General features: G+C 38.3%; 1 long non-coding RNA gene across 1 annotated transcript; it reads right to left on the minus strand.

The window, feature by feature from the left end:
- Positions 1-31,154: 31,154 nt before the first annotated feature.
- On the minus strand, positions 31,155-50,945 carry LOC145949530 (uncharacterized). The gene is made up of 2 exons (XR_014427770.1): positions 49,841-50,945; positions 31,155-31,556 (listed from the first exon to the last, which is right to left on the minus strand). It is a non-coding gene; the product is annotated as an uncharacterized LOC145949530 (long non-coding RNA).
- Positions 50,946-72,089: the final 21,144 nt, after the last annotated feature.

The following is a 72,089-nucleotide window of genomic DNA, read 5'->3' on the forward strand; positions in this document are numbered from 1 at the left end:
ACTCAGTCCTACAAAAATTTCAAGAAAGAATTTTTCTGAGTTCGTCCAATAAGTATCGACCCCGAGTCTGAGGAAGTCTTCCATCTGGAAGGGAAGCCGAGGTTTCCCTTCTTTTGGCAGCAAAATCCGGTTAAGTTTAATAGGACAAGCTACATTTGCTTGTCAGCTTCGGAACAGGCCAACATCAACAATCTCAAGGAGGTGCCACGTCCACTGGATAGAAAACTCATCCTTGCCCTTGCGGACTTGACAAATAAAGAGAAGGGTTTAGAGAGTGAGTACCTTTGAGATTGTAATTGGTGAATTCACTCAGTATTTGCTATTGCTTTAATAGGGTTTGTGTTTGTGTTTTCAAATCTAATAGGGAAAAAAAATGGCGCGAGTTGAAGGGGAAGTTCAATGACGCCGAGCTCGAGGTCGACGACCACGCCGAGGGGGGGACCGCCAATCTTCGTCCTCTTCATAAGAGGAAGAGGGTCCTGAAAGAGGAGGGTGAGAGTTCATCTATCCTGGTGACCGAAGAGGTGACCTCGGCCACCCCGAAGCAAGCAGCAACCATAGACCTGACTATGAGTCCTCGCGCAGAGTCTCCGGCTAGGGAGCTTGTTATCGAGGTTGTCCCGGAGAAGCAGGTATTGGTTGTTTTGTAGGTTTTGTTTCGCTTTGATTTTTCTAAGTTATTTTATGCAAATGTTTGTTCGTTGCAGGTGGCATCTACTGCTGTTAATCCCAAGGTGGCTCGTGAAGTTTCCAACTTGGAGGCATCGTCTACGCTTCCCCCACCAGCAACTTTGTTAGCTTTAGGGAGCGCGAGGCTTAGTCAAGGTGCTTGTACCAGAGGTTTGATGTGACTCATCCTTTGGCTCTTCTGGACCATGTGAGCATGTTACCTGATGTGGCATTGCTATGGAACCCCGAGTTGACCGTGAAGGGGGTTTACAAGGAGAATCTGGCCTTCAAGGCCGATAAGGCCATCATAGACAAGGTTGGTCTGGTCGCGTGGCTTGACTCAACTGAGGTTTTCATGTAGAGGTTTATCGCCATCGTGGATCATTGGAGGCGCCGATGGCAGCGCCACTAAGCCGAACTGGAGGCGGCATAGAGGGAGCATGTTGAGCTCAAGGTGATGAAGTGGGACTATACAAAAGCTCAGAAGTCCCTGAAGGTCGCAGTTCGGGCCAACAAGACTTACGCCACAAAGGTTAGCGAACAACTTGAAGTTGCCATGGTGATGGAAGTGAGTAGAAGTGGTTGTTGTTCTTCTTCACTCTCCACCTTCAGTCCCTTTCTTCTCTTGAGGTTGACACGCCAATAAAGAGGAAAACACCTTGAAGAAGCTTCAATGGTGGAGAAGCAAAAAGGAGGTTTGGTAGCTTCTTCAAGAAGCTAGAAGATTGAGGCACCAAGGCATAAAGGTTGGAAACCTTTGTGAAGGAACCTATGGGAGAAAGTTCTCCATAAAATTCTAAGGCTTTGGAAGAGAGAATTTTATAATAATTTATGAATATTATTCATCCAAAGTTAGGGAAAAGGTTAGAGTTACAAATATATAGAAGGAGGTAGCTTAGGGAGCAAGCTAACTTTAACCACGATTCAAGTGAACCATGGTTGAGTTGCTTGACCGTCCAAGCTAGTTATGAAGCTTGTGGAGCAAGCTTCTCACTTAGCTTTCTTGGGAAGCAAGCTAAGGAGAATCTTGTAGCACAAGCTTCTCAAGGCTTCCAAGTGTGAGAAGCAATTCGGCCAAAGGTAGAAGCTAAGGCAAGCTAGGCGGCCTTGGTTCCATTTTTCTCCTTGAATTAATTTCAAAAATGTTTGGTTTGGTCTAGTTAGTTCCATCCAAAGATGATGAAACCTAGCTAGATCAAACCTATGAAAAATTAGGAACGAAATGAGTCCAATATGTAAAATTTTTCCTAGGCCCAATTCTAGCCCAATTACTAGTCAAATCCTTAAGCATTGCTAAATGCCACCCCACTTCTACAATTGAAAAAATAGAAAATGAGTGTACCTCAAAATTAGGTTAAATGGAGTCAAAGTCTCCAAGTAACCTACCCTAGAAACAATATACAATGATCAATAAAATGAAATAAAGTGCCTCACAAATACAAAGGCAAAAATAAGCCTATACAAGAAACTACTATATTTACAAACATAGAAAAAGGTCTTCAAAATCATCCAATTCCTCTTGGTTCCTTTAATGTATCACCTCTTGGATTCCTTGGCCTTGGCATATTTCCATCACAAGGTGGCTAAAGGTGAGTCCGAGGCTACTTCTGGCCGGGCTCAATCCTTGGGGGAGGACGGGGAGTCTTTGAAGGCCAAGCTGAAGGCCGCCGAGGAGAGGCAGTTATGCGACGAGGTCCTCCTCGTGGGTAGGGCTGAAGAAGTGAATGCCTTGAAGTCTGATGTTGAGGTACTTGCTTCTTCAAAGAGGAAGTTGGAGGGCGAGCTTTGAGATACCAAATGGGTCGTCCTTGTTGAGCACAAAAAGGGTTTTTCGAAGGCGGCTCGCCAAGCCAAGCTGCTTGCCCTGGGTGCCTATTTCTCCTTGATGGACATTAATAAGGACGTTTAGGGTGGCCAATTGGGGGACGAGGATGATCTTGGAATTTCGAGTGAAGACACCACCATTTAGATTAGGAATTTACATGTTTTTTCATGCTTTTATTGTTCGTGCATTTCCAGACTTTGTAATTCATATTTATACATGTATTTGTGCTTAAATGAAGCATATTTTGCTTTTGGTTTTCTTGTGTGTTGCTCTTGTTTGACATTTCAATTTATAAGTTGCGCTTGGCTTGATATAAATCGTACCAAGGTATTGGATTTTGACTAAGTGTGGATTGCACTGAGGTTCGCGTTCAACCTTGGTTTAATGTAAAGTGCACCAGGGTTTGGATTCGATCTTGGCTTAATATGAATCGTGCCAAGGTTTGAATTCGACCTTGGCTTAATATAAATCGTACCAAGGTTCGAATTCGACCTTGGCATAATAGAAATTGTACCAAGGTTCGAATTCGACCTTGGCTTAATATGAATCAAGCCAAGGTTTGAATTCGACCTTGGCTTAATGTAAATCGTACCACCAAGGTTCGAATTTGACCTTGGCTTAATATGAATCATGCCAAGATTTGAATTCGACCTTGGCTTAATGTAAATTGTACCAATTGAATTCGACCTTGGCTTAATAGAAATCGTACCAAGGTTCGAATTTGACCTTGGCCTAATATAAATCGTACCAAGGTTCGAATTTGACCTTGTGATAGATTATGGCCAAGGCCAAGGAATCCAAGAGGAGATACATTAAAAGAACCAAGAGGAATGGGATGATTTTGAAGACCTTTTTCATATGTTGTAAATATCTTGTACATAGTTTCTTTTGTATAGGTTATTTTTGCCTTTGTATTTGTAAGGCACTTTATTTCCCTTTTTAGTAGCTATTGTATATTGATTCTAGGGTAGGTTACTTGGACACTTTGACTCCATTTAACCTAACCTAGAAATACATTCTTTTCTTAGTTTTCTAGTAGGAGTGACATTAGCAAATTAGAGAGTGTCCTTAGTAAGCTAGAGAGTGCTCCTAGCAATTTAGCCAAAGGTGGTCCTAGGCTAAATTTTTCATATTGGACTCATTTTACTCCTAATTTTTCATAGATTTGATTTAGCTAGGTTCCATTCCCATTGAATGAACCTAACTAAACCAAATTAACCATTTTCAAATCAAAAGGAGTAAATTAATTCCAAGAAGCCACCCACCTTAGAAGTGTGTTCACACTTGTGTTCACACTTGGACAAAATTCATGGAGTTTCTTAAGCTTGGAAGCTTGAAGCACAAGCTTCTCCTTGGCTAGCTTACCAAGCAAGCCAAGTGAGAAGCTTGCTCTCCAAGCCTCTTGACCTTGGACGGTTTATCTAGACTCAACCATGGTTCCTAGTGAACCATGGTCAAGACTAGCTTGCTCTCTAAGTTTCCTACTCCTATAAACTTGTAATTCTTTGATTGTAAAACACTTTTGACCAATTTGAGAAATGAAATCTGAATTTTCTCTCTAAATCAAGAGTCACAAAAACCAAAGATAACTTTCTCTCCTAAGTTCTCTCCAAAGGTGCTTCAACCTTACCTTGGTTCCTTAAGCTTCTACCTCAAGCTAAGGAGTAATCGAGCCACTTCAAGGCTTCTTCTCCATTGAAGAACACTTCAAGGAGCTTCAAAGAGTCATTGGAGTCTTAACCTCAATAGCATTCACGGTCCTAAGCATGGAGCAAGTGAAGGAATCATCAATCTCCTCACCTAGTTCCATCATTTTTGGTATCTAGAGCCTAGTGCTCTTGAGGTTTTTGTTTCTAACTTTTTGTTCTTGAATCCGTGTTGTATCTTCCTCCTTTTACATGTCTCTTTGTGTTGCTGCATGGATCTAGTTTTAATAAATATGTTGATGGATCCTTATGTCACATATGAAGTAATTGATTCATAGTTTTGCTTGTTCCTTATTCTTGAATCAATTTGTGTTGTGCGCCTAGGTTCATGTACTTGTGCTTTTAATTTTTGCTTGAGTCTTCTCCATTCCTTTAACATGAGTCCGTGATTGGACATTGATAATGTTTAGTGTATATTTTGTTTTTGAATCATATGTTTTGTCTAGAGTCATGTGTAGTCCTTTGAATGTCATTGATTCCTAGACTAGCTTGTTTTGACCTAGTTTTTATATTGAGTTGTTGAGTCCGAATTTGTGTGTCCTTTTCTTATTAAATCTGAACCTTACTATATGTGCTTTTGATTTACATGTTTGAGTTCCTAATTTGCTATTAGTTCTAGCAAATTTCCTAGAGTTAGGTTTCCTTTATGTCATATTAAAAGTTTTGTCAAAAAAAAAAAAGTTCATAAACACTCTCCTATTAGGTTTCCTTGTGTCTTGTGTGGTGGCTGAAACTTATTGAAATTTTTTGGACCTTAAAACAGAACCAAAACAGAGGTGTGAGTGTCCTAATTTCTTGAGAAAAATAAAGAAACAAAGTGCTTAAAAATTTGACCTAAAAAAAATACTACAAAATAGTGAAGCACTAGTGAAAACATACTTGTGAACACCTCTTGTTTTGTGTCATAATTTTGCTGCAGTTTTTCTATATTGAAACCGAGACATATAAGTGCTTAAAAGGCATTAAAACTCCTGAACATACAAAGAAAAATAAGTGAAAAATAATTTGCAAAAGAAAAAGAAAGAAAATAGCAAAAGAAAAGCCAAAGGAGTGAAAATTTGAGAAAATATTGCTCTCGGTTTTGATCTATTTTGTGTGACATTTTTGTATTGGTCCAGCCACATATTGTGTCTTGTTTTTGTTCATAATCTTAGCTTTTAATTTTGTAATCCATTCTAGTGCCTTTCCTAGGTTACTCTTGTGTGTACTAGCTTCCAAATTTGCCTTAATTTTTGCTTGTCAATTTGTGGAACTCTTTCTAGTTTTGTCTCATTTTCTTCTACCACTTGGTGTAGCCATTCTAAATTGTTCATTTTCAGTTTTAGCACTAATATTCAGTCTTGAAGGTGGTTGAGTGCTTCTTGAAAGGTGTAGGAGGCCAAGGCAAAGGACATCCACTTGAAGGCTTTGGTGGTTGCTTAGGGAGTTTGTTCTCTCTTGGTGGCTAGGCTCTTGGAAACACTTAGAAGTGACTAACATCAAAGTTGCTTCTAAAGAGAGGAGTGAAACACCTTGTGAGGCTGCAGTTGGTGGCTGATTTGGAGCAACAAGAAACTAAACCAATTGTGAAAATTTGTGAAAATTTAGAACTAAATTTAGTGACGGAAATTTTGGTTTCTAAAACCTAGTTTTTCATTACAAAATCCGTCTCTAAATTTGTTCTAAATTAGTGGCTAATTTGTTTTCCTTGAAATTAGGTGCAGCCACTAAATTCATTTGAGAGTGAATTTACATTTCATTTGGAGTGTAAATTTACATTTCATTTGAAGCAAATTTGAATTTCTTTTACCTTGTAATTTTTGTTTTCTAAATTTTTGTACAAGGCCTTTATTAAGGAGTGTCTTGGAGTGCCTTTGGTGTATCTCCATCTCTCCTTAAGTGTTCTCATAGTAATTTCGTTTAGTACTTGTGAGAGGGTCCTTGAAGGTCTTTGGTGCCTTTCAAGCTCTCACCTAGGTTTAATTGCTTTCCACGTCTAGTTTATATTTTCTTGTCTTTAAGTTTTCATGCAATTTATGTTTTGAGCAATTTATGTTTTCAAGTTTTGATTGCATTGCTTAATTGTACACATTAGGCACTTGCTTGTTATTTTTCTTTTGAAAAGAACTTTGTGAAAACATTTTGTGCAAGGCAAAGTACAAAGGGGTTTAGAGATTTTTACTTGAAGAGGCTTGGTTATTAAGTGGCTCGATAATAGCTCACCTCCCTCCAAAGTTCAATTTGTACTCTTAGACCTCCAAGTGCCAAGTCTAGCACTTCCAAAAATATTATTTTCTTAAAATCTATTTTTGTGTGAAGAGAAAAAAAAAATCTTGTTGTTTAAAATGTCTCAACAATCCAACTATAGTGGAAGTGATAGCTCTCCTAAAAGCATTTCTTACTTAACAAAAGAGTTAAAATCACTTAAACTATGGAAGAAGCAAGAGGCCTTTCAAAAAGAGAAGGAGAAAATTGAAAGAGAGGCTAAACTTGCTATCCTAGATGAGAAGTTGAGAATTCTTAAACAAGAAGAAGAAAAATTGAAAGAAGACATGAGAAAACACAAAAGAAGAAGAAAAATGAAAATCAAAACAAAAGAAGAAATAGAAAAAAAGAAAGAGCTTTGTGCAGGGAAGAGTAAAGAGGAAGAAATATCCTCTAAAGGATTTGTGATTAAAGAGAATTGTTTTAGTACTAAAAATCCTATGAAAAAAATTCTCTTTATTCATAAAGATCTTAACTCTTGCCCTCATTCTGCCACTAGTCTTGAGGAGGAGATTCATAAATCCATTATTTTTAAAGAAAAAGAGTCTCAACTTCAAGATTTGGTGAAGGAGAAGTGGACTTCACTTAGTTCCACTTCTCATGCTACTTCCTTGGTGGTGCCCAAGGTAGATAGCCTTCGTTTGTGTAGGACTTTTCCTACTTTAGTTGTGTCAGTAATGCACCCAATTTATGGAATATATTATTTGTTGGATATAACATCTGAACCTTCAAGGTTCCTTGTGACAAATTCTTTTCATAACTATCCAACAAATAATATAATCCAAAATTGTTTAGGAAATTTCTTAGTAGTATTTTCCTTATTTTCTAGGAAATGCCTAGGTTACCACATAGGGTACTTTAGGCAAGATGTTCTAGTTTTTAGGATTAAGTCTTTAGTGTGTTATAGTCTTAGTTTTAGCACTTTCTTAGGGTTTAGTAATATACCTAGACTATGTTTAGGAGAGAATCCTATTCATTATTTTAGAAGGTCTAGTATCATCAATTTCTTTAGGTTCTATGAAAGGATTCCTCTTAGGATATACCTTTCACATTTATTGATTGACAATATCACCTCTAATGAATGGTATTATATATTTGTAGGTGTGGATGATCATCATGAAGACCCTCGAGATTTGAGGTCAAATCCTTTTCAAGAGGGAGGGGATGATAGATTATGGCCAAGGCCAAGGAATCCAAGAGGAGATACATTAAAAGAACCAAGAGGAATGGGATGATTTTGAAGACCTTTTTCATATGTTGTAAATATCTTGTACATAGTTTCTTTTGTATAGGTTATTTTTGCCTTTGTATTTGTAAGGCACTTTATTTCCCTTTTTAGTAGCTATTGTATATTGATTCTAGGGTAGGTTACTTGGACACTTTGACTCCATTTAACCTAACCTAGAAATACATTCTTTTCTTAGTTTTCTAGTAGGAGTGGCATTAGCAAATTAGAGAGTGTCCTTAGTAAGCTAGAGAGTGCTCCTAGCAATTTAGCCAAAGGTGGTCCTAGGCTAAATTTTTCATATTGGACTCATTTTACTCCTAATTTTTCATAGATTTGATTTAGCTAGGTTCCATTCCCATTGAATGAACCTAACTAAACCAAATTAACCATTTTCAAATCAAAAGGAGTAAATTAATTCCAAGAAGCCACCCACCTTAGAAGTGTGTTCACACTTGTGTGAACACTTGTGTTCACACTTGGACAAAATTCATGGAGTTTCTTAAGCTTGGAAGCTTGAAGCACAAGCTTCTCCTTGGCTAGCTTACCAAGCAAGCCAAGTGAGAAGCTTGCTCTCCAAGCCTCTTGACCTTGGACGGTTTATCTAGACTCAACCATGGTTCCTAGTGAACCATGGTCAAGACTAGCTTGCTCTCTAAGTTTCCTACTCCTATAAACTTGTAATTCTTTGATTGTAAAACACTTTTGACCAATTTGAGAAATGAAATCTGAATTTTCTCTCTAAATCAAGAGTCACAAAAACCGAAGAGAACTTTCTCTCCTAAGTTCTCTCCAAAGGTGCTTCAACCTTACCTTGGTTCCTTAAGCTTCTACCTCAAGCTAAGGAGTAACCGAGCCACTTCAAGGCTTCTTCTCCATTGAAGAACACTTCAAGGAGCTTCAAAGAGTCATTGGAGTCTTAACCTCAATAGCATTCACGGTCCTAAGTGTTGGTCCCTACGGTTAGAATCTAGAAGGGGGGGTTGAATAGATTCTATGTTAGTTTTCCTTTTCTTGTTTGCTTTCTAAATCTTTACCAAACAAATCTTGATTTAAAACAAACCTTTAAACATAAAAAGTAATTCAGAGTTATATATGCACAGCTTATCCAACAAGATTTGAATAACACAATTAATACAAGATATGTAAAGATTGAATTTATCAATTACCAAGAATCTTTAAAGTTCAGTTTCTGCAGATAATGTTTTTCTTCATACAACATTAATCAAGAAACTTATACAGAATGTAAAGAGTGTAAGAGTTAAGAAAATCATGCACCAAGATATATACTGGTTCAGCCATCCAAAGGCCTACATCCAGTTTCAGATTTAGATACACCTCTAAATCCAGTCAAATCCACTATTGATATTCTTTACATGCACCCTGCACAAGCAATATCCAATCAATGAATTTAACAAGCAAATCTTGACACCCACAAGATTAACAAACCATTTCTTGACTCCACAAGAAACATATAACCCAAGAATATTGATCCCACAATATCCTACTTGAGAAAAACCTATCTCAAGATTTCTCTTTACACAACTCTTCCAGAGATTCTCTAATCTCAAGAGTTAAAACCATTCAAACAATAACAAAAGATCAGAAACGAGTACACCTGTTCGTGTAGATATGATCTTCAACAACGTAAACCAGTTTAGAATGAATTTTCTATATGAACTTCATCTTCTTGAATTGATCTTGCACACTTCTTTTTCCAAAAGTTGATTTTCAGCAGATATGTTCTTTCTTTCTTTTTCAGAAAATCTTTTTCTCTTTTGCAGTAATGTGTATTCAAAAAAAAAAGTCTCTCTTGTTCGTGTAAGTATTTCTCTTCTTTCCGTGTGTGAAAATTCTCTTTTAAAAGCTTCAGTTTTAATCTTATTTAAAGACAATTTTCATGTGCAAGGAAACAGTTATTTCAGTTATATTCATAACGGAGATAATCTATTACCTGTGATGGTAATCTATTACCACGAGTTAGAATAACTGAACTAATTGTTTCAGCTCCTGTTTTAATCTATTACCTAACATGGTAACCGATTAACACGATGCCAAAATAACACAAAACTTACATTTGGAACAGAGGTAATCGATTACTTTAAAGAGGTAATCGATTAACACGATCCTTTTTCCTCTTGAAATCATCAGAATCAGTTTGGTAATCTATTACCACATATGGTAATCGATTATTCCAGTATCAATCAGTTTTTCAACATGAGTCAGGTAATCTATTACCAGTTCAGGTAATCTATTCCTTAACTCAGAAAATTTCTGATGTTTTCAAGTTTTCATTTAAAGTCTCAAACACTCAGTAAATTAATACTTCATGTTCTCAACAATGAATGAAATAAGAAAAATGAGTATTATGATATTTTCACCTTCATGTTAATTACTAATTTTTAACACATAACAAACAAACACATACAAGCCTAATCTTTTAAACAATCAATACATTATCCTTTTGACATAGGCTTAAAATAAAAAGCAACATGAGCAAAACATCAAAACTAAAACTTCTAGGGAACATCTTCCAGATGTAGATTCTTCAATCTTCAACACTAAGCATGGAGCAAGTGAAGGAATCATCAATCTCCTCACCTAGTTCCATCACCTTGGCTTAATATGAATCGTGCCAAGGTTAGAATTCGACCTTGGCTTAATGTAAATTGTACCAAGGTTCGAATTCGACCTTGGCTTAATAGAAATCGTACCAAGGTTCGAATTCGACCATGGCTTAATATGAATCGTGCCAAGGTTCGAATTCGACCTTGGCTTAATGTAAATTGTACCAAGGTTCGAGTTCGACCTTGGCTGAATAGAAATTGTACCAAGGTTCGAATTCAACCTTGGCTTAATATAAACTAAACGGCGTGAGGTTGAGAGTATATAAGGAAAGTGCATTGTTCATATTGATGTGGTGTGATGGAATCATGCTTTGGAGTGCAAGAGGTGACATACTCAAAGAACCAAGAGGAGTTGGCTAGACATGAAGGTTTGGGCCAGTCAGGGCCCAATGGGCCTGATGGGCCTGGGAAGGCCCAAGTTGAACTTTTCATGGGCCATATTTTGTTATAGCTATTTTCATATGTTTTGTATACATCATGTTAGTATAGGTATCATATATTTTGGTCTTGTATTTTGGACCACATAGAGTAGCATTTTAGGTTTTAGGCTAGTTGGGCCTAGTTTTGGGCTTCATGGGCCTTTGGGCTTTTGGTACCCAATATTGGGCTCATTTTCATTCTTGTAATTTTTCCTTTCCATTGTAATTGTTTGACCAATGTAATTAGGTCATTAGAATAGGAAAATACAAGGAATACTAAAGTATGCTAATGAGGTTAAATTAGGTTTAATTTGGAAGTCATTTAAGTTACATTTGAGTCACATGTTTAGCACCATGGGTGGCTGAACATGTGCCACTCAAATTAACCCTAAATGACTCTCAAATCACACCTAAATGCACCTTGGTACCTAAATTTTAGGACTTACACATGTGCACCAAAGTTTGAATTCAAAATTCAAATTTGAATTCAAACTTTAGGCGCCATTTTGTGAGGCTTTAGTTTAGGCACCTATGGGTCACAATTCCGTGCATACTTAAGCCATTCTTTCACCTTTTGTATTCACTTTGAACCTTATATGAAATTTGAGAGCCAAGAGCCGAATTTCCTTTTCAAAGTCCTCTAGAGAATTCATCTCAAAAACCTAGGGAGTTCATCTTCTTCCTACTCTTTGAAGTGAGTCTTCCATTGATCTTTGAGCTTGGATGCTTCCAACCAAGGCTTGAACCTTCATCCATCCGTGTTCCTTCATCAATTAAGTTCCATTTCATTCGGTAATATCTCCTTGAAGAGGATCCGTGGCTAGGAGGAGCTAAGGAGAAGAACATTCATCACTTCTCACTAACCTCTTCCATCATTTTTGGTATCAAGAGCAAGGTTCTTCAAGGAGATAAGTTGTTTCACTTTTGAGTCCGTTTCTTCTTGTGTTCTAGTGTGTTCATTGTGTTCTTCTTGTCTTGTTTGAGTTTATTTTCGGATCTATATGTTTTGAATCACATTTTGTTCCATAGATCCATTGGTTGATTGTTTTTGAATTTTCTTCCACAATCAACATGTTTAGGACCTATTAGCTTGTGCTTGTTTTGATTTAATTTGAGTCTCTCCATTCTTGTATGTGTCCGTGATTGGACTTCATGCATTTGCATTAGATTTTGGTTTTCAATCCATGTTTTGTCTTAGATTTTGTGTTTAGTTCTTATATGTTCAAAAACTCCTTGAATAGCATGTGGACCTAATTGTTTTTTAGTACATTGTTCATCATTTTTTGATTCGGTCATACTTCTAATGTGCCTACCTATATGTGCTTTTTCTTTTACCTTATTGTGTTCATGATTTGCTATTAGTCCTAGCAAGTTTCCTTAGAGTTAGGTTTCCTTTGTGTTCTTAAGTTTTCAAATCACATTCCATTGAAAATCTTATAAAAAAATTTTGACTCAAAATTTCAAGTGTAATCCTACTTCTAGTGCACTAATTTTTGTGGATTCAAATTAAAAAAAAAAAGTGAGTTAAGAGGCCGGAAAACAGAGTTTAAAACAGAGCCTAAAGACCTAATGTTCAAAAGAAAAAGAGTTCAAAAGAAATCCAAACCAAAACCTAAAGACTAGTGCACTAGTTTCTCAAATTTACTTGAATTTTGATCTAATTTTTGGCTAACTTGTAGTCTCGGTTTCTATAGCTTGGAATCATAGAAAAATTTGAAACAATATGACTCTTCTAAAAGCTCTAGTAAAAGTCAAGAAAAAGAAAAAGAAAATGATAAAAATGTTGTCACTTATAGTAGTAAAACTAGTGACATCAAATGCTTTAAATGTCTTGGGAGAGGCCATATAGCTTCTCAATGTCCAACTAAAAAGGTCATGATTTTGAGAGGACAAGACATTTATAGTAGTCTTGATGAATCTAGTTCTACCACTTCAAGTGGTAGTGAGACTAGTGAGGAAGATCCTAAAATTGAAAAGTTATATCCTGTGGATGGTGATCTTCTTATGATCAAAAGGCTTCTTGGAAGCCAACCTTGTCCCACTTCACTATCTCAAAGAGAGAACATCTTTCATACAAGATGTTTGGTTTCTAAAAGAACTTGTTCTCTCATTGTTGATAGTGGATCATGTTCTAATTGTTGTAGTACAAGGTTGGTTAACAAGTTAGCCCTTACCACCATTCCTCACCCTCACCCTTATAAACTTCATTGGCTCAATGAAGGTGAGGAATTGGAGGTGAATCAACAAGTGAAGGTCAAGTTTTCTATAGGGGATTATAAAGACAAAGTTTTATGTGATGTGATCCCTATGGAAGCTTGTCATATTTTGCTTGGTAGGCCATGGCAATTTGATAAACAAACTATACATGATGGCCTCACTAACAAAATATCCTTCACTCATAAAAATAAGGAAATTGTTTTTAATCCTTTAACACCATCCCAAGTGTTTGAGGATCAAAAGCAAATGAAAAAGAAAAGAAACAAAGAAAAGAAAGAAGGAAAGAGTGTGGATAAAGGGGACTCCACTAAGACCTTTATGACAAAAGAGAGTTATTTTATGACCAAACAAGACTTGAAAAGAACTCTCTTTATTCACAAAAGTCTTGACTCTTATCCTAATGCTGCCACTTATCTTAAAGTTGAGAATGAGGAACAAAATGAATTTCAAGTAAAGAATTCTTCTCAACTTCGAGATATAGTGAAGAAGGAGTGGACTATACCTAGTGTTACTCCTTATACTACTTCCTTGAAGGTGCACAAGGAAGGAAGTATTTCTTTAGATTTCATAAAGCACCCAATTTTCGATTTACATTGTTTAGTAGATATAACTTGTAATATTCTATATTCTATGTTTGATCTTATGGGAAGTTCTTATTTTTTTGAACTTAATATGTTTCCTTCCCTACAAGACAAAAATAGATTATATGACTATGAGTATCTAATAAACAATCAAATCCAAAATTGTTTAGGACGTTTTTTAGTAGTATTTTCTTTATATTTTAGGAAAAGCCTAGGATACCATTTAGGGTACTTTAGGCAAGATATTGTAGTGTTTAAAAATCAGTCTTTTTATTGTCTTAGTCATAGTGTTCTTACATTTTTAGGTTTTACTTCTAGGTTATGCTTAGAAGAGGAGCCTATTTCTAGAGAGTCTAATATTTTATCTTTCTTTGTTAGGTTAGATACTAGGACTCCTCTTAGGATCCATGATCTTTTTATCTTATCATGTTACTTCTTATTCCTTTCATGGTTTATATGTAGGTGTTAATTTTTCTTCTTCCATTCATCCTCGAGATTTGAGGACAAATCCTTTTCAAGAGGGAGGGGATGATGGAATCATGCTTTGGAGTGCAAGAGGTGACATACTCAAAGAACCAAGAGGAGTTGGCTAGACATGAAGGTTTGGGCCAGTCAGGGCCCAATGGGCCTGATGGGCCTGGGAAGGCCCAAGTTGAACTTTTCATGGGCCATATTTTGCTATAGCTATTTTCATATGTTTTGTATACATCATGTTAGTATAGGTATCATATATTGTGGTCTTGTATTTTGGACCACATAGAGTAGCATTTTAGGTTTTAGGCTAGTTGGGCCTAGTTTTGGGCTTCATGGGTCTTTGGGCTTTTGGTACCCAATATTGGGCTCATTTTCATTCTTGTAATTTTTCCTTTCCATTGTAATTGTTTGACCAATGTAATTAGATCATTAGAATAGGAAAATACAAGGAATACTAAAGTATGCTAATTAGGTTAAATTAGGTTTAATTTGGAAGTCATTTAAGTTACATTTGAGTCACATGTTTAGCACCATGGGTGGCTGAACATGTGCCACTCAAATTAACCCTAAATGACTCTCAAATCACACCTAAATGCACCTTGGTACCTAAATTTTCGGACTTACACATGTGCACCAAAGTTTGAATTCAAAATTCAAATTTGAATTCAAACTTTAGGCGCCATTTTGTGAGGCTTTAGTTTAGGCACCTATGGGTCACAATTCCGTGCATACTTAAGCCATTCTTTCACCTTTTGTATTCACTTTGAACCTTATATGAAATTTGAGAGCCAAGAGCCGAATTTCCTTTTCAAAGTCCTCTAGAGAATTCATCTCAAAAACCTAGGGAGTTCATCTTCTTCCTACTCTTTGAAGTGAGTCTTCCATTGATCTTTGAGCTTGGATGCTTCCATCCAAGGCTTGAACCTTCATCCATCCGTGTTCCTTCATCAATTAAGTTCCATTTCATTCGGTAATATCTCCTTGAAGAGGATCCGTGGCTAGGAGGAGCTAAGGAGAAGAACATTCATCACTTCTCACTAACCTCTTCCATCATTTTTGGTATCAAGAGCAAGGTTCTTCAAGGAGATAAGTTGTTTCACTTTTGAGTCTGTTTCTTCTTGTGTTCTAGTGTGTTCATTGTGTTCTTCTTGTCTTGTTTGAGTTTATTTTCGGATCTATATGTTTTGAATCACATTTTGTTCCATAGATCCATTGGTTGATTGTTTTTGAATTTTCTTCCACAATCAACATGTTTAGGACCTATTAGCTTGTGCTTGTTTTGATTTAATTTGAGTCTCTCCATTCTTGTATGTGTCCGTGATTGGACTTCATGCATTTGCATTAGATTTTGGTTTTTAATCCATGTTTTGTCTTAGATTTTGTGTTTATTTCTTATATGTTCAAAAACTCCTTGAATAGCATGTGGACCTAATTGTTTTTTAGTACATTGTTCATCATTTTTTGATTCGGTCATACTTCTAATGTGCCTACCTATATGTGCTTTTTCTTTTACCTTATTGTGTTCATGATTTGCTATTAGTCCTAGCAAGTTTCCTTAGAGTTAGGTTTCCTTTGTGTTCTTAAGTTTTCAAATCACATTCCATTGAAAATCTTATAAAAAAATTTTGACTCAAAATTTCAAGTGTAATCCTACTTCTAGTGCACTAATTTTTGTGGATTCAAATTAAAAAAAAAAAGTGAGTTAAGAGGCTGGAAAACAGAGTTTAAAACAGAGCCTAAAGACCTAATGTTCAAAAGAAAAAGAGTTCAAAAGAAATCCAAACCAAAACCTAAAGACTAGTGCACTAGTTTCTCAAATTTACTTGAATTTTGATCTAATTTTTGGCTAACTTGTAGTCTCGGTTTCTATAGCTTGGAATCATAGAAAAATTTGAAACAATATGACTCTTCTAAAAGCTCTAGTAAAAGTCAAGAAAAAGAAAAAGAAAATGATAAAAATGTTGTCACTTATAGTAGTAAAACTAGTGACATCAAATGCTTTAAATGTCTTGGGAGAGGCCATATAGCTTCTCAATGTCCAACTAAAAAGGTCATGATTTTGAGAGGACAAGACATTTATAGTAGTCTTGATGAATCTAGTTCTACCACTTCAAGTGGTAGTGAGACTAGTGAGGAAGATCCTAAAATTGAAAAGTTATATCCTGTGGATGGTGATCTTCTTATGATCAAAAGGCTTCTTGGAAGCCAACCTTGTCCCACTTCACTATCTCAAAGAGAGAACATCTTTCATACAAGATGTTTGGTTTCTAAAAGAACTTGTTCTCTCATTGTTGATAGTGGATCATGTTCTAATTGTTGTAGTACAAGGTTGGTTAACAAGTTAGCCCTTACCACCATTCCTCACCCTCACCCTTATAAACTTCATTGGCTCAATGAAGGTGAGGAATTGGAGGTGAATCAACAAGTGAAGGTCAAGTTTTCTATAGGGGATTATAAAGACAAAGTTTTATGTGATGTGATCCCTATGGAAGCTTGTCATATTTTGCTTGGTAGGCCATGACAATTTGATAAACAAACTATACATGATGGCCTCACTAACAAAATATCCTTCACTCATAAAAATAAGGAAATTGTTTTTAATCCTTTAACACCATCCCAAGTGTTTGAGGATCAAAAGCAAATGAAAAAGAAAAGAAACAAAGAAAAGAAAGAAGGAAAGAGTGTGGATAAAGGGGACTCCACTAAGACCTTTATGACAAAAGAGAGTTATTTTATGACCAAACAAGACTTGAAAAGAACTCTCTTTATTCACAAAAGTCTTGACTCTTATCCTAATGCTGCCACTTATCTTAAAGTTGAGAATGAGGAACAAAATGAATTTCAAGTAAAGAATTCTTCTCAACTTCGAGATATAGTGAAGAAGGAGTGGACTATACCTAGTGTTACTCCTTATACTACTTCCTTGAAGGTGCACAAGGAAGGAAGTATTTCTTTAGATTTCATAAAGCACCCAATTTTCGGTTTACATTGTTTAGTAGATATAACTTGTAATATTCTATATTCTATGTTTGATCTTATGGGAAGTTCTTATTTTTTTGAACTTAATATGTTTCCTTCCCTACAAGACAAAAATAGATTATATGACTATGAGTATCTAATAAACAATCAAATCCAAAATTGTTTAGGACGTTTTTTAGTAGTATTTTCTTTATATTTTAGGAAAAGCCTAGGATACCATTTAGGGTACTTTAGGCAAGATATTGTAGTGTTTAAAAATCAGTCTTTTTATTATCTTAGTCATAGTGTTCTTACATTTTTAGGTTTTACTTCTAGGTTATGCTTAGAAGAGGAGTCTATTTCTAGAGAGTCTAATATTTTATCTTTCTTTGTTAGGTTAGATACTAGGACTCCTCTTAGGATCCATGATCTTTTATCTTATCATGTTACTTCTTATTCCTTTCATGTTTTATATGTAGGTGTTAATTTTTCTTCTTCCATTCATCCTCGAGATTTGAGGACAAATCCTTTTCAAGAGGGAGGGGATGATGGAATCATGCTTTGGAGTGCAAGAGGTGACATACTCAAAGAACCAAGAGGAGTTGGCTAGACATGAAGGTTTGGGCCAGTCAGGGCCCAATGGGCCTGATGGGCCTGGGAAGGCCCAAGTTGAACTTTTCATGGGCCATATTTTGCTATAGCTATTTTCATATGTTTTGTATACATCATGTTAGTATAGGTATCATATATTTTGGTCTTGTATTTTGGACCACATAGAGTAGCATTTTAGGTTTTAGGCTAGTTGGGCCTAGTTTTGGGCTTCATGGGTCTTTGGGCTTTTGGTACCCAATATTGGGCTCATTTTCATTCTTTTAATTTTTCCTTTCCATTGTAATTGTTTGACCAATGTAATTAGATCATTAGAATAGGAAAATACAAGGAATACTAAAGTATGCTAATTAGGTTAAATTAGGTTTAATTTGGAAGTCATTTAAGTTACATTTGAGTCACATGTTTAGCACCATGGGTGGCTGAACATGTGCCACTCAAATTAACCCTAAATGACTCTCAAATCACACCTAAATGCACCTTGGTACCTAAATTTTCGGACTTACACATGTGCACCAAAGTTTGAATTCAAAATTCAAATTTGAATTCAAACTTTAGGCGCCATTTTGTGAGGCTTTAGTTTAGGCACCTATGGGTCACAATTCCGTGCATACTTAAGCCATTCTTTCACCTTTTGTATTCACTTTGAACCTTATATGAAATTTGAGAGCCAAGAGCCGAATTTCCTTTTCAAAGTCCTCTAGAGAATTCATCTCAAAAACCTAGGGAGTTCATCTTCTTCCTACTCTTTGAAGTGAGTCTTCCATTGATCTTTGAGCTTGGATGCTTCCATCCAAGGCTTGAACCTTCATCCATCCGTGTTCCTTCATCAATTAAGTTCCATTTCAATCGGTAATATCTCCTTGAAGAGGATCCGTGGCTAGGAGGAGCTAAGGAGAAGAACATTCATCACTTCTCACTAACCTCTTCCATCATTTTTGGTATCAACAGCAAGGTTCTTCAAGGAGATAAGTTGTTTCACTTTTGAGTCCGTTTCTTCTTGTGTTCTAGTGTGTTCATTGTGTTCTTCTTGTCTTGTTTGAGTTTATTTTCGGATCTATATGTTTTGAATCACATTTTGTTCCATAGATCCATTGGTTGATTGTTTTTGAATTTTCTTCCACAATCAACATGTTTAGGACCTATTAGCTTGTGCTTGTTTTGATTTAATTTGAGTCTCTCCATTCTTGTATGTGTCCGTGATTGGACTTCATGCATTTGCATTAGATTTTGGTTTTCAATCCATGTTTTGTCTTAGATTTTGTGTTTAGTTCTTATATGTTCAAAAACTCCTTGAATAGCATGTGGACCTAATTGTTTTTTAGTACATTGTTCATCATTTTTTGATTCGGTCATACTTCTAATGTGCCTACCTATATGTGCTTTTTCTTTTACCTTATTGTGTTCATGATTTGCTATTAGTCCTAGCAAGTTTCCTTAGAGTTAGGTTTCCTTTGTGTTCTTAAGTTTTCAAATCACATTCCATTGAAAATCTTATAAAAAAATTTTGACTCAAAATTTCAAGTGTAATCCTACTTCTAGTGCACTAATTTTTGTGGATTCAAATTAAAAAAAAAAAGTGAGTTAAGAGGCTGGAAAACAGAGTTTAAAACAGAGCCTAAAGACCTAATGTTCAAAAGAAAAAGAGTTCAAAAGAAATCCAAACCAAAACCTAAAGACTAGTGCACTAGTTTCTCAAATTTACTTGAATTTTGATCTAATTTTTGGCTAACTTGTAGTCTCGGTTTCTATAGCTTGGAATCATAGAAAAATTTGAAACAATATGACTCTTCTAAAAGCTCTAGTAAAAGTCAAGAAAAAGAAAAAGAAAATGATAAAAATGTTGTCACTTATAGTAGTAAAACTAGTGACATCAAATGCTTTAAATGTCTTGGGAGAGGCCATATAGCTTCTCAATGTCCAACTAAAAAGGTCATGATTTTGAGAGGACAAGACATTTATAGTAGTCTTGATGAATCTAGTTCTACCACTTCAAGTGGTAGTGAGACTAGTGAGGAAGATCCTAAAATTGAAAAGTTATATCCTGTGGATGGTGATCTTCTTATGATCAAAAGGCTTCTTGGAAGCCAACCTTGTCCCACTTCACTATCTCAAAGAGAGAACATCTTTCATACAAGATGTTTGGTTTCTAAAAGAACTTGTTCTCTCATTGTTGATAGTGGATCATGTTCTAATTGTTGTAGTACAAGGTTGGTTAACAAGTTAGCCCTTACCACCATTCCTCACCCTCACCCTTATAAACTTCATTGGCTCAATGAAGGTGAGGAATTGGAGGTGAATCAACAAGTGAAGGTCAAGTTTTCTATAGGGGATTATAAAGACAAAGTTTTATGTGATGTGATCCCTATGGAAGCTTGTCATATTTTGCTTGGTAGGCCATGGCAATTTGATAAACAAACTATACATGATGGCCTCACTAACAAAATATCCTTCACTCATAAAAATAAGGAAATTGTTTTTAATCCTTTAACACCATCCCAAGTGTTTGAGGATCAAAAGCAAATGAAAAAGAAAAGAAACAAAGAAAAGAAAGAAGGAAAGAGTGTGGATAAAGGGGACTCCACTAAGACCTTTATGACAAAAGAGAGTTATTTTATGACCAAACAAGACTTGAAAAGAACTCTCTTTATTCACAAAAGTCTTGACTCTTATCCTAATGTTGCCACTTATCTTAAAGTTGAGAATGAGGAACAAAATGAATTTCAAGTAAAGAATTCTTCTCAACTTCGAGATATAGTGAAGAAGGAGTGGACTATACCTAGTGTTACTCCTTATACTACTTCCTTGAAGGTGCACAAGGAAGGAAGTATTTCTTTAGATTTCATAAAGCACCCAATTTTCGGTTTACATTGTTTAGTAGATATAACTTGTAATATTCTATATTCTATGTTTGATCTTATGGGAAGTTCTTATTTTTTTGAACTTAATATGTTTCCTTCCCTACAAGACAAAAATAGATTATATGACTATGAGTATCTAATAAACAATCAAATCCAAAATTGTTTAGGACGTTTTTTAGTAGTATTTTCTTTATATTTTAGGAAAAGCCTAGGATACCATTTAGGGTACTTTAGGCAAGATATTGTAGTGTTTAAAAATCAGTCTTTTTATTGTCTTAGTCATAGTGTTCTTACATTTTTAGGTTTTACTTCTAGGTTATGCTTAGAAGAGGAGCCTATTTCTAGAGAGTCTAATATTTTATCTTTCTTTGTTAGGTTAGATACTAGGACTCCTCTTAGGATCCATGATCTTTTTATCTTATCATGTTACTTCTTATTCCTTTCATGTTTTATATGTAGGTGTTAATTTTTCTTCTTCCATTCATCCTCGAGATTTGAGGACAAATCCTTTTCAAGAGGGAGGGGATGATGGAATCATGCTTTGGAGTGCAAGAGGTGACATACTCAAAGAACCAAGAGGAGTTGGCTAGACATGAAGGTTTGGGCCAGTCAGGGCCCAATGGGCCTGATGGGCCTGGGAAGGCCCAAGTTGAACTTTTCATGGGCCATATTTTGCTATAGCTATTTTCATATGTTTTGTATACATCATGTTAGTATAGGTATCATATATTGTGGTCTTGTATTTTGGACCACATAGAGTAGCATTTTAGGTTTTAGGCTAGTTGGGCCTAGTTTTGGGCTTCATGGGTCTTTGGGCTTTTGGTACCCAATATTGGGCTCATTTTCATTCTTGTAATTTTTCCTTTCCATTGTAATTGTTTGACCAATGTAATTAGATCATTAGAATAGGAAAATACAAGGAATACTAAAGTATGCTAATTAGGTTAAATTAGGTTTAATTTGGAAGTCATTTAAGTTACATTTGAGTCACATGTTTAGCACCATGGGTGACTGAACATGTGCCACTCAAATTAACCCTAAATGACTCTCAAATCACACCTAAATGCACCTTGGTACCTAAATTTTCGGACTTACACATGTGCACCAAAGTTTGAATTCAAAATTCAAATTTGAATTCAAACTTTAGGCGCCATTTTGTGAGGCTTTAGTTTAGGCACCTATGGGTCACAATTCCGTGCATACTTAAGCCATTCTTTCACCTTTTGTATTCACTTTGAACCTTATATGAAATTTGAGAGCCAAGAGCCGAATTTCCTTTTCAAAGTCCTCTAGAGAATTCATCTCAAAAACCTAGGGAGTTCATCTTCTTCCTACTCTTTGAAGTGAGTCTTCCATTGATCTTTGAGCTTGGATGCTTCCATCCAAGGCTTGAACCTTCATCCATCCGTGTTCCTTCATCAATTAAGTTCCATTTCATTCGGTAATATCTCCTTGAAGAGGATCCGTGGCTAGGAGGAGCTAAGGAGAAGAACATTCATCACTTCTCACTAACCTCTTCCATCATTTTTGGTATCAAGAGCAAGGTTCTTCAAGGAGATAAGTTGTTTCACTTTTGAGTCTGTTTCTTCTTGTGTTCTAGTGTGTTCATTGTGTTCTTCTTGTCTTGTTTGAGTTTATTTTCGGATCTATATGTTTTGAATCACATTTTGTTCCATAGATCCATTGGTTGATTGTTTTTGAATTTTCTTCCACAATCAACATGTTTAGGACCTATTAGCTTGTGCTTGTTTTGATTTAATTTGAGTCTCTCCATTCTTGTATGTGTCCGTGATTGGACTTCATGCATTTGCATTAGATTTTGGTTTTTAATCCATGTTTTGTCTTAGATTTTGTGTTTATTTCTTATATGTTCAAAAACTCCTTGAATAGCATGTGGACCTAATTGTTTTTTAGTACATTGTTCATCATTTTTTGATTCGGTCATACTTCTAATGTGCCTACCTATATGTGCTTTTTCTTTTACCTTATTGTGTTCATGATTTGCTATTAGTCCTAGCAAGTTTCCTTAGAGTTAGGTTTCCTTTGTGTTCTTAAGTTTTCAAATCACATTCCATTGAAAATCTTATAAAAAAATTTTGACTCAAAATTTCAAGTGTAATCCTACTTCTAGTGCACTAATTTTTGTGGATTCAAATTAAAAAAAAAAAGTGAGTTAAGAGGCTGGAAAACAGAGTTTAAAACAGAGCCTAAAGACCTAATGTTCAAAAGAAAAAGAGTTCAAAAGAAATCCAAACCAAAACCTAAAGACTAGTGCACTAGTTTCTCAAATTTACTTGAATTTTGATCTAATTTTTGGCTAACTTGTAGTCTCGGTTTCTATAGCTTGGAATCATAGAAAAATTTGAAACAATATGACTCTTCTAAAAGCTCTAGTAAAAGTCAAGAAAAAGAAAAAGAAAATGATAAAAATGTTGTCACTTATAGTAGTAAAACTAGTGACATCAAATGCTTTAAATGTCTTGGGAGAGGCCATATAGCTTCTCAATGTCCAACTAAAAAGGTCATGATTTTGAGAGGACAAGACATTTATAGTAGTCTTGATGAATCTAGTTCTACCACTTCAAGTGGTAGTGAGACTAGTGAGGAAGATCCTAAAATTGAAAAGTTATATCCTGTGGATGGTGATCTTCTTATGATCAAAAGGCTTCTTGGAAGCCAACCTTGTCCCACTTCACTATCTCAAAGAGAGAACATCTTTCATACAAGATGTTTGGTTTCTAAAAGAACTTGTTCTCTCATTGTTGATAGTGGATCATGTTCTAATTGTTGTAGTACAAGGTTGGTTAACAAGTTAGCCCTTACCACCATTCCTCACCCTCACCCTTATAAACTTCATTGGCTCAATGAAGGTGAGGAATTGGAGGTGAATCAACAAGTGAAGGTCAAGTTTTCTATAGGGGATTATAAAGACAAAGTTTTATGTGATGTGATCCCTATGGAAGCTTGTCATATTTTGCTTGGTAGGCCATGACAATTTGATAAACAAACTATACATGATGGCCTCACTAACAAAATATCCTTCACTCATAAAAATAAGGAAATTGTTTTTAATCCTTTAACACCATCCCAAGTGTTTGAGGATCAAAAGCAAATGAAAAAGAAAAGAAACAAAGAAAAGAAAGAAGGAAAGAGTGTGGATAAAGGGGACTCCACTAAGACCTTTATGACAAAAGAGAGTTATTTTATGACCAAACAAGACTTGAAAAGAACTCTCTTTATTCACAAAAGTCTTGACTCTTATCCTAATGCTGCCACTTATCTTAAAGTTGAGAATGAGGAACAAAATGAATTTCAAGTAAAGAATTCTTCTCAACTTCGAGATATAGTGAAGAAGGAGTGGACTATACCTAGTGTTACTCCTTATACTACTTCCTTGAAGGTGCACAAGGAAGGAAGTATTTCTTTAGATTTCATAAAGCACCCAATTTTCGGTTTACATTGTTTAGTAGATATAACTTGTAATATTCTATATTCTATGTTTGATCTTATGGGAAGTTCTTATTTTTTTGAACTTAATATGTTTCCTTCCCTACAAGACAAAAATAGATTATATGACTATGAGTATCTAATAAACAATCAAATCCAAAATTGTTTAGGACGTTTTTTAGTAGTATTTTCTTTATATTTTAGGAAAAGCCTAGGATACCATTTAGGGTACTTTAGGCAAGATATTGTAGTGTTTAAAAATCAGTCTTTTTATTATCTTAGTCATAGTGTTCTTACATTTTTAGGTTTTACTTCTAGGTTATGCTTAGAAGAGGAGCCTATTTCTAGAGAGTCTAATATTTTATCTTTCTTTGTTAGGTTAGATACTAGGACTCCTCTTAGGATCCATGATCTTTTATCTTATCATGTTACTTCTTATTCCTTTCATGTTTTATATGTAGGTGTTAATTTTTCTTCTTCCATTCATCCTCGAGATTTGAGGACAAATCCTTTTCAAGAGGGAGGGGATGATGGAATCATGCTTTGGAGTGCAAGAGGTGACATACTCAAAGAACCAAGAGGAGTTGGCTAGACATGAAGGTTTGGGCCAGTCAGGGCCCAATGGGCCTGATGGGCCTGGGAAGGCCCAAGTTGAACTTTTCATGGGCCATATTTTGCTATAGCTATTTTCATATGTTTTGTATACATCATGTTAGTATAGGTATCATATATTTTGGTCTTGTATTTTGGACCACATAGAGTAGCATTTTAGGTTTTAGGCTAGTTGGGCCTAGTTTTGGGCTTCATGGGTCTTTGGGCTTTTGGTACCCAATATTGGGCTCATTTTCATTCTTGTAATTTTTCCTTTCCATTGTAATTGTTTGACCAATGTAATTAGATCATTAGAATAGGAAAATACAAGGAATACTAAAGTATGCTAATTAGGTTAAATTAGGTTTAATTTGGAAGTCATTTAAGTTACATTTGAGTCACATGTTTAGCACCATGGGTGGCTGAACATGTGCCACTCAAATTAACCCTAAATGACTCTCAAATCACACCTAAATGCACCTTGGTACCTAAATTTTCGGACTTACACATGTGCACCAAAGTTTGAATTCAAAATTCAAATTTGAATTCAAACTTTAGGCGCCATTTTGTGAGGCTTTAGTTTAGGCACCTATGGGTCACAATTCCGTGCATACTTAAGCCATTCTTTCACCTTTTGTATTCACTTTGAACCTTATATGAAATTTGAGAGCCAAGAGCCGAATTTCCTTTTCAAAGTCCTCTAGAGAATTCATCTCAAAAACCTAGGGAGTTCATCTTCTTCCTACTCTTTGAAGTGAGTCTTCCATTGATCTTTGAGCTTGGATGCTTCCATCCAAGGCTTGAACCTTCATCCATCCGTGTTCCTTCATCAATTAAGTTCCATTTCAATCGGTAATATCTCCTTGAAGAGGATCCGTGGCTAGGAGGAGCTAAGGAGAAGAACATTCATCACTTCTCACTAACCTCTTCCATCATTTTTGGTATCAACAGCAAGGTTCTTCAAGGAGATAAGTTGTTTCACTTTTGAGTCCGTTTCTTCTTGTGTTCTAGTGTGTTCATTGTGTTCTTCTTGTCTTGTTTGAGTTTATTTTCGGATCTATATGTTTTGAATCACATTTTGTTCCAAAGATCCATTGGTTGATTGTTTTTGAATTTTCTTCCACAATCAACATGTTTAGGACCTATTAGCTTGTGCTTGTTTTGATTTAATTTGAGTCTCTCCATTCTTGTATGTGTCCGTGATTGGACTTCATGCATTTGCATTAGATTTTGGTTTTCAATCCATGTTTTGTCTTAGATTTTGTGTTTAGTTCTTATATGTTCAAAAACTCCTTGAATAGCATGTGGACCTAAATGTTTTTTAGTACATTGTTCATCATTTTTTGATTCGGTCATACTTCTAATGTGCCTACCTATATGTGCTTTTTCTTTTACCTTATTGTGTTCATGATTTGCTATTAGTCCTAGCAAGTTTCCTTAGAGTTAGGTTTCCTTTGTGTTCTTAAGTTTTCAAATCACATTCCATTGAAAATCTTATAAAAAAATTTTGACTCAAAATTTCAAGTGTAATCCTACTTCTAGTGCACTAATTTTTGTGGATTCAAATTAAAAAAAAAAAGTGAGTTAAGAGGCTGGAAAACAGAGTTTAAAACAGAGCCTAAAGACCTAATGTTCAAAAGAAAAAGAGTTCAAAAGAAATCCAAACCAAAACCTAAAGACTAGTGCACTAGTTTCTCAAATTTACTTGAATTTTGATCTAATTTTTGGCTAACTTGTAGTCTCGGTTTCTATAGCTTGGAATCATACAAAAATTTGAAACAATATGACTCTTCTAAAAGCTCTAGTAAAAGTCAAGAAAAAGAAAAAGAAAATGATAAAAATGTTGTCACTTATAGTAGTAAAACTAGTGACATCAAATGCTTTAAATGTCTTGGGAGAGGCCATATAGCTTCTCAATGTCCAACTAAAAAGGTCATGATTTTGAGAGGACAAGACATTTATAGTAGTCTTGATGAATCTAGTTCTACCACTTCAAGTGGTAGTGAGACTAGTGAGGAAGATCCTAAAATTGAAAAGTTATATCCTGTGGATGGTGATCTTCTTATGATCAAAAGGCTTCTTGGAAGCCAACCTTGTCCCACTTCACTATCTCAAAGAGAGAACATCTTTCATACAAGATGTTTGGTTTCTAAAAGAACTTGTTCTCTCATTGTTGATAGTGGATCATGTTCTAATTGTTGTAGTACAAGGTTGGTTAACAAGTTAGCCCTTACCACCATTCCTCACCCTCACCCTTATAAACTTCATTGGCTCAATGAAGGTGAGGAATTGGAGGTGAATCAACAAGTGAAGGTCAAGTTTTCTATAGGGGATTATAAAGACAAAGTTTTATGTGATGTGATCCCTATGGAAGCTTGTCATATTTTGCTTGGTAGGCCATGGCAATTTGATAAACAAACTATACATGATGGCCTCACTAACAAAATATCCTTCACTCATAAAAATAAGGAAATTGTTTTTAATCCTTTAACACCATCCCAAGTGTTTGAGGATCAAAAGCAAATGAAAAAGAAAAGAAACAAAGAAAAGAAAGAAGGAAAGAGTGTGGATAAAGGGGACTCCACTAAGACCTTTATGACAAAAGAGAGTTATTTTATGACCAAACAAGACTTGAAAAGAACTCTCTTTATTCACAAAAGTCTTGACTCTTATCCTAATGCTGCCACTTATCTTAAAGTTGAGAATGAGGAACAAAATGAATTTCAAGTAAAGAATTCTTCTCAACTTCGAGATATAGTGAAGAAGGAGTGGACTATACCTAGTGTTACTCCTTATACTACTTCCTTGAAGGTGCACAAGGAAGGAAGTATTTCTTTAGATTTCATAAAGCACCCAATTTTCGGTTTACATTGTTTAGTAGATATAACTTGTAATATTCTATATTCTATGTTTGATCTTATGGGAAGTTCTTATTTTTTTGAACTTAATATGTTTCCTTCCCTACAAGACAAAAATAGATTATATGACTATGAGTATCTAATAAACAATCAAATCCAAAATTGTTTAGGACGTTTTTTAGTAGTATTTTCTTTATATTTTAGGAAAAGCCTAGGATACCATTTAGGGTACTTTAGGCAAGATATTGTAGTGTTTAAAAATCAGTCTTTTTATTGTCTTAGTCATAGTGTTCTTACATTTTTAGGTTTTACTTCTAGGTTATGCTTAGAAGAGGAGCCTATTTCTAGAGAGTCTAATATTTTATCTTTCTTTGTTAGGTTAGATACTAGGACTCCTCTTAGGATCCATGATCTTTTATCTTATCATGTTACTTCTTATTCCTTTCATGTTTTATATGTAGGTGTTAATTTTTCTTCTTCCATTCATCCTCGAGATTTGAGGACAAATCCTTTTCAAGAGGGAGGGGATGATGGAATCATGCTTTGGCGTGCAAGAGGTGACATACTCAAAGAACCAAGAGGAGTTGGCTAGACATGAAGGTTTGGGCCAGTCAGGGCCCAATGGGCCTGATGGGCCTGGGAAGGCCCAAGTTGAACTTTTCATGGGCCATATTTTGCTATAGCTATTTTCATATGTTTTGTATACATCATGTTAGTATAGGTATCATATATTTTGGTCTTGTATTTTGGACCACATAGAGTAGCATTTTAGGTTTTAGGCTAGTTGGGCCTAGTTTTGGGCTTCATGGGTCTTTGGGCTTTTGGTACCCAATATTGGGCTCATTTTCATTCTTGTAATTTTTCCTTTCCATTGTAATTGTTTGACCAATGTAATTAGATCATTAGAATAGGAAAATACAAGGAATACTAAAGTATGCTAATTAGGTTAAATTAGGTTTAATTTGGAAGTCATTTAAGTTACATTTGAGTCACATGTTTAGCACCATGGGTGGCTGAACATGTGCCACTCAAATTAACCCTAAATGACTCTCAAATCACACCTAAATGCACCTTGGTACCTAAATTTTCGGACTTACACATGTGCACCAAAGTTTGAATTCAAAATTCAAATTTGAATTCAAACTTTAGGCGCCATTTTGTGAGGCTTTAGTTTAGGCACCTATGGGTCACAATTCCGTGCATACTTAAGCCATTCTTTCACCTTTTGTATTCACTTTGAACCTTATATGAAATTTGAGAGCCAAGAGCCGAATTTCCTTTTCAAAGTCCTCTAGAGAATTCATCTCAAAAACCTAGGGAGTTCATCTTCTTCCTACTCTTTGAAGTGAGTCTTCCATTGATCTTTGAGCTTGGATGCTTCCATCCAAGGCTTGAACCTTCATCCATCCGTGTTCCTTCATCAATTAAGTTCCATTTCAATCGGTAATATCTCCTTGAAGAGGATCCGTGGCTAGGAGGAGCTAAGGAGAAGAACATTCATCACTTCTCACTAACCTCTTCCATCATTTTTGGTATCAACAGCAAGGTTCTTCAAGGAGATAAGTTGTTTCACTTTTGAGTCCGTTTCTTCTTGTGTTCTAGTGTGTTCATTGTGTTCTTCTTGTCTTGTTTGAGTTTATTTTCGGATCTATATGTTTTGAATCACATTTTGTTCCATAGATCCATTGGTTGATTGTTTTTGAATTTTCTTCCACAATCAACATGTTTAGGACCTATTAGCTTGTGCTTGTTTTGATTTAATTTGAGTCTCTCCATTCTTGTATGTGTCCGTGATTGGACTTCATGCATTTGCATTAGATTTTGGTTTTCAATCCATGTTTTGTCTTAGATTTTGTGTTTAGTTCTTATATGTTCAAAAACTCCTTGAATAGCATGTGGACCTAATTGTTTTTTAGTACATTGTTCATCATTTTTTGATTCGGTCATACTTCTAATGTGCCTACCTATATGTGCTTTTTCTTTTACCTTATTGTGTTCATGATTTGCTATTAGTCCTAGCAAGTTTCCTTAGAGTTAGGTTTCCTTTGTGTTCTTAAGTTTTCAAATCACATTCCATTGAAAATCTTATAAAAAAATTTTGACTCAAAATTTCAAGTGTAATCCTACTTCTAGTGCACTAATTTTTGTGGATTCAAATTAAAAAAAAAAAGTGAGTTAAGAGGCTGGAAAACAGAGTTTAAAACAGAGCCTAAAGACCTAATGTTCAAAAGAAAAAGAGTTCAAAAGAAATCCAAACCAAAACCTAAAGACTAGTGCACTAGTTTCTCAAATTTACTTGAATTTTGATCTAATTTTTGGCTAACTTGTAGTCTCGGTTTCTATAGCTTGGAATCATAGAAAAATTTGAAACAATATGACTCTTCTAAAAGCTCTAGTAAAAGTCAAGAAAAAGAAAAAGAAAATGATAAAAATGTTGTCACTTATAGTAGTAAAACTAGTGACATCAAATGCTTTAAATGTCTTGGGAGAGGCCATATAGCTTCTCAATGTCCAACTAAAAAGGTCATGATTTTGAGAGGACAAGACATTTATAGTAGTCTTGATGAATCTAGTTCTACCACTTCAAGTGGTAGTGAGACTAGTGAGGAAGATCCTAAAATTGAAAAGTTATATCCTGTGGATGGTGATCTTCTTATGATCAAAAGGCTTCTTGGAAGCCAACCTTGTCCCACTTCACTATCTCAAAGAGAGAACATCTTTCATACAAGATGTTTGGTTTCTAAAAGAACTTGTTCTCTCATTGTTGATAGTGGATCATGTTCTAATTGTTGTAGTACAAGGTTGGTTAACAAGTTAGCCCTTACCACCATTCCTCACCCTCACCCTTATAAACTTCATTGGCTCAATGAAGGTGAGGAATTGGAGGTGAATCAACAAGTGAAGGTCAAGTTTTCTATAGGGGATTATAAAGACAAAGTTTTATGTGATGTGATCCCTATGGAAGCTTGTCATATTTTGCTTGGTAGGCCATGGCAATTTGATAAACAAACTATACATGATGGCCTCACTAACAAAATATCCTTCACTCATAAAAATAAGGAAATTGTTTTTAATCCTTTAACACCATCCCAAGTGTTTGAGGATCAAAAGCAAATGAAAAAGAAAAGAAACAAAGAAAAGAAAGAAGGAAAGAGTGTGGATAAAGGGGACTCCACTAAGACCTTTATGAAAAGTTATATCCTGTTGATCGAGGCCGTACCCGGTCAAATAAAAAAACAATTAATGTAGTACTAGGAAGTGACTCCTAGGTCGTCTCCCAAGGACCAATTGTCTCAGTCAAAGGTTCCAACACACAGTGGGGGGGGGTTGGTTCAGATTATCGAGTTAAATAAAACGAGCAGAAGTATGGATTACTTGCAGTAATTAAAATAGGTCAGACCCCTGAACATAATGCACCTCTGATTTCCTTGGTTCACAACAAATAATCTGTCCAACATAATCCTGTTCAGTCCATGATTAATCAACTAAGCGAAGACTAACATGAGACCTCACTACACGAATTAAGCAAACGTGAACCTTGCAAGACCTCCTTCCCCAGGATTAAGCAACCTGAGATACTGAACGTGAACAACCCAGAGTCATTAAGCATGGCTCAAATGTTGAACGCCTCAGAACAGAGATCCCACAAGGGAGGATCAAGCGGAGCAGAAATGCAACGCATAGAGAACCTCTTTCAGAGGATTGCATTCTGTCCAAGGGCCCAAACCCTGGGATTTAGCCCTCCATTAAAATAGCAACAGAAACGAAAATAGAAGAAAACATGAAAGTGGCAACAGCGATGCAAGCAAAACGTAGCAGAGAAGAGGAAGAAGAAAACGAAAATGGAAGCAGGAACATAATACAAAATGTGAATAATAATAGCAAAACGTGAATGTTCAGATACAAGAGGAAGATCAACCAGAAAACAACCAGAAAACGTGAAGAACAAAGAGCCACCAGCAGAAAACGAAAAAAAACAAAGTTCCCAGAGAGACAGCAACGTGGTCACATCCAGTCTGCATGTGGGTGCTGCTCTTTTCCCTAGAAAAACCCTAATAGAGTGTAAAAATGGGCCCCCAACTGGTCTGACCCGAAAATACAATAAAAATAAACGAAAAATAAAATAAAATGTTGATATGGCATAAGTGGTGCAATGGTGACATGGCATGTGATGTGGCAGATGACGTGGCAGCTCTTCTTGAAGTCCAAAAATTTATTCCAAGCCCAAATAATTATTAAATTGCCCTGAAAATAAAAATTGGGATAATAAGATCTAGAAAATTCAATTTAGTTAAAATATGAATTACCGGTTGTCGCCACCGGCCCGAAACGGGCTTTCGGCATTCGCGAAGACGGTCGAGCTCGCTTATTATTTTGGTTTTGAAAGTGTATTGGATTATTAGAACGACTTGTTCTCAAACTGAGACCTTGTCGATCTTATCCAATTTATTTATTAAAATGTCTCACCAATCCATATTAATCCCAAGCGGGACCCTCCATGGATTAGTGGTTTTCGTAAAAGGAGGGTTCGTGGAGTCGCCACCAATGTTTTACTCAAAACATTGGAAAAAGGGATAAGGCAATTGATTTTATAAATCAACTTTGGCCATTACAACCAGAGTTGGGTAAGGGAGTCGGTTACGCGTGGGGAAGGTGTTAGCACCCCACAGCGCCCCTTTCGGGTTCCCTATGACAGATTATTTTCTAAAAGAACAGTATAAAATTACTAAATTACCCCTATTTATTCTAAGCGATTATAAATTGACTATCTACATGATGACAGTTTAAATATGCACACAGAAAGCAGTAAAAGGAAGGATTGAAGGGAAACCTCTTGAAGCGTGCTTTTATATATTGCAAAGAACTGGGAAGCGTTTTGGCGTTCCCTCGCTCTACAAGCCCGCTCCTCGCTCTCCTAGAACAAAATTTTAACTAAGGGAATCAAAAAGATTTCCCCTCGACTAGGTTCGATCCTCAAGCAAAATGGCTCGGGGCTCAAGAACTTCGTCGGATCGACTCCCAGAGAGATTTCTAGGGCAGAACACTGCTCAAAAACCCCAGAATACTCAAGTAGGGAGTCAAGACTGAGTGAAAAAGTGTGGAATGACGTCCAATTGACGTCATATTTATAGGGAATAGGCGCAATACGGCCTACAGGGGCAATACGGCCGTATTGAAATTTTTGAACTTCAATACGGTCGTATTGAAGTTCAATACGGTCGTATTGAAATTCAGAAATTTCAATACGCCCGTATTGAGTTCGCTGCGGTTGTATTGAAGTGTCAATACGGTCGTATTGACTTCAGTACGACCGTATTGAAGTGTCAATACGGTCGTATTGACTTTAGTACGGCCGTATTGGGCTTTTTCCCTCCACTTCCTTATTTTGAGCTATTCTAAGACCTCTAGACCTACAGAGAACCCTCCTAGGGCCTTCGAGGAGTCCTTCTGGCTGATTATCCTTCAGTCTTCGAGAGTCTTCAAGCTTTATTTCCGACCCGGGCAATTTTAGGGGTCTACAGCTGCCCCCCCTTTACTTAGTCAAACGGTCTTTTGGTGTGCCGATTGACAAGTAAAGGAGTTGACCCAATTGTCCGGGTAATGTGCCATCCTTCCGACTTGTAGTGTCTTCAGGTGGGAAAATTGTTGAGTAGCCTCTCCAGGTTGGTGCATACCTCCGCGCTTCTAGTCACTTTGGTAGCGTGAGTCTTGCCCTCTCCAGGGTGAGTATTAATCGTCGCCTTGTGAGTCTTGCCCTCTCCAGGGTGAGTTTGCCCTCTCCAGGGTGAGTTTGCCCTCTCCGGGGTGAGTTTGCCCTCTCCGGGGTGAGTATTAGTCGTCGCCTCTCCAGACTTGTGCGTGAGTCTTGCCCTCTCCAGGGTGAGTTTGCCCTCTCCAGGGTGAGTTTGCCCTCTCCGGGGTGAGTATTAGTCGTCGCCTCTCCAAACTTGTGCGTGAGTCTTGCCCTCTCCAGGGTGAGTTTGCCCTCTCCAGGGTGAGTTTGCCCTCTCCGGGGTGAGTATTAGTCGTCGCCTCTCCAGACTTGTGCGTGAGTCTTGCCCTCTCCAGGGTGAGTTTGCCCTCTCCAGGGTGAGTTTGCCCTCTCCAGGGTGAGTTTGCCCTCTCCGGGGTGAGTATTAGTCGTCGCCTCTCCAGACTTGTGCGTGAGTCTTGCCCTCTCCAGGGTGAGTTTGCCCTCTCCAGGGTCTGCCTCCGTGTTCTTGACGACATTGGCAATGTGAGTTTGCCCTCTCCAGGGATTTGAGATGATTTTTGTCTCCACAGTCCACGATGCTGCTTTGACGGTTTGACTTTGATTTTGGTGCCACTGAGGGCTGGATAACGCAGGGATCCGTCTAGGGGATGTGCAGTCATTCATAGGTTCCTGTGCCCCAACTTGCATTGCATTGTTGGTACCCATTGAGGAATTTCTGTTTCCTTGGGGTGTAGACACAGATGCTCTTCTTGAATTGAGCGATGCCTTATGTTTGGCTGACGTCCTTTGACGTTGGTGGAGTATCCCGGTTTATCCTTATTCGGGTATCTCTTTTGGGTTTTCTGATTTTGCTGCCTCTGTGTAGGCTGTTATCCACTGGGGGATTTTGACATGTTGATTTTTTTTTTTTTTTTTTTTTTTGACTGGCCTAGGCAGATAGTCTTGATGTTCGATGTTTTGGCGGGATGCCAAATTCCAATTGGGGAATTTTATTAATCTTTTTGATTTTCTTCCCCTTTTGTGGGGATGCCTCTTGGATAGGCGATCATCCACTGGGGATTGATGTTGATTGGCCTCTTTTGTTTAGGCAGATCATCTTGACGATCATTTGTTAGGCTGAGAGCCAAATTCCACTTGGGGAATAGTTTATTGGTCTTCCTTTTGAAGAGATGCCTTTTTAGTAGGCGATTGGGGATTTGAAGTTTTTATTCATCCCAGAGTATTATTTAGAAAGCCTCTTCAGGCTTAGCTTCACTCATCGCTTTTGAGTTGGAAAGCTATCCTCCATTGGGGAAGTTTAAAGTCCTTAGACATTTTTCTTGGATGATCAGGCCTCCTTTGGGGATTTCACTGATCGCATTCTGATAGCTTTCACTGGGGAATTTGGCCCGTGAGTGTAAGCTTGAGATATCTCTGGGGAATCGAGCCTTTCTAGGCTCAACTATTCTGAAGAAAGAGTATTGTTTCTGCGAGCCTCTCCAGGCTCAATTATTCTGAGGGAGTATTCTTTCTGCGAGCCTCTCCAGGCTCAGTTATTCTGAAGGGAGTATTCTTTCTGCGAGCCTCTCCAGGCTCGATTATTCTGTATACTGTGGAGGATGTGGAGTATTATTTTGGTAAGCCTCTCCAGGCTTAGTTATTCGGTACAAATTGTTTGTTGGATTTTCTATATCCTTGCCTTTTTTATTTTCTGCTTTTTCTGTATTTTGCCTTTTCTTCTGATTTGGCTTTTTCTGTATTTTGCCTTTTTTATGTTTTTGGCTTTTGCTGTACAGAAATTAAAAGTGCTAAAGAAATTAAATTTATGAGAGAGTATTATTTCGGCAAGCCTCTCCAGGCTCAGTTATTTTGTAGGAGTATTATTTCGGCAAGCCTCTCCAGGCTCAATTATTCTGTGGGAGTATTGTTTCGGCAAGCCTCTCCAGGCTCAATTATTCTGTACGAGTATTATTTCGGCAAGCCTCTCCAGGCTCAATTATTCTGAGAGTATTATTTCGGCGAGCCTCTCCAGGCTCAGTTATTCTGTATGACGTTGTTGATTTTCTGAATCTTTGCATTTTGTTTGCTGTTGTCATACACAAGCAATTTTTCTATTTTTTCTATTTTATGCAGTTGCCTCATGATAAGGTCTTTGAATGTGCAACTAATGTGTGTGTGATGCACAAATGCAATACAATTTTTTACTTTTGTTCATTTATTTAGAAAAGTGAGTGGATCTCCCTATCCTCTTCTTCTTGGAGGACTTTCTGTCATTGACGTGAGGGAGTATTTTTGTGAGCCTTTATGCAGGGGATTATGGATTTTACAGGAACCCCTCCAATTTTCTTTTATTGACCGATTATTAATGGAATTTCGTACAATTTTATGAAAAACCAACTCAAAGGCATAATCACATGGTCAAGAGAGAAAAGAAACAAATGGATATTTTATTGATATTCACAAATGTTTATACAGAAAGATTTACAAAAGGAATTTCTGAAGAAAGGCTGGCCAAGGTAGGCTATACATTTTTGGCTTAAACAATTATATCTGTAATTGCTGCTCTTCCCGTTTCCCTAGTTGTTTCGGGTGAGATGCCTGAGCCAGGAGTGTAGATACTGCAAGACGCTTGCTTCTAGAAGATTATCACTTGAACCGCCTTTCGGTTTTCGGTTCAAGTGATCGTTGCTTGCTTTGTTTTTATATCTTATTCTTTTGCCCCTAATTTTTGCCTAGGACATGTCCTAGCGGGGATAATTTTGCCTTTGTTTTGCCTAGTACCCTTGTACTGGCGGGCTTTTATTTCTCCCTAATTTTTGTCTAGGACGCCCTTTTCGGGTTTTCATCCTAGCGGGCTTATGCAAGCAACGTCTTCAAGCATAATACTTCTTTATCACGTCAGTGTTGACTGGGTATCGAAGTTCTTCTCCATTCGTGTCTGTGAGGATTAATGCTCCTGCTGAGAAGACTCGTTTTATCACGTATGGTCCTCCATGATTCGGGGCATACTTTCCGATTTTGTTCTTTTGAGTTGGTAGCAATTTCTTCATTACCAACTCTCCCTCATGGTAGACTCGAGGGTGGACTTTCTTGTCAAAAGCCTTTTTGGTCTTCCTCTGATAGGCTTGACCATGGCATATGGCGTTCAGCCGTTTCTTTTTGATGAGGTTCAACTAGTCATACCGGCTTTGAACCCATTCTACCTCGGAAAGTTTTGTTTCCATAATTACCCTTAGAGAAGGTATCTCGACTTCGACGGGTAGAACCGCCTCCATCCCATAGACGAGTGAGAATGGAATAGCTCTTGTAAATGGACGTACTGAAGTCCTATAGCCATGAGGAGCGAAGGGTAACATCTCGTGTCAGTCTTTAAATGAGACAACCGTCTTTTGTACTATTTTTTGATGTTCTTATTGGTTGCCTTGACTGCCCCATTCATCTTTGACCGATATGGGGAAGAGTTGTGGTGTTGGATCTTGAATTCTTGGCACAGTTCTTCCACCATTTTATTATCCAGATTAGACCCATTATCAGTGATGGTTTATTTCTCCATGCTTCCACTAGATTATCCTAAAATCTTTTGGGACAAGAGAGAAAAGAAAAGAAAGATATTTTTATTCTGAAGTTTGTGTTTTAGAGGGGATTTATTTTTTCAAAAATGGTTTTTGTAAGAATGGGTGGCCAAGGTAGGCTTAAGTGTTTAGGCTTGTTTGATTAAACACTTATGAAGTTAAAAAATCGTGTTGTGATTCGACAACTTGGATAGCTTCCCTTGAACCTTTCTTTTTGAATTTGGTTTATGGTACCATCATGGATTTCTTTTGTTTTTTGATTGTCCTTATTTTTGCCTAAAACACCCTTTTGTGGCGTTTTAGCGGACTTTTGTTTTTATTCATTTTTTGCAACCCTAACTTTTGCCTAGGTCACCCTTTCGTGGGATTCCTAGCGGGTTTTTTGCTCTTATTTTTGTGCAGTCCCTTTTTTGGGTTTCCTGCCGAGCTTCTTTTATTTTGAAGGATTTATTTTTATCCATGATGGCACTTGTCAAGGCCAAGGGAAGGTGCTCCAAGTTGTCACACACACTTCCACATAAAAATGATGTGGGTTTATTATTATTAAGATGATTTTAACCTCATTCATGTTTATTCAAACAGGGTTAAAAAATGTGGTTTAGAATTTTATTATAAGCAAGAAAAGAAGCAACGAAGAATGATTTTATTATAATCATAGTGGAAACATGTGTCCTTATTTTATCACTGATATGGGTCCCAGTGTTGGCCTCTTTTATCTTTCGGCCATGCCCCAAATTCACGGTCTCGAGCTTCTTGATCTAGCAATCTTTGCAGATCCGAAAAAATGGTCTCCTCATCACTGTCCAACTCAACCCTTTCACCTTCGGATCCCGGTCAGAGCGAACAATTACAGACACAATTATTTTATTGGTTCTGTTTAGGTTTAGAATTTATTAATATTGATGAGGAAAGAGAGAAAAGAACAAAAGAGAGAGTGATGTGTGAAATGCCTCTTTATTGATATATGTAAAATGTACAAAAACCCTTATTTACATGAAAAGGTTCTCATGATCTCGGGTACTGATCATGAGTCCCTAAAAGAGAAATATGAAGGGGCCCTATCGTGGCTTGCCATTCTCTACTCCTGCTTTGGTAGAGGATTCTTGCTCACGTCGGGCGCTGTCGAATCGAAGGTGATCCACCCTGCATCGATAAGGTCTTGGACCTTATATTTGAGAGCTCTGCAGTTCTCCGTTGAATGCCCCGATGCCCCCGAATGGTATAGACATTTGTCTTGTGGTTTGTACCAATAGGGGTGAGGTGGATCAATCTTCTTTAGTGGAACGTAAGCTAGAAGTTTGGCTTCTACTAGCTTCGGCAGGAGATCGCTGTAGGTGGTCGGAAGTTTATCAAACTTCTTCACAGGGGTGAGTTGCGACTTTCCTGACTTCGAAGTGGAAGAAGATGAAGAAATATTTACGGCATTGACTCCTCCCTCCTTCTTCTTCCCGTAGGTCTTCTTGGCTTCAAATGATTGGGAAAGCCCAGCTAGCTTCCCACTTTTCAGCCCTTGTTCCACTCTTTCGCCAATGGTGATGATGTCCGAGAAGAGTGTTGTCGTGTTCCCTATCATCTTGTCATAATAGGGACCGGTCAACGAGTTTATGAATAAGGACGCCGTCTCCTTATCCGACAGCGGGGGCTCTATTTGTGCCGCCAACTCCCTCCATCGTTGGGCGTACGCCTTGAAGGATTCATCATTTGTCTTACTCAAGGCTTGAAGATCGGACCTATCGGGTGTTAGGTCGATGTTGTATTTGTAGCGCTTGAGGAAGGCGTCGGCCAACTGCCTCCATGTATGTACTAGATTTCCGTCTAGCTGCATATACCAGTTGAGCGCGGTTTCAGCTAAGCTCTCTTGGAAACAGTGGATCAAGAGCTTTTCATTTGTGGCGTATGCAGCCATTTTGCGACAGTACATGGTGAGATGACTTTTGGGGCAAGTCGATCCCACGTACTTCGGGAAATCTGGCACTTTAAATTTAGGAGGGAATTGAATGTCCCTCACTAAGCACATATCGGCGGCATCTTTGACATCAAAATCATGCCCCTCCATAGCCCTTAGCCGATCCTCGAGGGCATGGAATTGTTCCTTTGAGACCTTGGGCTCTTTTATTATAATTCCTGCCCCAAGGGGTACGGCGTTTGGAGGATCTTTTTCATGCTCCTCCTCCTCTCCCTCATGATGGGACCCATGGTCACTGTGATGAGATCCATGAATGTTATGGTGACGCATGAGTTCCAACATTTGCGCCATCTGCTCTTTGAGCTGTGAAAGCTCGGTCGTGAGCTTCTTGTTTTGTTCCTCTAGCGCTTCCATTTTCTTGATTTTCTTTGCGCGTGTGAGGACAGAGAGATGACCAGCCACTTTCTAAAATGAATGTTTATTCTAATTAGCTTATTTATGATATGAATACACTCTTGACATGAGCTTGATAACCTTTCATCTTTGAGGCGCTGCCTTTTTAAGATGAAAGTTTATCACCCTCCCTAGACTATTATCTCTCCACAACGGAGAATCTCAATAGTCACGGGTCTCTTTCACTCACATCGAGAGGGTATTAGTGAACCTATAAATGATGATGAGGATGCATGAGGTTTTATTGATAATGATGCCTATGCTCCTTACTTTTATTATATTTTCACACATTGGTCTTTCCTCTCATGTCATGGTTTTTTCATGCATGGGGATTATTTCTAGACCTTATCACGAGGTTATTTATTAATGCACAAACAATTGCACATAAACATTTACACAAACAATTCACTCATCCACGAACAGTCACGAGCGAATCACGAGGTAGGGGTCTCCTGCAGAAAAGTGCATATTCAAGGAGGATCTAACTGTTCTCACTTGGTCAAAGGCCCCCAAGGTGCCCCCATTATAGGGACCCAATTCCTCTCGTCGTAGGTCGATGGAAAGCTCCAACGCACCGTCGGACTCAAGTTCATGGTTATCACCTTGAGTGATGTTTTCCGACAACGGTCTCATAGGCTCCTATAAACCCATCAACCGGCCGTACTAACATCCACTCCCTATGGATTACCACTCATGCCCCCGGGTATAGAGGGAACTGTTGTGTGCAAAGGTTTGTGTGCAATTTATTTCAAACAATTGCGGAAAATTAAACAAACAACAGTTATTTAAAGCCAAATATATAAAACATATTATCATACAAGTGAGGGGTAATAAAGTAATTTTAACTATTATTTGTTAAAAATAATCTGTCACTAAATGGGACTGACTCTCGAGGCTTCCCCAGTGAAGTCGCCATCTGTCGCCACCGGCCCGAAACGGGCTTTCGGCATTCGCGAAGACGGTCGAGCTCGCTTATTATTTTGGTTTTGAAAGTGTATTGGATTATTAGAACGACTTGTTCTCAAACTGAGACCTTGTCGATCTTATCCAATTTATTTATTAAAATGTCTCACCAATCCATATTAATCCCAAGCGGGACCCTCCATGGATTAGTGGTTTTCGTAAAAGGAGGGTTCGTGGAGTCGCCACCAATGTTTTACTCAAAACATTGGAAAAAGGGATAAGGCAATTGATTTTATAAATCAACTTTGGCCATTACAACCAGAGTTGGGTAAGGGAGTCGGTTACGCGTGGGGAAGGTGTTAGCACCCCACAGCGCCCCTTTCGGGTTCCCTATGACAGATTATTTTCTAAAAGAACAGTATAAAATTACTAAATTACCCCTATTTATTCTAAGCGATTATAAATTGACTATCTACATGATGACAGTTTAAATATGCACACAGAAAGCAGTAAAAGGAAGGATTGAAGGGAAACCTCTTGAAGCGTGCTTTTATATATTGCAAAGAACTGGGAAGCGTTTTGGCGTTCCCTCGCTCTACAAGCCCGCTCCTCGCTCTCCTAGAACAAAATTTTAACTAAGGGAATCAAAAAGATTTCCCCTCGACTAGGTTCGATCCTCAAGCAAAATGGCTCGGGGCTCAAGAACTTCGTCGGATCGACTCCCAGAGAGATTTCTAGGGCAGAACACTGCTCAAAAACCCCAGAATACTCAAGTAGGGAGTCAAGACTGAGTGAAAAAGTGTGGAATGACGTCCAATTGACGTCATATTTATAGGGAATAGGCGCAATACGGCCTACAGGGGCAATACGGCCGTATTGAAATTTTTGAACTTCAATACGGTCATTGAAGTTCAATACGGTCGTATTGAAATTCAGAAATTTCAATACGCCCGTATTGAGTTCGCTGCGGTTGTATTGAAGTGTCAATACGGTCGTATTGACTTCAGTACGACCGTATTGAAGTGTCAATACGGTCGTATTGACTTTAGTACGGCCGTATTGGGCTTTTTCCCTCCACTTCCTTATTTTGAGCTATTCTAAGACCTCTAGACCTACAGAGAACCCTCCTAGGGCCTTCGAGGAGTCCTTCTGGCTGATTATCCTTCAGTCTTCGAGAGTCTTCAAGCTTTATTTCCGACCCGGGCAATTTTAGGGGTCTACACCGGTCCAATTAAAGTCCAAATAGAAAACAGTGTAGAATATAAACAATTAAGCACAAATCAGAGATTAAGATAAGCACAGAAAGGTAAGAAAATAAGGGAAAATAATGACTCATCAAATTCCCCCACACTTAGCCTTTTGCACTCCTGGGCAAAATCAAAAAGCAGAGCAAGGAACAATTTAAAAGATACCAAAGATAGCAAAGAGAGCTACATGGAGAGAAACGAAAACAAAAACAACAACACACAAACAGACAGAGTTACATAATCCTCATTGAATCCTGAGAAAAGAGAGGAATAGGCAACATGCAACACACAAAGAGTCAAAGAAACCGGATACTTATGGAAATCATCCAAGCATTTCAAAACATGACAAGACAATCAATCAACTTAAGAGGTGAATCAAAAATAACAGAACCTCACAAGATGCACTGTATCACTGTATCTCTCAAGTGTCTAGGCAACTGTATACTCTCAAAGCACTCATGAAAAACAAGCAACAGATAGACTTGGCAAGCCTCTAAAATCAACACTCAACACACATGCACATGAGGATCAAAAGGTCTTTTTAGGGTTGTAATGAGGCCAAGGACAGGGTAGAGGATAATATATGGGATAAGTAACTACAAACCAGAGGAAGCAGAGGGACAATGGGGAATAAGTCAAGAATAAACATAATAAGCAAACCCAAAACCTCTAATGACCTCTAAAATAACCAATCCTCTTCCCCTTTGCCTCATACAATTTCTCTTTTTTTTTGTTTTTTTTTGTTTTTTTTTTGTTTTTTTTTTGTTTTGTTTTTTTTTTTGTTTTGTTTTTTTTTTTTGTTTTTTTTGTTTTTTTTGTTTTTTTTGAATACATGAACAGTACACACGAAATTTTGAGATAATCTAATATAAGATGTGCAGAGAAATAAATATACAGCATGAAGAACCAACTAGCCAATATATATCATCCAATGAAACATACACACACACCCCTACACTTATTCAAGAACTTATTCCCAAAACAATTCCAAAGCTCCAAAACTCCCTAAGGTTAAGGTAATCATGGTTTTTCACTTAAGGCTTGTAATGAGGTTCGAACAAAGAAGGGGAAATAGGCTCAGTAGGGGTTATCAGAGGAGTTAATTCAAGGTAGGCTTATTTGGCTAGAGGCTTATCAGAATAAAAATGCCTTAATCCTTTCCAAACATGCATGTGGACCAAGAAATATCAAACAGAGTCAAGCCAAGGATATTGTGCAAGCAATCAAGAGGCAAAACACACAAGAAAGAGCAGAGAAAGGGTCAAACCTCACATAGGGTAAATCTGTCACATTCAATTCAACCTCTCAAACCTCATAATCAAATTGCCAAGCAGAGAAAGACAGGGATTTCAATCCATAGAATATCAAGTAACTCATATCCAAGAGTGAAGCAAGTGCCCACAAACTATCAAAACCCAGAAATCAAAGAGAAACATGCAAAACTATATATAACAACACAACTAAACGTAAAACCTAAACCAAAAATAACAAATAAACCCTAAAAACATGTAACCAAAACAGTCCCCCCCCACACTTAAATCACACATTGTCCCAATGTGGCCCAAACAGATGATCAGAGCAATTAGAACAATCAATAAATCTGGACAAGTGCAATGAAAGTAAAGAAGGAGAAGGGGAAAGAAGACTCCCTAAATCATGGTGGGAGAGAAGCAGGGTCAAGCAGAGACATCTCCTCTACCACTGCATTCAACAGGGAGGGATTGCTAAGAAAAGGCTTCAGACGGTGCCCATTGACTTTAAAGCTCTTATCTGTGGATTGACTTTTGATCTCAACTGTACCATAAGGATAAACATTAGTAACAACAAAAGGTCCAATCCACTTAGATCGTAACTTACCACCCATGAGTCCGAGCCGAGAATTGTACAAGAGAACTTGTTGTCCAACCACGAAGTCCTTCCTAGCTATCAAGCTGTCATGGAACTTCTTGGTTTTCTCCTTGTAGAATTTTGAATTCTCGTAGGCTTCCAAGCGGATCTCATCAAGTTCATTTAGTTGCAACCTCCTTTCCTCACCAGCCTGATCAATTGAGAAGTTACAGGTCTTCACAGCCCAGTAGGCCCGATGCTCAATCTCAACTGGTAAATGACATGCCTTGCCAAAGACAACCCGATAAGGAGACATTCCTATGGGTGCTTTGTAGGCAGTCCTATGTGCCCAAAGAGCATCATCCAACCTGTTACTCCAATCTTTTCTGTTGGGCTGCACAATCTTCTCTAAGATCCTTTTGATCTCCCTATTTGAAATCTCAGCTTGCCCATTAGTCTGGGGGTGGTAGGGTGTAGAAATTCTGTGCACAACCCCATACTTCCTAAGCAAGGCCTGCATGGATCTGTTACAAAAATGGGTGCCCTGATCACTAACAATAGCTCTGGGTACTCCAAACCTGCAGAATATGTTAGATCTGACAAAATCTACAACAACCCGAGCATCATTAGTTCTGGTGGGTTTGGCTTCCACCCATTTTGAAACATAATCAACAGCTAAAAGAATGTAGGAAAAACCAAAAGAAACAGGAAAAGGACCCATGAAATCAATACCCCAGACATCAAACACCTCACAGAATAGCATGGGCTGTTGAGGCATCTGCTGTCTCCATGTAAGGGATCCTCCTGCTCGTTGACACTGCTCACAAGTGCTACAAATCTTCCACGCATCCTTGAAGATGGTGGGCCAGTAAAAACCACAGTCAAGCACCTTGCGAGCTGTCCTCTGAATGCCAAGATGGCCACCTGGTGCGGAAGAGTGACAAAACTGCAGGACCGAATCAATCTCATGATCTGGTATGCATCTCCTAATAACCTGGTCACTGCACAACTTCCACAAATAGGGGTCATCCCAAATATAATGCTTAGCATCACTTTTAAGTTTATCAATCTGAGCTTTAGATGCTAAGGGAGGAAAAACAGAAGCAACTAAATAATTAACAATGTTCGCAAACCAAGGGGTGGTAGAAGCAGAAATAGAAGAAATAATCAACAAATTTTCATCAGGAAAGTTATCCTGGATGGGCATGACATCAGCACTGTCCTCAGCTCTCTCAATCCTACTGAGATGGTCTGCCACTAAGTTTTGTGCTCCACTCCTGTCTCGGATGTCCAAATCAAACTCCTGCAGCCAGAGCATCCATCTGATAAGCCTAGGCTTTGAGTCAGCCTTCTTCAACAGGTACTTTAGAGCTGCATGATCTGTAAAAACAACAACACGAGAACCAAGCAAATATGATCGAAATTTATCAAGTGCAAAAACAATAGCTAAAAGTTCCTTTTCCGTGGTCGTGTAATTTGCTTGAGCAGCATCCAATGTCCTGGAAGCGTAGTATATCACCCTAGGTGATCTGTCAACCCTCTGTGCTAAGACAGCCCCTAGTGCATAATTTGAAGCATCGCACATCAACTCAAAGGGAACTGTCCAGTCTGGTGCCTGTATGATAGGAGTGGTGGTCAAGGCTGTCTTGAGGCAATCAAATGCCTCCTTGCACCTGTCATCAAAATCAAATTCAATATCTTTCTGAAGCAAGCTGGATAGTGGAAGGGCTTTCTTGCTGAAGTCCTTAATGAAGCGCCTGTAGAAACCTGCATGGCCAAGAAAAGATCGCACCTCTCGCACGCAAGAGGGGTAAGGCAATTGTGCAATAACAGATATCTTGGCAGGATCAACTTCAATGCCTTTACTAGAAATGATATGCCCCAAAACTATACCCTGTTCAACCATGAAATGACATTTCTCAAAATTAAGAACAAGGTTAGTCTCAATGCATCTATTCAGAACTCTATCCAAACTATCCAAGCATGCATCAAAAGAGGATCCATAAACAGTAAAATCATCCATAAACACCTCTATGCAAGTTTCAAGAAAATCACTAAAAATACTGAGCATGCACCGCTGGAAGGTACCAGGGGCATTGCATAGGCCAAAAGGCATCCTCCTATAGGCAAAAGTGCCAAAGGGACAGGTGAATGTGGTTTTCTCTTGATCCTCAGGAGCAATGTGGATTTGAAAGTAACCAGAAAAACCATCAAGAAAACAGTAGTGAGATTTACCTGCCAGACGCTCAAGCATCTGATCAATGAAGGGCAGAGGAAAGTGATCCTTCCTAGTTGCTTGATTCAGCCTCCGGTAGTCGATGCAGACCCTCCAACTGTTTTGCACTCTAGTGGGAATGAGCTCGTCCCTCTCATTTTTCACAACAGTGAGACCTGTCTTCTTGGGGACAACCTGGACCGGACTCACCCACTGACTATCTGATATAGGATAAATGATCCCAGCTTGAAGAAGCTTGGTCACCTCCTTCTTCACTACATCCAAAATGACAGGGTTGAGTCGCCTCTGGGGTTGTCTGACTGGTTTAGCTCCATCCTCTAAGAGTATCCTATGCATGCAAGTGGATGGGCTGATACCAGGGATGTCCGCCAGGGTCCAACCGATGGCTTTCTTATGCTTTTTCAGAACGTGCAACAGTTTCTCCTCTTGAACAGCATCAAGGGAGGTGGAAATGATAACTGGAAACTTCTCATCATCCTCCAAGTAGGCATACTTGAGGTTTTCTGGTAGAGGCTTTAATTCTGGAATGGGTGCTGGCTGAACAGTGGAAGGAACTAAGGGTTCCACAGCATGTACCTCAACCTGCAAGTCAGACTCACGTGTACTTCCTGAAACATGGTTAGTGCATTCTGACTCTAAAGAAATAATATCCAGAGGTACAGCACCCAAAACATCATATGCACAATCAGTTACAAAATCACAATTATTCTTGGGACAGGAATCAAAATCTGATACAGAAACAGATTCAAAATCAAAAACAGAATCAGAATCAGTGCATGCAAGAGAAGTATATAGATCAGACAGAAAACAATGTTTCTTATCATGCAGAGAATGAAAATTAGAAGAATACTCATCAACAATATCATCAAGTATCTCAGCACGAAAAACAGAATGGTTTTCAGATGGATGTTTCATGGCATCAAGAATGTTAAAATGGACAATACTATCACCAAATTCCATGGATAATGTACCAGCATACACATCAATCTTAGTTCGGGCTGTTTTCAAAAATGGTCTGCCTAAAATGATTGGGGCAGATCCATGGGAGAATCCCTCCTCCATATCAAGCACATAAAAATCGGCAGGGAAAATCAGTTCACCAACCCGAACTAAAACATCCTCAATCAAACCTGTAGGGTGGGCAACACTTCTATTTGCCAACTGTATCACCACACCCGTAGGTCGCATAGGACCAAGAGACAAAGATTTAAAAATGGACAGAGGCATGACATTTATAGAAGCACCCAGATCAAGCATGGCATTTTCAAATTTGTTATTCCCAATAATACAAGGTATGCAGAAAGTACCTGGGTCCTTACATTTTTCAGGAATGTGAGGAACAGATTTACCTATCAAAGCAGACACATTTCTGCCCATGCTGATTCTCTCATTTCCCTTCATCTTCCTTTTATGAGTGCACAGCTCCTTGAGGAATTTTGCATATCTCGGGATTTGCTTTATGGCATCAAGCAAAGGTATGTTCACCTCTACTTTCCTGAAGGTCTCCAAGATTTCCTTATCCACCTCTTCCATTTTTTTGCTTGGAATCACCTTAGGAGGAAATGGAAGAGGGATAGGAGGCTGCAAATCTGAACTGGTGCTGGAAGAAGGTCCACCTGCATGATGTTGATCATTTTTGACACCAACTGGTTGATCATTTTGCTCAGATGCAGATGTTGGAACTGGAACTGGTACAGGTGCAGATGGCGGTGGAGGTACTACAGTGGGCATGTCAATCTGTTTCCCGGACCTCAATGTGATGGCACTCACATTTCTTGGATTCTGCACAGTCTGTGAAGGCAACTTATCTGAATTTTGTGACTGTGCCTGATTAAGTTGAGTAGCCATCTGTCCCATTTGATTGGTCAAGCTCTGAATGGAAGCTCTGGTCTCTTGCTGGAATTGCATATTTTGAATTGTCATCTGCCTCACTAACTCCTCCAATGAAGGTTCGGAAGTAGAAGATTGAGGAGCTGATGGTGCAGGAGCTTCATTCTGCTGCCTGTGATATTGCTGTTGTTGCTGCTGCTGAACTGGTGGAGGCACATAAGGTCTGCTTGGACCAGCAGAACTCTGAAATGGTGGTGAAGGTTGTTGCTGCTGCTGCGAAGACCATCTAAGATTAGGATGATTCCTCCATCCTGGATTATATCTGTTGTTGGACAAATCACAATTTTGTTGTTGCTGCTGCATTGGTCTGTTATTGTAGATATTTGCAGCATAGGCTTGAGGAGCATTAACATCAGAAGACTGCTGCAATGATGGACACGAATCTGTATGATGATCATTTGATGTGCAAAGGCCGCAAACTCTTGCCACAGATGCTGACTTTTGATTCGCAGCAAGTTGACTCACCAGGCTGACCAAGGCATCAAGTTTACTCTCCAGCTTTTTATCTGTATCAGTGGCCACATCATGAACTCCTCTAACAACAATTGCATTGTCATTTCTGGTACTGAATTGTTGAGAGTTGGAGGCCATCTTTTCTATTAAGTTCCTGGCTTCAGCTGGGGTCATGTCACCAAGTGCTCCACCACTTGCTGCATCTATCATACTCCGCTCCATGTTATTCAGCCCCTCATAGAAATATTGTAGCAACAACTGCTCTGAAATCTGGTGGTGAGGACAGCTTGCACATAATTTCTTGAATCTTTCCCAGTACTCATACAAGGTTTCTCCACTGAGTTGTCTGATCCCTGATATATCCTTCCTAATTGCAGTGGTCCGTGAGGCAGGGAAGAATTTCTCCAGAAACATTCTTTTGAGATCATCCCAGCTAGTGATGGACCTGGGAGCCAAATAATACAGCCAGTCCTTAGCAACTCCCTCCAATGAATGTGGAAATGCCTTCAGGTAGATGTGATCCTCTTGAACATCAGGAGGCTTCATGGTAGAACATACAATATGAAACTCCTTTAGATGTTTGTGTGGATCCTCACCTGCATGACCATGAAACTTGGGCAACAAATGAATTAGTCCAGTTTTAAGCACGAAAGGAACATCTTCTTCAGGATATTGGATGCACAAAGTCTCATAAGTGAAATCAGGTGCAGCCATCTCCCTAAGAGTCCTCTCACGAGGTCCATTATGTTCACCCATGTTTTGTTGTTGACTTGAATGAAGTTCAGATGCAACACTTATACTATCACTAACACTATCACTATCACTATCTAAAGATGGAATGATATGCTCTCTAATTAATCTATGGAATGTCCTATCAATCTCAGGATCAAATGGATACAAAAATCCAGGGTTGCTCCTAGTCATGCACTACATGCAACACATGCATCAGGACACGTGAACAGTAGGGGTAAACTGGGAATTTCCATGAAAGCTCAGAAAATATCAAAACTAATGCACCAACATCATCCTAAAATCATAAGACACGACCACAAAAAAGTTGAGAACAAAATTCCAAACCTAACTATTTTTTAAAAATTATAAAAGTTTGGAAAAATAGTGAAATAAAACTTCAAAAATACAAAAGAAATAGTAAATGACGTTTTTTTGAAGATCTGGCTGGGGCCACACGGCGTAGCTGTGTGGGTTGGATAGATCTTTTTTTTCTACACAAAATGAAAAAAAAGTTTGCCTAATTCCGATAACCAGAGCGAAAGTTATGGCCGTTTGAAGTTTTGCTGAAAAAGTTTTTTTAAAAAAATTTGTATCTCCAAATTTTGACCAAACTATGTGCCCTAGCTATTTTTTACACAAAATATAGGTTGAAAGAAGTTACCACAAAAAAAATCAGACAAAAATAACAAGTCTAGCTATGGAAACCAAAAATCACAATTAATTGGAAAATTCTAGCACTATTCAGCACTATTCACAGCCACTTGATGCACCAGCTTTTGAGCCAATTTTCACAAGTAAATACAAGTAAATGTAGTACTAGGAAGTGACTCCTAGGTCGTTCTCTCAAGGAATAATGCATTTAAGCCATAGGATTCAAGCAACGGAAATTAAAATAGAGGGGGGGGTTTTGATTGAAAAAGAAACAAATAAATGGTAACCAAACGGTAACAAACAATAAACTAAAAAGTTGGATTCCTTAACTAGATAGCTTGACCTCTTATCCTCAATTAATCTAAACATGCAAGTTACTGAGTTAAATCACATTCGAGCTCCTAATTAACCAACTAATCGAAGATTAATTAAGAATTAAACAAAGTAAGTTGCAGTTAAGCACTTACACAACCCACTTCAATTCTCTATTTGTAAATCTCATCACAATTCACATAATCTCGTTAACTAAGCGAAAACCCAATTATATGACTTGTGAAATTAATAATGATTCGTCAATTAACTAAGCGAAAATCTAAGAACCATTCATTAAGAACTCAAATAGAGATTATGGAATGTAATTCAACTCAAAAACAACATTAAAACACCATTAACCTCAAAGAGAAGTTGCTATCCACATTAAGAAATCCAACCAAAGCTACTTAGCTACTCATAGCACTAGCTAGTAAATTAAACCCTAAGCTAATCAACATCGAGACCATAAATTCGAAATTAAACTCTCATGGGAAGCAGCAAAATAGCAATAGAAACAACCACAAAGCATGAATACAAGCTAGAATCACAATAAACTTGAACTAAAGCAAGAAGCAACAACTAAAGAGATATTGAACTTGAAATTGTAAATTGAAAGAAGGGAAAGTGAATAACAACTGAAATTAGAGATTACATTTCTAACCCATGGAGAGATTCGCATCAAAGGAGTCCAAAGAAGTGTTGAAAATGAAGGAAAAAGAAAGAAGAAGAAGAAAGAAGAGACCCTAAACTAAACCTAAGAAAAAAAACTAAAAACGGAAGAGAAGGTGGAAGCAATGGGAGCAAGCCCCCGTGAGTGTGCCTCTAGCCCCTGTCTTCTGCTCTCTTTTAGGGTTTCTTAAATTACCCTTTTGCCCTTCTAGAAGGCTTGGGTCAAATTGGGCCCAAACTGATTTGAACATTGCAAAACAAGGCCCAAAACGTTTCCAGATTCCGTGGGTCATTTTCGGGCTCCATTTTGACCATCTTAGGCTTCGAATTAGGAGATGCACATTAGTGAGACATTTGTAGCTTTTTCTCTTAGCTTTCCAACGCCACTAAGATTGCTCAATTCGGAGTCCTGTAGCTCCAGATATGGCCAAAACACCGAGCAAAGGTCAAACTGTCCAGAAACAGAAATTTGATTAGTTTTGCAATTAAGCCCATAATTCAAATGACAATTAGCAAACATGATAAAACCACGAAATTAACCCTAAATGTGAGAAGTAATCAATGTCATAATGATATGAATTGAAGCACTAAATTACGGCTCATCACCTGTGGATGGTGATCTTCTTATGATCAAAAGGCTTCTTGGAAGCCAACCTTGTCCCACTTCACTATCTCAAAGAGAGAACATCTTTCATACAAGATGTTTGGTTTCTAAAAGAACTTGTTCTCTCATTGTTGATAGTGGATCATGTTCTAATTGTTGTAGTACAAGGTTGGTTAACAAGTTAGCCCTTACCACCATTCCTCACCCTCACCCTTATAAACTTCATTGGCTCAATGAAGGTGAGGAATTGGAGGTGAATCAACAAGTGAAGGTCAAGTTTTCTATAGGGGATTATAAAGACAAAGTTTTATGTGATGTGATCCCTATGGAAGCTTGTCATATTTTGCTTGGTAGGCCATGGCAATTTGATAAACAAACTATACATGATGGCCTCACTAACAAAATATCCTTCACTCATAAAAATAAGGAAATTGTTTTTAATCCTTTAACACCATCCCAAGTGTTTGAGGATCAAAAGCAAATGAAAAAGAAAAGAAACAAAGAAAAGAAAGAAGGAAAGAGTGTGGATAAAGGGGACTCCACTAAGACCTTTATGACAAAAGAGAGTTATTTTATGACCAAACAAGACTTGAAAAGAACTCTCTTTATTCACAAAAGTCTTGACTCTTATCCTAATGCTGCCACTTATCTTAAAGTTGAGAATGAGGAACAAAATGAATTTCAAGTAAAGAATTCTTCTCAACTTCGAGATATAGTGAAGAAGGAGTGGACTATACCTAGTGTTACTCCTTATACTACTTCCTTGAAGGTGCACAAGGAAGGAAGTATTTCTTTAGATTTCATAAAGCACCCAATTTTCGGTTTACATTGTTTAGTAGATATAACTTGTAATATTCTATATTCTATGTTTGATCTTATGGGAAGTTCTTATTTTTTTGAACTTAATATGTTTCCTTCCCTACAAGACAAAAATAGATTATATGACTATGAGTATCTAATAAACAATCAAATCCAAAATTGTTTAGGACGTTTTTTAGTAGTATTTTCTTTATATTTTAGGAAAAGCCTAGGATACCATTTAGGGTACTTTAGGCAAGATATTGTAGTGTTTAAAAATCAGTCTTTTTATTGTCTTAGTCATAGTGTTCTTACATTTTTAGGTTTTACTTCTAGGTTATGCTTAGAAGAGGAGCCTATTTCTAGAGAGTCTAATATTTTATCTTTCTTTGTTAGGTTAGATACTAGGACTCCTCTTAGGATCCATGATCTTTTATCTTATCATGTTACTTCTTATTCCTTTCATGTTTTATATGTAGGTGTTAATTTTTCTTCTTCCATTCATCCTCGAGATTTGAGGACAAATCCTTTTCAAGAGGGAGGGGATGATGGAATCATGCTTTGGAGTGCAAGAGGTGACATACTCAAAGAACCAAGAGGAGTTGGCTAGACATGAAGGTTTGGGCCAGTCAGGGCCCAATGGGCCTGATGGGCCTGGGAAGGCCCAAGTTGAACTTTTCATGGGCCATATTTTGCTATAGCTATTTTCATATGTTTTGTATACATCATGTTAGTATAGGTATCATATATTTTGGTCTTGTATTTTGGACCACATAGAGTAGCATTTTAGGTTTTAGGCTAGTTGGGCCTAGTTTTGGGCTTCATGGGTCTTTGGGCTTTTGGTACCCAATATTGGGCTCATTTTCATTCTTGTAATTTTTCCTTTCCATTGTAATTGTTTGACCAATGTAATTAGATCATTAGAATAGGAAAATACAAGGAATACTAAAGTATGCTAATTAGGTTAAATTAGGTTTAATTTGGAAGTCATTTAAGTTACATTTGAGTCACATGTTTAGCACCATGGGTGGCTGAACATGTGCCACTCAAATTAACCCTAAATGACTCTCAAATCACACCTAAATGCACCTTGGTACCTAAATTTTCGGACTTACACATGTGCACCAAAGTTTGAATTCAAAATTCAAATTTGAATTCAAACTTTAGGCGCCATTTTGTGAGGCTTTAGTTTAGGCACCTATGGGTCACAATTCCGTGCATACTTAAGCCATTCTTTCACCTTTTGTATTCACTTTGAACCTTATATGAAATTTGAGAGCCAAGAGCCGAATTTCCTTTTCAAAGTCCTCTAGAGAATTCATCTCAAAAACCTAGGGAGTTCATCTTCTTCCTACTCTTTGAAGTGAGTCTTCCATTGATCTTTGAGCTTGGATGCTTCCATCCAAGGCTTGAACCTTCATCCATCCGTGTTCCTTCATCAATTAAGTTCCATTTCATTTGGTAATATCTCCTTGAAGAGGATCCGTGGCTAGGAGGAGCTAAGGAGAAGAACATTCATCACTTCTCACTAACCTCTTCCATCATTTTTGGTATCAAGAGCAAGGTTCTTCAAGGAGATAAGTTGTTTCACTTTTGAGTCCGTTTCTTCTTGTGTTCTAGTGTGTTCATTGTGTTCTTCTTGTCTTGTTTGAGTTTATTTTCGGATCTATATGTTTTGAATCACATTTTGTTCCATAGATCCATTGGTTGATTGTTTTTGAATTTTCTTCCACAATCAACATGTTTAGGACCTTTTAGCTTGTGCTTGTTTTGATTTAATTTGAGTCTCTCCATTCTTGTATGTGTCCGTGATTGGACTTCATGCATTTGCATTAGATTTTGGTTTTTAATCCATGTTTTGTCTTAGATTTTGTGTTTAGTTCTTATATGTTCAAAAACTCCTTGAATAGCATGTGGACCTAATTGTTTTTTAGTACATTGTTCATCATTTTTTGATTCGGTCATACTTCTAATGTGCCTACCTATATGTGCTTTTTCTTTTACCTTATTGTGTTCATGATTTGCTATTAGTCCTAGCAAGTTTCCTTAGAGTTAGGTTTCCTTTGTGTTCTTAAGTTTTCAAATCACATTCCATTGAAAATCTTATAAAAAAATTTTGACTCAAAATTTCAAGTGTAATCCTACTTCTAGTGCACTAATTTTTGTGGATTCAAATTAAAAAAAAAAAAAGTGAGTTAAGAGGCTGGAAAACAGAGTTTAAAACAGAGCCTAAAGACCTAATGTTCAAAATAAAAAGAGTTCAAAAGAAATCCAAACCAAAACCTAAAGACTAGTGCACTAGTTTCTCAAATTTACTTGAATTTTGATCTAATTTTTGGCTAACTTGTAGTCTCGATTTCTATAGCTTGGAATCATAGAAAAATTTGAAACAATATGACTCTTCTAAAAGCTCTAGTAAAAGTCAAGAAAAAGAAAAAGAAAATGATAAAAATGTTGTCACTTATAGTAGTAAAACTAGTGACATCAAATGCTTTAAATGTCTTGGGAGAGGCCATATAGCTTCTCAATGTCCAACTAAAAAGGTCATGATTTTGAGAGGACAAGACATTTATAGTAGTCTTGATGAATCTAGTTCTACCACTTCAAGTGGTAGTGAGACTAGTGAGGAAGATCCTAAAATTGAAAAGTTATATCCTGTGGATGGTGATCTTCTTATGATCAAAAGGCTTCTTGGAAGCCAACCTTGTCCCACTTCACTATCTCAAAGAGAGAACATCTTTCATACAAGATGTTTGGTTTCTAAAAGAACTTGTTCTCTCATTGTTGATAGTGGATCATGTTCTAATTGTTGTAGTACAAGGTTGGTTAACAAGTTAGCCCTTACCACCATTCCTCACCCTCACCCTTATAAACTTCATTGGCTCAATGAAGGTGAGGAATTGGAGGTGAATCAACAAGTGAAGGTCAAGTTTTCTATAGGGGATTATAAAGACAAAGTTTTATGTGATGTGATCCCTATGGAAGCTTGTCATATTTTGCTTGGTAGGCCATGGCAATTTGATAAACAAACTATACATGATGGCCTCACTAACAAAATATCCTTCACTCATAAAAATAAGGAAATTGTTTTTAATCCTTTAACACCATCCCAAGTGTTTGAGGATCAAAAGCAAATGAAAAAGAAAAGAAACAAAGAAAAGAAAGAAGGAAAGAGTGTGGATAAAGGGGACTCCACTAAGACCTTTATGACAAAAGAGAGTTATTTTATGACCAAACAAGACTTGAAAAGAACTCTCTTTATTCACAAAAGTCTTGACTCTTATCCTAATGCTGCCACTTATCTTAAAGTTGAGAATGAGGAACAAAATGAATTTCAAGTAAAGAATTCTTCTCAACTTCGAGATATAGTGAAGAAGGAGTGGACTATACCTAGTGTTACTCCTTATACTACTTCCTTGAAGGTGCACAAGGAAGGAAGTATTTCTTTAGATTTCATAAAGCACCCAATTTTCGGTTTACATTGTTTAGTAGATATAACTTGTAATATTCTATATTCTATGTTTGATCTTATGGGAAGTTCTTATTTTTTTGAACTTAATATGTTTCCTTCCCTACAAGACAAAAATAGATTATATGACTATGAGTATCTAATAAACAATCAAATCCAAAATTGTTTAGGACGTTTTTTAGTAGTATTTTCTTTATATTTTAGGAAAAGCCTAGGATACCATTTAGGGTACTTTAGGCAAGATATTGTAGTGTTTAAAAATCAGTCTTTTTATTGTCTTAGTCATAGTGTTCTTACATTTTTAGGTTTTACTTCTAGGTTATGCTTAGAAGAGGAGCCTATTTCTAGAGAGTCTAATATTTTATCTTTCTTTGTTAGGTTAGATACTAGGACTCCTCTTAGGATCCATGATCTTTTATCTTATCATGTTACTTCTTATTCCTTTCATGTTTTATATGTAGGTGTTAATTTTTCTTCTTCCATTCATCCTCGAGATTTGAGGACAAATCCTTTTCAAGAGGGAGGGGATGATGGAATCATGCTTTGGAGTGCAAGAGGTGACATACTCAAAGAACCAAGAGGAGTTGGCTAGACATGAAGGTTTGGGCCAGTCAGGGCCCAATGGGCCTGATGGGCCTGGGAAGGCCCAAGTTGAACTTTTCATGGGCCATATTTTGCTATAGCTATTTTCATATGTTTTGTATACATCATGTTAGTATAGGTATCATATATTTTGGTCTTGTATTTTGGACCACATAGAGTAGCATTTTAGGTTTTAGGCTAGTTGGGCCTAGTTTTGGGCTTCATGGGTCTTTGGGCTTTTGGTACCCAATATTGGGCTCATTTTCATTCTTGTAATTTTTCCTTTCCATTGTAATTGTTTGACCAATGTAATTAGATCATTAGAATAGGAAAATACAAGGAATACTAAAGTATGCTAATTAGGTTAAATTAGGTTTAATTTGGAAGTCATTTAAGTTACATTTGAGTCACATGTTTAGCACCATGGGTGGCTGAACATGTGCCACTCAAATTAACCCTAAATGACTCTCAAATCACACCTAAATGCACCTTGGTACCTAAATTTTCGGACTTACACATGTGCACCAAAGTTTGAATTCAAAATTCAAATTTGAATTCAAACTTTAGGCGCCATTTTGTGAGGCTTTAGTTTAGGCACCTATGGGTCACAATTCCGTGCATACTTAAGCCATTCTTTCACCTTTTGTATTCACTTTAAACCTTATATGAAATTTGAGAGCCAAGAGCCGAATTTCCTTTTCAAAGTCCTCTAGAGAATTCATCTCAAAAACCTAGGGAGTTCATCTTCTTCCTACTCTTTGAAGTGAGTCTTCCATTGATCTTTGAGCTTGGATGCTTCCATCCAAGGCTTGAACCTTCATCCATCCGTGTTCCTTCATCAATTAAGTTCCATTTCATTTGGTAATATCTCCTTGAAGAGGATCCGTGGCTAGGAGGAGCTAAGGAGAAGAACATTCATCACTTCTCACTAACCTCTTCCATCATTTTTGGTATCAAGAGCAAGGTTCTTCAAGGAGATAAGTTGTTTCACTTTTGAGTCCGTTTCTTCTTGTGTTCTAGTGTGTTCATTGTGTTCTTCTTGTCTTGTTTGAGTTTATTTTCGGATCTATATGTTTTGAATCACATTTTGTTCCATAGATCCATTGGTTGATTGTTTTTGAATTTTCTTCCACAATCAACATGTTTAGGACCTTTTAGCTTGTGCTTGTTTTGATTTAATTTGAGTCTCTCCATTCTTGTATGTGTCCGTGATTGGACTTCATGCATTTGCATTAGATTTTGGTTTTTAATCCATGTTTTGTCTTAGATTTTGTGTTTAGTTCTTATATGTTCAAAAACTCCTTGAATAGCATGTGGACCTAATTGTTTTTTAGTACATTGTTCATCATTTTTTGATTCGGTCATACTTCTAATGTGCCTACCTATATGTGCTTTTTCTTTTACCTTATTGTGTTCATGATTTGCTATTAGTCCTAGCAAGTTTCCTTAGAGTTAGGTTTCCTTTGTGTTCTTAAGTTTTCAAATCACATTCCATTGAAAATCTTATAAAAAAATTTTGACTCAAAATTTCAAGTGTAATCCTACTTCTAGTGCACTAATTTTTGTGGATTCAAATTAAAAAAAAAAAAGTGAGTTAAGAGGCTGGAAAACAGAGTTTAAAACAGAGCCTAAAGACCTAATGTTCAAAATAAAAAGAGTTCAAAAGAAATCCAAACCAAAACCTAAAGACTAGTGCACTAGTTTCTCAAATTTACTTGAATTTTGATCTAATTTTTGGCTAACTTGTAGTCTCGATTTCTATAGCTTGGAATCATAGAAAAATTTGAAACAATATGACTCTTCTAAAAGCTCTAGTAAAAGTCAAGAAAAAGAAAAAGAAAATGATAAAAATGTTGTCACTTATAGTAGTAAAACTAGTGACATCAAATGCTTTAAATGTCTTGGGAGAGGCCATATAGCTTCTCAATGTCCAACTAAAAAGGTCATGATTTTGAGAGGACAAGACATTTATAGTAGTCTTGATGAATCTAGTTCTACCACTTCAAGTGGTAGTGAGACTAGTGAGGAAGATCCTAAAATTGAAAAGTTATATCCTGTGGATGGTGATCTTCTTATGATCAAAAGGCTTCTTGGAAGCCAACCTTGTCCCACTTCACTATCTCAAAGAGAGAACATCTTTCATACAAGATGTTTGGTTTCTAAAAGAACTTGTTCTCTCATTGTTGATAGTGGATCATGTTCTAATTGTTGTAGTACAAGGTTGGTTAACAAGTTAGCCCTTACCACCATTCCTCACCCTCACCCTTATAAACTTCATTGGCTCAATGAAGGTGAGGAATTGGAGGTGAATCAACAAGTGAAGGTCAAGTTTTCTATAGGGGATTATAAAGACAAAGTTTTATGTGATGTGATCCCTATGGAAGCTTGTCATATTTTGCTTGGTAGGCCATGGCAATTTGATAAACAAACTATACATGATGGCCTCACTAACAAAATATCCTTCACTCATAAAAATAAGGAAATTGTTTTTAATCCTTTAACACCATCCCAAGTGTTTGAGGATCAAAAGCAAATGAAAAAGAAAAGAAACAAAGAAAAGAAAGAAGGAAAGAGTGTGGATAAAGGGGACTCCACTAAGACCTTTATGACAAAAGAGAGTTATTTTATGACCAAACAAGACTTGAAAAGAACTCTCTTTATTCACAAAAGTCTTGACTCTTATCCTAATGCTGCCACTTATCTTAAAGTTGAGAATGAGGAACAAAATGAATTTCAAGTAAAGAATTCTTCTCAACTTCGAGATATAGTGAAGAAGGAGTGGACTATACCTAGTGTTACTCCTTATACTACTTCCTTGAAGGTGCACAAGGAAGGAAGTATTTCTTTAGATTTCATAAAGCACCCAATTTTCGGTTTACATTGTTTAGTAGATATAACTTGTAATATTCTATATTCTATGTTTGATCTTATGGGAAGTTCTTATTTTTTTGAACTTAATATGTTTCCTTCCCTACAAGACAAAAATAGATTATATGACTATGAGTATCTAATAAACAATCAAATCCAAAATTGTTTAGGACGTTTTTTAGTAGTATTTTCTTTATATTTTAGGAAAAGCCTAGGATACCATTTAGGGTACTTTAGGCAAGATATTGTAGTGTTTAAAAATCAGTCTTTTTATTGTCTTAGTCATAGTGTTCTTACATTTTTAGGTTTTACTTCTAGGTTATGCTTAGAAGAGGAGCCTATTTCTAGAGAGTCTAATATTTTATCTTTCTTTGTTAGGTTAGATACTAGGACTCCTCTTAGGATCCATGATCTTTTATCTTATCATGTTACTTCTTATTCCTTTCATGTTTTATATGTAGGTGTTAATTTTTCTTCTTCCATTCATCCTCGAGATTTGAGGACAAATCCTTTTCAAGAGGGAGGGGATGATGGAATCATGCTTTGGAGTGCAAGAGGTGACATACTCAAAGAACCAAGAGGAGTTGGCTAGACATGAAGGTTTGGGCCAGTCAGGGCCCAATGGGCCTGATGGGCCTGGGAAGGCCCAAGTTGAACTTTTCATGGGCCATATTTTGCTATAGCTATTTTCATATGTTTTGTATACATCATGTTAGTATAGGTATCATATATTTTGGTCTTGTATTTTGGACCACATAGAGTAGCATTTTAGGTTTTAGGCTAGTTGGGCCTAGTTTTGGGCTTCATGGGTCTTTGGGCTTTTGGTACCCAATATTGGGCTCATTTTCATTCTTGTAATTTTTCCTTTCCATTGTAATTGTTTGACCAATGTAATTAGATCATTAGAATAGGAAAATACAAGGAATACTAAAGTATGCTAATTAGGTTAAATTAGGTTTAATTTGGAAGTCATTTAAGTTACATTTGAGTCACATGTTTAGCACCATGGGTGGCTGAACATGTGCCACTCAAATTAACCCTAAATGACTCTCAAATCACACCTAAATGCACCTTGGTACCTAAATTTTCGGACTTACACATGTGCACCAAAGTTTGAATTCAAAATTCAAATTTGAATTCAAACTTTAGGCGCCATTTTGTGAGGCTTTAGTTTAGGCACCTATGGGTCACAATTCCGTGCATACTTAAGCCATTCTTTCACCTTTTGTATTCACTTTGAACCTTATATGAAATTTGAGAGCCAAGAGCCGAATTTCCTTTTCAAAGTCCTCTAGAGAATTCATCTCAAAAACCTAGGGAGTTCATCTTCTTCCTACTCTTTGAAGTGAGTCTTCCATTGATCTTTGAGCTTGGATGCTTCCATCCAAGGCTTGAACCTTCATCCATCCGTGTTCCTTCATCAATTAAGTTCCATTTCATTCGGTAATATCTCCTTGAAGAGGATCCGTGGCTAGGAGGAGCTAAGGAGAAGAACATTCATCACTTCTCACTAACCTCTTCCATCATGGTGGGTGTGCCTCGTTAAAAATCCTTTTAGCCAAAACCCATCTAATTTTGTTTTTTGGGAAAAAAATTGAGTAGGGAAAAGAGTGCAACACCGTGTCATACAATTTAGCTATAGTAGAACTTAAGGTGAGTGGCGTTCCATGTTCTTGGGATAGTTTTGCCGCTGAGCTCTTCCAACCGATATACCCCATTATCCAGGTCATCGGTGACTCAGAACGGGCCTACCCAGGTGGGCGCGAGTCTCCCTTTTGTCGGGTCCTTCCTTGCCTCGCCTTGTAGTTGCCAGACTAGGTCCCCGACTTAGAAAAAGAGATGTCGGACTCTCGTGTTGTATCTAGGGATGGAAACGGGGCGGGTACGGGTTTCATGATACCCGTCCCCGTCCCCGTACCCGTCGGGTATGTGATTTTCATCCCCATCCCCGTCCCCGTCGGGTATCGAGTATACCCGTACCTGTCAATTTTTTATTTTTTATTTTTGTAAAAAAAATATGATATTTTTAAATTATTTTTTTATTATATTATAATTAATAAAGTTATTTATCTATCTCATACTATAATAAATAATCACACATAAAAAATATTAAAATTCTTTAATATTATTAAATTAAAAGTGAGTATTAAATTTAAAATGGGAATAGGGACGGGTACGGGTACGGGGACGGGGCAGGTAAGTACATACTCGTACCTGTACCTGTACCCGTACCCGATTTAATATATCGGGTTCTACCCATACTCGTACCCGTACCCGGTCGAACCGGGTATTTCCCGTCAAATTCAGGACGGGTTCGGGTATTACCCGCGGGTACGAGTATATTTTCCATCCCTAGTTGTATCTCCTGGAGGCTTGAGGTTTGCAGGCTTCCTCTCTGATCCGAGCTTCCTCCTTGATTGGTTGCTATTTCTTGGGTGTTCTACTTTTGTTGAAGGTGTGACGCTGATGAGACGTCTCACCAACTTCAACTGGGATCATGACATCGGTACCATAGGTCAACCTGTAAGGTGTTTCTTGAGTTGTCGATTGTGGGGTGCAATGGTATGCCCAGAGGATGTTCGGGAGCTCGTCAACCCACTGTCTCTTAGCACTCCCCAGTCATTTTTTGAGTTCTCAGAGTATGACCTTGTTGGCGGCTTCAGCTTGGCCATTGGTTTGGGGGTGCTCAACCGAGGTGGCGAGGTGTTTGATGCTGAGTTCTTGGAAGAAGCTTTCAAAACTTTGCGCAATGAACTATCTTCCATTGTTAGTGATGAGAAAGTGCAGGAGATCGAAGCGACAAATGATGTTCTTCCACGTGAATTTTTGCACGTTCTTGGCGGTGATCTTGGCGACCAAACACGCTTCAATCCACTTGGTAAAGTAATCGCCAGCAATGAGGAGGAACTTTAGTTGGCCTTTTGCGAGAGAAAGGGTCCGAGGATGTCTATTCCCCACTAGGCGAAAGACCATGGGGATGCCATTTGGTGGAGGACCTTCGGTGGCTGTCGATGTGCGTTGTCAAATTGTTGACACACCTTGCACTTTTGCACGTAGGCTTTGCAGTCCAACTTTAGTGTTGGCTAGTAATACCCAGCTCGGATTACTCTGGCCGCCATAGAGCATGCGCCGGAGTGCATGTCGCATATGCCTTGGTGAATTTCTTCGATGACGTAGCCGACTTGGGATTTGGTTAGGCATTTAAGTAGGGGAGTCGAGATGCTTCTCTTGAAGAGTTCACCTGGAATAATGACAAATTGAGATGCTTTTACCCTCATTTTCTGAGCTGCGTCTTTGTCTTCGGGTAGTGTCCCCTCCTTTAAGTAATTCCAGATGTCAGTCATCCATTCCTTATCTTCTGTGTCATTGGTGTTGGCGACCTTGGCATCTAGGCTAGAGGAGTTAAGGGTTTCTTGGATGATGGTTCGATGTTACTCGAGGTGCTTTGTGCTGCCAAGCTTGGACAGGAGATCGACCTTGACATTCTACTCCCAGGGCATGTGGTGTATTATAAATTCCTCAAAAGATGATATCCACTAGGAGACCATGTGATAGTATCTTTGTAGTAGTGCGTTTTTGATCTGGTAGGCTCCGTTGAGCTATTCCACCATGAGTTTTGAGTTGTTGTTGCAACTCACCCTTTTTTCTCCAATGTCCCATGCTAACCTTAATCCTGCCAATAGTGCTTCATACTCTTCTTGATTGTTGGTGATTTTGAACCCAAACTTGAGGGATTATTCGATGATGAGTTGGTTAGGGCCCTCGAGGATAATTCCTGCACCTCCGCCTTTGGTGTTGGAGGATCCGTCGACATGCAAGGTCCAGATTGGATTTTCCTCTATGGAGGTCGGAGTAAGCTCGACCACAAAATCTGCTAGGCATTGTGCATTAAGAGGCCCTCGGGCCTCGTATCAGATTCCAAAGTCAGATAGCTCCACTGACCATGTGATCATGCGCCGTGCGAGCTCGGGTTTCCTCAATATCTGCTTAATTGGATAGTCGATCTTGACGATGACCTGGTGGCTTTGGAAGTAAGGTCGAAGACGCCGGGCTGAGGTGACTAATGTCAAGGCTCGCTTTTCAATTGTCTGGTATCATTTTTCCGTGTCCTGGAGGGCTCGGCTGATGAAATATATGAGAATTTGTTTTTTGTGGCGTTCTTGTACTATTATGGCGCTGATGGCATCCTCTGCTACGGCTAGGTAGAGAAGGTGGTCGGAATAATGGTCCGACCTTTTGATGGCAAAAGAAGGAGAAGTGAAAGATGTTCCTCTCCTTAGCTTCACCTATGCACGGATCCTCTTCAAGGAGACTTGAACCGAATGGATTGTTATTATTTGAGGGAAGAACACATAGAAGGAGAACCTAGGCTATGGATGGAAGCATCCAAGCTTAAGGATCAAATGAAAGCTCACTTCAAAAGGTAGGAACTAGGGTGAATTTTCCTAAGGTTGAAGATGAAGCTCTCAGTGACTCTTGAGGGAAATTTGGCAAAGAAATGCTCTCAAATTTCAGAAGTTCAAAAGTGAGTACAATAGGTGAGGAGAGAGCTTTTATATTTTCAGAATTTAGGTTACACATGGTGCCACATGTGAGGCCTCCACATTGGCGCCAAGATTTGAATTCAAATTTTGAATTTGAATTCAAATCTTGTCACACTTGTGTATGACCGGTCCCATGAGTGCTAGGTGTTTTTAGGTTTGATTTAGAGTACATTTAGGGCTGAATTTGAGTGACACATGTTCAGCCAAGGTGGCGCCATCCATGTGACTCAAAATGCAACTTAAATGCATACTAAATTAAACCTAGTTTTGCCTAATTCACTTAAACTAAAAGTACTCCTTAAATCCTAATCTAATGACCTAAATACAATGGTCCATGAAATACAATGAATAGGAAAAATTACAAAAAAGAGAATGAGCCCAATATTGGGTGTCAAAAGCCCAAAGGCCCATGAAGCCCAATTATAAGCCCAAAGTGTACAAACCCTAATCTATGGTCAACTACAAGACCAAAACAAAGTAAATCCCTATTCTATGAAATTACAATATAAACATGGTGTCAATCTAGTAAAGCCCAAGTGAGAAGTACCCTAGGCCCACCAAGCCCATTGGGCCCACTAAGCTCTGAAGTAGTCAAGTCTTCAAGTAATCTCCTGGCCATAGCTCTAGTGGTTGGACCCTTGGTCCATGCTCTTCCCTCATTCCCTCCCTCTTAAAAAGGATTCGTCCTCGAATCTGAAAATTCCTCCTCATCATCACTAGCACCTACAAAAGGTTTTAAATCACTAACATTAAAAGTAGGGCTAACTGCATAATCAGAGGGTAAATCAAGCCTATAAGTGTTATCATTGATACGCTGTAAGACCTGAAAGGGACCATCTCCTCTAGGACTGAGTTTGGACTTCCTTTGTTTAGGAAAACATTATTTTCTTAGATGAAGCCAAACCCAATCTCCTTACTCGAAGATCATAGTTCGTTTGCCTTTATTGTTTTGTTTAGCATATTTCTCATTTTGGAGTTGAATATGAGATTTAATCCTTTCATGTATTTTTTTAACAAACTCAGATCTTGAAGCCCCTTCCTTATGAATGAAATGTTCAACATTAGGAAGAGGTATCAAGTCCAAAGGAGTTAAAGGATTAAACCCATACACAGCTTCAAAAGGAGAAATATTGGTAGTTTTGTGAACTACCCTATTATAGGCAAATTCAATGTGTGGAAAATACTCATCCCAAGATTTGTGATTGCCCTTTAGGACTGCCCTAAGCATAGTAGACAGAGATCTATTAACTACCTCAGTTTGTCCATCTGTTTGAGGATGACAAGTAGTTGAAAAGAGGAGTTTAGTTCCTAATCTTGACCATAAAACACGCCAAAATGGCTTAGGAACTTGGTATCTCTATCTGAAACTATAGACTTAGGAAGTCCATGGAGTTTAACCACATCTCTAAAGAAGAGTTTTGCAATGTTGCTTGCATCATCTACTTTGTGGCATGGAATGAAATGAGTCATTTTACTAAAATGGTCCACAACCACAAAGATAGAATCCATTCCCCTTTAGGTTCTAGGTAAACCTAGCACAAAGTCCATGCTAATATCTACCCAAGGGGAAGAAGCAACTGGTAAAGGTGTGTATGTACCATGAGGCATCACTTTAGACTTGGCTTGTAAACAAGCCAAACATCTAAAGCAATGCTTTTGGACATCCTTTCGCCTATGGGGCCAATAAAACTTTTCTTTTAGCAAACTAAGGGTTTTATCAACACCAAAGTGCCCCATAAGCCCACCTTCATGACTCTCTTTAATTAATAGTTTCCTAATGGATCCTTGGGGTATACATAACCTTCCTTCTTTGTACAAATACCCCTCAGCCATATAAAAACCATCAAAATCTTTTTGTTGGCATTTTTCATAATTAACACCAAAGTCAAGATCTTTCTCATACAATTCCCTAATATTATCAAATCCAAGAATTTGAGTACCTAGAGACATAAGCAAAGTATGCCTTCTAGATAGAGCATCAGCTACAATATTTGTTTTTCCTTTCTTGAATTTAATAATATATGGAAATTGTTCAAGGAATTCTAGCCATTTGGCATGCCTCTTATTTAACTTACCTTGACCTCTTAAATATTTGAGTGACTCATGGTCACTATGGATTGTCGCCACCGGCCCGAAACGGGCTTTCGGCATTCGCGAAAGATGGTTGGACTCTTTTATTTGTTTAAAAATATGAATTGCTAGAATGACTTATTCTCAAACTGAGATCTTGTCAAACGAGCAATTTTATTAAAAGGCTCACCAATCCATGTTAATCCCATACGGGACCCTCCATGGATTAGCGGTTTTCATAAAAAGGGAGGGTTCATGGAGTCGCCACCAATGTTTTACTCAAAACATTGGAAAAAGAAGTTTAAGGCAATCGATTCAAAAATCGACTTCGGCCATGACAACCAGAGTCGGGTAAGGGAGTCGGTTAGGCGTGGGGAAGGTGTTAGCACCCCACAGCGCCCCTTTCGGGTTCCCTATGACAGATTATTTAAAAATAATAGTGCGAAATTACTAAATTACCCCTATTTATTCTAAGCAATTATAAATTAACTATCTACATGATGACAGTTTAAATATGTACACACAGAAAGCGGTAAAAGAAGGGACTTTAAAGAGATAAACCTTTGAAGCGTGCTTTCTTATATATCTTGACAGAAATTGGGAAGCGTTTTGGCATTCCCTCCCTCTACAAGACCGCTCGCTCCCTCCTATAAAATTTTAACTATGGAAATCCGGAGGATTTCCCTTCGACTAGGTTCGAGACTCAAGCAAATGGCTCGTGACTCAAGAACTTCGTCGGATCAACTCTCCGAGTGATTTCTAGGCAGAGCACTGCTCAAAAAAACCCAGAATACTCAAGAAGAGGGTTAAAACTCAGTGTGAAAGTGTAGAATGACGTCCCATTGACGTCATATTTATAGGGATGAGGCTCAATACGGTCTCTGGGGGTCAATACGGTCCGTATTGAAGTTTTGAACTACAATACGGCCGTATTGAATTCAATACGGCCGTATTGAAGTTCAAAAACCTCAATACGGCCGTATTGAACTTCAGTGCAGCCGTATTGAAGTTCAGTGCAGCCGTATTGAATTCAATGCAGCCGTATTGAAGTTCAATGCAGCCGTATTAAATTCAATACAGCCGTATTGAAGTTCAGAAACTTCAATACGGTCGTATTGAGTTCAGTGCGGCCGTATTGTAGTTCAAAATGTGCAGTACGGCCGTACTGAACTCCAAGGAGGCCGTATTGAGCTCCAAACCTCCCACTTTCTTATTTTTGGCTACTCTAAGACCTCTAAACCTAAAGATAGTCATCCTATGGTCTTCTGGGAGTCCTTCTGGCTGACTTTCCTTCGATCTTTGAGAGTCTTCGAGTCTTATTTCCGACCCGGACAATTTTAGGAGTCTACAGCTGCCCCCCCTTTACTTAGTCAAACGGCCTTTTAGTGTACCGGTTGATAAGTAAAGGAGTTGACCCAATTGTCCGGGGAATAAGGCCATCCTTCCGACTTGTAGTGTCTTCCGGTAGAAAATTGCTGAGTAGCCTCTCCAGGTTTTGCTTCGCTCGTCGCCCGAGCCGGAAGCTGCATACCTCCGTGCTTCTGAACACTCTGGTAGCGTGAGTACCGCCTCTCCAGGCTCAACTTCACTCGACGCCCGAGCTGAAAGTTGTGAGTACCGCCTCTCCAGGCTTAGCTTCGCTTGCCGCCCAAGCTGGAAGCTGTGAGTACCCGCCTCTCCAGGCTCTGCTTCGGTGCTTCTGACATCCTAGGCAGTTGAGTTTGCCCTCTCCAGGGTTAGCTTCGCTTGCCGCCCAAGCTGGAAGCTGTGAGTACCCGCCTCTCCAGGCTCAACTTCACTCGACGCCCGAGCTGGAAGTTGTGAGTACCGCCTCTCCAGGCTTTGCTTCGCTCGCCGCCCGAGCTGGAAGCTGCATACCTCCGTGCTTCTGAACACTTTGGTAGCGTGAGTACCGCCTCTCCAGGCTTGTGCATACCTCGGTGCTCTGGACATCTGGGTAGCATGAGTTTGCCCTCTCCAGGGTCTGCAGTTTGCCCTCCCCAGGGTCTGCGTACCTCCGTGCTTCTGATCACTTTGGTAGCGTGAGTTTGCCCTCTCCAGGGTCTGCGGTTTGCCCTCCCCAGGGTCTGCGTACCTCCGTGCTTCTGATCACTTTGGTAGCGTGAGTTTGCCCTCTCCAGGGTCTGCGGTTTGCCCTCCCCAGGGTCTGCCTCCGTGTTCTTGACGACGTTGGCAATGTGAGTTTGCCCTCTCCAGGGATCTGTGATGGTTTTGTCTCCACAGTCCACGATGCTGCTTTGACAATTTGTTTTTGATTTTGGTGCCGCTGAGGGCTGGATAACGCAGGGATCCGTCTAGGGGATGTGCAGTTACTCATAGTTTCTTGTGCCCCAACTTGCATTTGCATAGTTGGTACCCATGGGGAATTTCTGTTTCCTTGGGGTGTAAACACGAAGATGCTCTTTCTGATGTGAGCGATGCCTTACGATTGGCTGACGTCCTTTGACGTTGTGGAGTATCCCGATTATCCTTATTCGGGTGACTCTCTTTGTTTTTCTGGTTTTGTCGCCTCTGTGTAGGCTGTTATCCGCTGGGGGATTTTGTCATTGATTGTGATTAGCCTCTTCTGTTAGGCAGATCATCTTGACGCTTGATGTTTGGCCAAGAGCCGGATTCCACTTGGGGAATGATTATTGATCTTTTGATTTTTTTCCTTTTTGTAGGAATGCCTCTTGAGTAGGCGACTGGGGATTTGGGGATCTTATGTATCCCAGAGTATTATTTAGAAAGCCTCTTCAGGCTTAGCTTCACTCTTCGTTTGAGTTGGAAAGCTATCTTCCACTGAGGAAGTCTAAGTCCTTTGACTTGGATTTTTTGTTTGGATCATGCTTCCGTTGGGGAATTTTGCTGATCTCGCTTTGATAGCTTTCACTGGGGAATTTGGCCCGTGAGTGGAAGCTGAGATATCTCTGGGGAGTATTATTTCGGCGAGCCTCTCCAGGCTCAATTATTCTGAGAGAGTATTATTTCGGCGAGCCTCTCCAGGCTCAATTATTCTGTGGGAGTATTGTTTCGGCAAGCCTCTCCAGGCTCAGTTATTCTGCATGAGTATTGTTTTTTGTTCAGCCCGAGAATGCGAGCTGAGACGTCTTTTGGAGAGTATTATTTCGGCAAGCCTCTCCAGGCTTAATTATTTTGTGGGAGTATTTTTTCAGCAAGCCTCTCCAGGCTCAATTATTCTGTGGGAGTATTATTTCGGCAAGCCTCTCCAGGCTCAGTTATTCTGTGGGAGTATTGTTTCGGCAAGCCTCTCCAGGCTCAGTTATTCTGCATGATGAATTGGTTTTTTTTGTTCAGCCCAAGAATGCAAGCTGAGATGTCTTTTTGGAGAGTATTATTTTGGCAAGCCTCTCCAGGCTCAGTTATTCTGTATAATTTGTTGAATTTTCTGTATTTTGCCTTTTTGTTGATTTTGGCTTTTTCTGTGTTTTTGCCTTTTTTGTTGATTTTGGCTTTTTCTGTGTTTTTGCCTTTTTTTGGTTGATTTCGGCTTTTTCTGTACAGAAATGTCTCTGAGGAGTATTATTTTGGCAAGCCTCTTCAGGCTCAGTTATTCTGAGAGAGTATTATTTCGGCGAGCCTCTCCAGGCTCAATTATTCTGTGAGAGTATTATTTCGGCGAGCCTCTCCAGGCTCAGTTATTTCTGAGAGAGTATTATTTCGGCAAGCCTCTCCAGGCTCCGTTATTCTGTATGGTGAGAGAGTATTGTTTCTGCAAGCCTCTCCAGGCTTAATTATTCTGAGGAAGTATTTTTTCAGCAAGCCTCTCCAGGCTCAATTATTCTGTACAAACTGAGGAGTATTGTTTGTATCCTTGCCTTTTTTCGTTTTCGGCTTTTGTTGACTGCTGTCATACACAAGCAATTTTCTATTTTTCTATTTTATGCGACTGCCTCATAATGAGGTCTTTGAATGTGCAATTAATGTGCGTGATGCACAAAATGCAAGTTTAATTATTTAATGTTTTTTAGAAAAAATGAATGGCTCCCCCTATCCTCTTCTTCTTGGAGGAATTTTATCATCGACGTGAGGGAGGATTTCTGTTATTGCCAATACGGCCGTTATTCATTTCAGTATGCCCGTATTGAATTGAAAATTTGTTCATAACCCTAATCTTGGTACGGGCGTACTGAACATGATACGGGCGTATTGTTTTTCTGAAGTTTATATTTTTTGTTTTTTTCAATAAACAGAGAATAAGTGATCTTCCATTACACCTATCATCTGTATGCATGTATGCAGTATGATGCACCTAATTCTATTTGATTTATCTTTCAAAAGAATTAAACGATGCGTTTTTGTTTGGATTTTTTGCCATTCCTCTAGACGGGCTGTGTGCTGCCGATTTCTGTAACCGAGGAATGATGCATGTTATATTGAGATTTGGTGTCATCAACCAAATGATTTTCCTTTCCTTTAGAAGATGTGTCAACCCTCCTATTGACTACTATATCTCCATGTTTCCACTAGATTATTCAAAAATCGTTTGGGACAAGAGAGAAAAGAAGGAAAGGATATATATATTTTTTTTCGAAAGTTTGTGTTTTAGAGGGGATTATTTATTTTTTGAAAAATGGATTTTGTAAGAATGGCTTGGCCAATGGTAGGCTTAAGTGTTTAGGCTTGTTTGATTAAACACTTATGAAGTTAAGCACGTCTTGGTTATTAACATTTGTGATTTGACAACTTGGATAGCTTTTCTTGAGCCCCTTTGTTGAATTCAGTTGGTGGTACCATCATGGATTTATTCTGTTTTTCGATTGCCCTAACTTTTGCCTAAAACACCCATTTGTGGAGTTTTAGCGGGCTTTTGTTTTTGTTCATTATTTTGCAACCCTAATTTTTGCCTAGGTCACCCTTTTGTGGGATTCCTAGCGGGTCTTTTGCTCTTATTTTTGCGCAGTCCCCTTTTTGGGTTTCCTGCCGAGCTTTTTATTTTTTAGGATTTTTGTCCTGAATGGATTTCTTTTTATCCATGATGGCACTTGTCGAAGCCAAGGAAAGGTGCTCCAAGTTGTCACACACACTTCCACATAAAAAAGATGCGGGTTTATTTTTATTAAGACGATTTTAACCTCATTTATGTTTATTCAAACAGGGTTAAATAATGTGGTTTAGAGATTTATTGCAAGCAAGAAAAGAAGCAATAAGAAATAATGAAGAATGATTTTATTATAATCATAGTGGAAACATGTGCCCTATCGAGGCTCGGGGGTCGGGCTGTCCCCGAGGAGTAATCTCTAATAGTCATCAGGTTTACACATCCCTATCGGAAGGAGAAGAGCACTTGATGACAACGACCGGCCTTGACGCTTGTGAACCGGCCTTCCTGAAGATCTGGCTTAAAGAACGTCGAGAAGGATCTTAATTCTTCTTCGTTCTTTGATCTTTGTTAGGGTTGTATCCTAACCCTTGTTTCCCCGGATTATCCTTGATAATAGGTAGCTCGGGAATTCCTTGGGAATCCTTGCCAAGTCCTTGTCCCGGCAAGTATCCATTCTTGGTGAGCATATGGGCTACCTTCTTCATTTCTCGGGGAAATGTTTCAACATTGGCGATCTCCAATGCTTGGAAGGCGGTTTCTAAAGCTTCCTCTGCTGCATCCACGTAAGGTATGGTGGATGGCTTGCTGATGAGTATGTCATCTTCAGCTTGTACGGTCACCAGTTTGTCATCCACTATGAACTTGACTTTCTGGTGGAGCGTAGAGGGTACAGCTTTCGCATCATGAATCCAAGGTCGGCCAAGGAGACAGCTGTATGCCGGAGTAATGTCCATCACGTGAAATTCGACGTTGAAGATAGTGGGTCCAATTTGGATTGGAAGATTGATCTCTCCCACCACTTCTCTTTTAGAACCGTCGAAAGCTCGAGCGATCATGTTGCTCGGGCGCATTTGGACTCCCTTGATTGCCAATTGCTTGAGCGTTCTTTTTGGCATCACATTCAAGGAAGATCCATTATCTACCAAGACTTTAGCGATGTGATACTCCTTGCACTTTACAGAGATGTGCAAGGGCTTGTTATGATTCGGTCCCCCAGCGGGGATTTCTTCATCGGTGAAAGTGAGGTGATCACTAGCCGTGATGTGACTAACAATCCCCTCAAACTTGTCTTGGGAGATAGTGTGCGACACATATGCCTCGTTCAAGACTTTCGACAGAGCTTGCCGATGCGGTTCGGAGCTTAGGATCAACGACAACAGCGTAATCTTTGCTGGCGTCCTATGAAGTTGATCCACGATGGAGTACTCACTCTGTCGGATAAACTTTAACAGCTCATTAGTCTCCTCCTCGGATTCTCTATCTTCCTCGGTTTTCTCCTTTTCTTTTCCTTTATTCTTGGGAGCTTTGTCGTGCAGATCTTCGGGAGTGTAGATCCTCCCACTCCTAGTCATGCCCCCAAGTCTAGCGATGTTAGAGATATTGCTGTCGGCAGAAGAGTGGATGTCGTATATCCACGGCACAGCCTTATTTGATTCGTAGGGAAAAGGCCTTGGAGCAGTGATCCTTAACGGTGTTGGACCTTCCCCTTTGTTCGTCTTGATTACCAACAACGAAGTTGACGTGTGTTCGCTTGACGCGGTTGTTGGCTTGCATTTAATAACGAACGGCGTGCGATCCATCTTTTGAACATACGCATCGCTTAATTCTTTCTTTTTATTACTGTTATTAATGGATTACTAGGAGAGATGTATGAAATGAATGACTCCTAGATCCCTCCATGATCTATATGCATGATATGAGATGATGATGTTGAATATGCATGCATTGTGTTTATTGAACTAAGCATTATCATGTTTTCGGGATGTTCCTAAGATGATGCATGATATTGCTTGGTTTGGATAAATAACCCTTTTTTCTTTTTTTGGGTATTTTTATTTACTATATTTTTGTATTTTTTTGGGTGAAAAGGGAAACTACCTACATGAATGTGATGAAGGTAGATGTTAACACCATGCAATGGAAGATTCTTATTCCTATTTATTTTTATTTTAAAAGAATAGGAATGTTGTATGTTTAAAGAAATGCAATGTATGCTCAAACAATTTCACATAAACAATGCACAAACAATTCACTCATCCACGAACAGTCACGAGCGAATCACGAGGTAGGGGTATCCTGCAGAAAAGTGCATATTCAAGGTGGTTCTAACTGTTCTCACCGGCCTGAGGCCCCCAAGGTGCCCCCATTATAGGGACCCAATTCCTCTCGTCGTAAGCCGATGGAAAGCTCCAACGCACTGTCAGACTCGAGTTCATGGTTATCACCTTGAGT

Source organism: Cajanus cajan, chromosome 7 (assembly GCF_000230855.2).
Source record: "Cajanus cajan strain Asha chromosome 7, NIPB_CcT2T_4, whole genome shotgun sequence".
NCBI classification, from domain to species: Eukaryota; Viridiplantae; Streptophyta; class Magnoliopsida; order Fabales; family Fabaceae; genus Cajanus; species Cajanus cajan.